Source organism: Archocentrus centrarchus, chromosome 15, assembly GCF_007364275.1.
Source record: "Archocentrus centrarchus isolate MPI-CPG fArcCen1 chromosome 15, fArcCen1, whole genome shotgun sequence".
NCBI lineage: Eukaryota > Metazoa > Chordata > Actinopteri > Cichliformes > Cichlidae > Archocentrus > Archocentrus centrarchus.
In genome coordinates, this window is record NC_044360.1 from 6,465,033 (window position 1) to 6,536,414 (window position 71,382).

At 39.5% G+C, this 71,382-nt stretch overlaps 3 protein-coding genes across 3 annotated transcripts in view; all 3 read left to right on the forward strand.

Moving 5' to 3' along the window:
• LOC115793541 (homeobox protein Hox-D9b-like) overlaps positions 1 to 2,138 on the forward strand; it is a 2,200-nt gene extending 62 nt beyond the window's left edge. Inside the window, exons 1-2 of the mRNA XM_030748585.1 lie at positions 1 to 665; positions 1,888 to 2,138. The exon at positions 1 to 665 is cut by the window's left edge and continues 62 nt beyond it. Of these exons, the coding sequence (XP_030604445.1) occupies positions 1 to 665; positions 1,888 to 2,132 (910 nt within the window). The 3' untranslated portion in view covers positions 2,133 to 2,138. The remainder of the gene's footprint in view (positions 666 to 1,887) is intronic.
• Positions 2,139 to 19,402: 17,264 nt separating this feature from the next.
• Positions 19,403 to 23,482, forward strand: LOC115793344 (homeobox protein Hox-D4b-like). Its single transcript, XM_030748288.1, is given in 4 exon segments — positions 19,403 to 21,194; positions 21,196 to 21,345; positions 21,347 to 21,377; positions 22,077 to 23,482. Coding segments are annotated over 4 exon segments (768 nt in total). The 5' UTR covers positions 19,403 to 20,939; the 3' UTR covers positions 22,409 to 23,482.
• Positions 23,483 to 27,044: 3,562 nt separating this feature from the next.
• On the forward strand, positions 27,045 to 31,751 carry mtx2 (metaxin 2). Its single transcript, XM_030747355.1, has 10 exons — positions 27,045 to 27,203; positions 28,268 to 28,315; positions 28,405 to 28,451; positions 29,850 to 29,922; positions 30,149 to 30,225; positions 30,350 to 30,442; positions 30,534 to 30,572; positions 30,662 to 30,787; positions 31,056 to 31,132; positions 31,480 to 31,751. Exons 1-10 carry the CDS (start codon positions 27,164 to 27,166, stop codon positions 31,637 to 31,639), a joined length of 780 nt encoding a protein of 259 aa, XP_030603215.1. The 5' UTR covers positions 27,045 to 27,163; the 3' UTR covers positions 31,640 to 31,751.
• Positions 31,752 to 71,382: the final 39,631 nt, after the last annotated feature.

Genomic DNA, 71,382 nt, shown 5'->3' on the forward strand with positions numbered 1-71,382 from the left:
TTATTATTCCATGATGGGTCTCCAGACCGAGGAGCCTTACGGTGCACATTTCATCCCGGGAGGCTTGCAGGGTTCGACGGCTGGCTGCGCAAAGCCAGGCCGGGGAGCAGAGGAGGAGGAGGGGACCCCCGGCTCACACATCCCGGATTTTTCACACTTTTCCAACAAACAATCGAGTTTAAATGGCTTTTCTCCTTGGACAAACACTTCCACTTCCTCCACGTCTTCTTCTCCACAGCTGCAATCCGCCCCCGGTGCGTCCATCCCCGGCCTTTTTCATCCACATCACCTCCTGAGCCACCACCCCTACTACGGCCCGCAGACACAGACACACGCCGAGCACCTTGCATCCGCGTCGGACAGCAGGTTCGTGCGCTGCTGGGAAGGGGCGACCCCCACCTCGGAGACCGCTCTGTCCCAAGTTTCCGCCACTTTCCCCGCGTGTCTCCCAGCACAGGGTGACCTCTCCAATCCAAGCCCGAGGTATGAGACAATTAAACCCGAGAGTTCACCCCCGCCACACGACAGTCCCGAAGATTCCAGCTTTGTCAGTCCGGCTGAGGTGGTCCTGGAGCGGCTTGGGACGGTTGAGGAGCTGGGTAGGAAGCCTGAGCCAAAGAAAGAGGATGAGGCCAAAAAAACGCAGCAGCAGCAGCTTGACCCGGGTAAAGAGAGACTAAACTCAGGAATGTTTATTAGCTTTAAGAAGTGGCGATACACAGGTGTGTGTGTGTGTCTGTGTGTGTGTGCGTGTGTGTGTGTTAGAGAGGGGAGGACTGTGGAAGTGAGTGTGTGACTTTTATGGGCCTATAAATGTCTTGTAAACTGTAAAATATAAAACTTTATTGTCCATTAAAATAATTAAGGTGATATTGTTATTTAACAATTTGTCAATAGCTATATGAAAAAGTTGGCTGGCTTGCCCATACATGTTTTTTTTTCTGATAGTAGGAGAGTGAGTGAGTCTGTTCATGCAAATACTGCTCAAGGCTTATTTTGCCCCCCAAAATAGGAAATATAGTCAAAAAGATATGCTGTAAAACTATTCAAAACCCTTAATAATTTATTGTCCCTTTACTATAACTTGCACAGACATAGTTTTATTATTATAATATTATTATTAGAGATATGTTAATATATTTTAGGAATAAACAAACAAAACGTTTTAAATATCTGTTATTCATTAAAATATTACTTTTTGTAAAATAAGAGATTTTAGCCAACCTAAACTTAATTTCATCAAACAGGAGTTATGTATTTATTTATATTATTTTATTTATGTATGTTTTAAGCAAAATAGCTGTGTGCTGTGAAAGTATGACTACCAAACCAAAGCCAAAATACTTGTTGCCCTGTTGCTGGTTACCAACTATAATTCTATACATGTAGAATGATATGAAAACAAAGGTTTTCATATCAGTTAAAAGTAAAAAAAAAAAAAGTACTCGGCTGTTTAATAAATCCAAAAATGAGTGTGAGTGTGGCTGTGGCTGTTTTTCAGCTCTGTCTGCACTCACAGGCTCATCTTTAGTGGGTATACTCTGCTGTATTTATAGCTACCCACTGTCCTTCCAAATCCATTTTCAGCCTAAAAGGACAAAAACACCCAAACATGGCCACATTTTACATTATGTCACATTATGTTAAATTACTGAAACGACTGCTTCAGCCTTAGTCGCAGGAGCACTATGTGAAAAAAAAAAAATCATTTTTTAATGAGCCAAAAACTGCAGGCTCAATTTGCTCTAGAAAATGTTTTCTTTGAGTTTTATGTCAGTCTTTGAACTCCTCACAACACACACACACACACACACACACACACACACTGGAAAGTAAACACACTGGGGTTTGGTGTGAGTAAAACTCTCTGAATCTGTTTTTCTGCAGAAAATCCATCAGCGAGCTGGATCCATGCCAAATCGACCCGGAAAAAGAGATGTCCTTACACCAAACACCAGACCCTGGAGCTGGAGAAGGAGTTCCTCTACAACATGTACCTGACCAGAGATCGGCGCCTGGAGGTGGCAGGACTCTTAAATCTGACAGAGAGACAGGTCAAAATCTGGTTCCAAAACAGACGGATGAAGATGAAGAAGCTGATGATTCGGGAGAGGAGGAGTGTGAATGAATGATGCATCTGGAGGCTGGGGCTTTTTTTTTTTTTTTTTTTTTTTTCCATGATAGGTGAGGAGGTGGTGAAGTTATAGGTGATAAAAGAAACACAGTGCCCAAACATCTCTAACATGAACTGGCAGGATCAGCTGTGACTAAGCAAAGGACTGTAGAGCTAACATGGCTGCCTTGGAAAACTGCAGTGACAAAGGCTGTAGGGGAGACCGGGATGTGCTGTAACACACGTATTAATGTCTTTTTGCCTTTTTTTTTAATGTCAGGTAATCTGAACTTTGGCGCATAATTTTTCCATCTGCATGTTTTAAAAAGAAAACAGCCAATCTGAAACCTGAGGTAGTTGTAAATAATGATGTGTTAACATTTACAGGGAGGTCAATAAACTCAATCACAAAACATACCAGCTCATATCAAAGACTTTACTCATTTTGAAACACATCTGTTTTTAATATGGATGCACATCTCTCATGTTTAGAAATGGAAATGCTTGACACGTACCAGACATCACATTTAAGCTGTCCGCGCTCTCAGTAGAAAAACGGGAATAGTGTTTTATGATTTAATGCTAAAAGTCTCATCCTCGTGAAAACTATGTTTAATGTGCCAGGTGGGACTAAAGTACAAGGCAAACTATCAAAGATAAACCCCATGAGTCATCTCATGGCTGAATACCTGCTTGTTATAGCCTGAAAAATAGCTGCAGAGTATTTCTGTGGAATTAAAATGAAACACTTGATGGAAGATTGCAGAATTAGCAGTGGCTGCAAAGAGCTGAGACAGTGATAAGGGAAGCAAACAGGATTCGGGGTAACCAACTGCAACTGATGCATGTAAATATTAACATGTTTTGGTGAATCATGTTAATACTGTTAGTTTGGCATTACAGAAAGATGAAAGGTTCTCTTTATGCTCTTTTAACAATGCAATTCCCCTTACAAAACAACCCAGAACTAAATGTATCTATTACATGCCAAGATTACACATGTGAAACATCTGAAAATCCCAAGTACCTAAAGGTGAACCGGTCATGCTAAGGTAATAATCATGTGACATGTGTTTCAAATGTGATACTTTCACATGTGCTCCTCTGTAATGGCTTTTTCAGACCAGGGCGAGCTGGTCGGTGTCCAACTGGCAATTAAGTTTCTGAGCATTTTCTCTCTGCTAGACTGGCACATTAAAAAGATGGCCTACTACATGAGTGACTGGAGGCTGCGATTTATTGGCCGTAAATAAAAAGATTCTGTGGTATTTTACATAGAGCCACCTCTTGTTTCGGTTTAAAAGGTGCTCTTGTCTTTTAGTTCAAAATGCTGTGAAGGGTTTTATATATCCACAACTTTCTACATGTCTTACACGTGTAACCACAGAGCAGTTGCTACATTTATGTGATTTTATATTTAAAATAAACAAAGAAAAAAGAAAAAAAAAGAAGAAGAAGTCAAACACCACTTCTTCTTCCTACTGTATTTCAGGTGCCTGACAGGGCTGTGCAGAAGTGTGTTTCACTTTGCTCTAAGAGGAGAAATTCTCTGTGTTACAACCAATCCTGGTCTCCTTTAAAATATTAATCAGAAAGAAACTTTTAAGGAAGACAGAATGAGCTTCTTTGTTTTGTTTTTTTTATAAACTCTGCATGTAGCCTTACAGGCATATTTGTTGGTATTGTTGTCCTTGCTGTTGTTGTCATTGTTGCTGTGTATATCTGTGGTTACTGTGGGTCTGATATACAGATATGGTCATGCCTATATTCCTACACACACACACACACACACACACACACACACACACACACACACACACACACACACACACACACACACACACACACACACACACACACACACCAGTCATGGCTAAGCTACGGTGTGACTGCAGTCTGATTGTTAGGTTTTCTGTTTCCTCCTGTAAGAATAAACAGCTACTGTCCTCTTAAGACGTTTTACAACAACGCACAATCAATTCCCATTTTAGAATGTAAGTTACTGTAACATCAGCTGTAACAGGAACATTGTGGAGATTTTAAAGGTATTTTGGTTCCCCCCCCCCATTCTCCTCTTGAGAGAAGAGGAAGAACAACAGGCTATGTTAGCCTCACTGTGTTGTGAGTCGAGGTCTGATCACATAAGGCCTTCATCCTCTCATTTAGGCTATAGGCTCAATATGCTGCTCATGGTGATTTTTTCTAAATAAAATAAAAGATGGATTGCAGCGTCAGTGTTGCTTCTTTTCGGCAACTCGGTACGGATTAGGCCGAATACATCGGTTTTTAGGCTTTTGAATACTACTAATAACATCATGTGGCAAAATTATAGACATAAAAATAACCTACTTTCGTATTGCTGCAAAATATTTTTGTAGCTCTTGGATGATTGTAGCCTAAAATTCAAATTAATTAAAATTCCGCTTTTACGTATCGTCATTAAATAGAGCAGCACAACGCGATAAAAGGGTTTACATACAGTATTATCCTATATTATTATTCTGCGGCTGGTTCTACAAGGGAAAAGCAGAGGCAGTATGTCATGGTTGACATTAAACAGGATTATAGTCCAATAACTCGATTTATTATGTTTGTCATTATGATTATATTCCACCGTCAAGGTGTTTCACTGCTCTCAGGTATGTGTTCAGAGTTTCAGCCCACGGAGAGACATTTCTGCCTCCTTGTTTTGTCAAAGTCAGTGCAGCGCCTCGTAGCTTCCTTCATTTATTGCGGCCATATAATCTTCTCGGGGCTCATCCTACTGCAGGGTCATAAACCAACAGCATGCATTTGGAGAATAAACGTGACTTTCCGCCCCAACTCAAGACAGAGAGACACGCAGAGAGAGGTTCCATAAAGTAATTTAGCCCAGACAGTCATCGTGACTATATGGTTTTATTGGTCACCCTTTCCTGCCTTAGAGCCTCAGCTGTCCTTCTAAATGTTAAAGTCATTGTCTGCAGAAGAGACTAGACAGCTTCAGTCACGTCTTTTACAGGCAGCGAGCGCACAAAACACAGGAAATTTCATTATGGAGGGAATTAAAACGGATTTGCCCAAAAGCATGTGAGTCTTGATGAGGTGTCCTTTTTCTTCCTCATTTCAGAAGTCATTCTTTAATTTAGGCTGAGTTATCTAAAACTACAGTGTAGCCGTACTGGTCAAAATAAGAAACTTTAACGTCATCAGTAGTCAGGTTTTATTTAGCCGGAGCGGAACCTTCTTGTGTCTTCTTATTTTTAAATTTTTAAAGTTTTCAAATGTCCGTGTGAGTTGCAAACGGCATACAGGCCTTCTATACTGACTGGACACTTAAATAAGTTTATATAGGCTGATATTTAGAATAATTTGTCTCAGAACGGGCTGACAGACGAGAGGGAAAGGAAAGAATACATGAATCCATTTTAATGATAAGAACCATTTAGTCCAGAAAGCTTCACTCCAAGAAGACCGACAAATGCAGCAGAATTACTGTAGTCGATAACTGCAGAAAATGCGAATAATAATAATAATAATGATATGAAAACATTTTTTAATGAAACTTTTCTTTAATAAATATGCGCTTATAATAAAAAATATCATTAACGAAACACTGCCATCTGTATTTACATGCTACAAAACATGGATATTTATTGCATTAGGATGGTTTAGGATGGCACATAGAAATATTAAAATCATCATTCAATGCTGCACGCTCCTCGTGCCATTTCTTTAGTATAACAAAACAAATTCCAAATGATTCATTAACAGGGTCCTGGGCTAATGTACACCTGGATTTGCTATGTTATTAAGAGGAAAATGTAGGACGTCTGCTGCGGCCTAACATAATAATCTTCTGTTTTTAAGGGGGTGATGGTTGTTGTTCAAAGGAACGAGGAGTCATTGAGTAGCACCAAAATAATAAAGTGATAATTATAAATCAGTTTTATCAGTAAAACTCAAAGCAAGCCCTCTGGATTGGGATGTTTGTAGACAAGAGCTGATTTTAAACCCTCAAAAACACAAAAACATCAAGAATCGGGGCTGCTGTTTTCATGTGTAGTTACTGACTCTGTCCGCTGGGTGGAGGTGTTGTCTTTCATGAGCTTTTTGCTCTTGAGCAGCAATTCTGTTGGGTCATATTTATTACCGTTGACTCTGAATCCAGCGACCTGAGTCCAAACCTCAGATTCTGAGAGCTGGCCCATCCGTCCACTTTCTTCGCAGGTAAAACGTAATTCAAATGCTTGCCATAAAGCATTTTACGAAGGCTAAGTTTCCCAGACGTGGATTAAGCTTCATCCATCAATCCATTTCCTTTTCAGGCATCTTCACTGAGATGTCCTTTTAGTCTGAGACGAGGCTTAATCCACGTCTGGGAAACTGGCTGTAAACGTCCGACCTGCAGTTTTCAGCTGCTGACATGTTAAAACCTTTAACTTTTCGGGCAATAACCCCTTCTCGACCCAGAAAAACCCCGTGGAAGATTTTTTTTTTTAATTATGAATGAAGATTTGATTTGGGAAGTAACAAAGGGAAACTAACAGCTCAGTAATATTCAGTTACAAATAGCTACTGTGTGATTTGAGTTTCTAATAAGTTTCTTTAATAATATAATAATTTTCTTTTCTAATTTTCTAATAATTTTTTATCCACCCTGTTAAAAAAATAATCCTTTTTTATTATTGGATAGACTACAACTGTTCACGCAGTCAACAGGGATGTATGATGCTACTTCCGCTCTGTTTCCTCTTCAAAATAAAACTTGGAGCAATACTTGAAGCCTCTGTAGTCACTTTGACCTGCAGTTTGTGATCACAGCCTTGATGCCCGTACAATAAGAAAACTACAAAAATTAATACAATTAATACAAAAATTAATATAAAAAAAATTAGTCTCACTTTACTGCAACATGCTGTTTTTTAAAGCATGAGTCATTAAAAGAAATCAGGAGAAAAAAAAAACAACCTCCAGCCCATAAATACTCCTGCCATTTAATATCAATGGTTTTTAAATTAAATATTGACTTTACTACTAGCTTAACAATAGGCTATGTCCAGCTTTGTGACAACCAGTTTTACACAATAACATTTGAACTGATGGCGCAATACACAGGATTCAGAATTAAGAGCTAAAGTTTACGATAAAAAGGAGAAATTGTACATTTTTACATTTGAGTTTATTAAGTTGTATCGTTGTAAGTCTTATATTTTAAAGCCTTTTTAATTGGAGACCTTACAAATGAAAATGGCAAACATCCAGAGACTGTGGAAACGCTATCACTGTAATAAAATGGAAATAAATGACATTCGAGTGTTTATGACTATTCAAAACAGCGCGTTTCTTCTCGCATTACATTTAAGTTAACCATAACAAATACCTGTGTAAAATATTAGCTAATTAATACCCAAAGTAAAACCGTTACAGTATTATTGTGACGAAATGTTTATTTCAAACACCCTAAAATATTTACAGCCCAACATGATGAATAAATAGGACAGGAATTTATGATGCTTTTACGCTGTTGGCTGCTTATATCTATGAAAGGACTCAGTACTATATACTCAGTAATATAATATATACGCAAGTTACTATAAAATTCACCTAAAATGTATTTAAATAAAAACGGACATAAACAGCACGTTTGTTTTCTAAAGTCAGTGGGGGCAGACAGTAGCTGTAGCTGAACTTCATGCAGAGGTAGGCCATAATTATTCGGTATACCTCACATTAACCAAATATAAAACAATTAAAATTTATAGCTACCCCAAATGTGCTATAGCCATGAGCACATGGCTCTTTTTTTTTTCTTTTTTTAAAATTCCTGAAAATAAGCTGAAAATATGAAAAATAATAGCTAAAAAAAGGGAGATGTGCAACAAGCACTGCAGCAAAGTCTTATAGGCTGTACTATTTCTGGGCCCTACTTTCCACCGACATAATACGGCCTCCCACATCTCCCATGAATTTACTCAGTGATTAATTTAAAAAAAAAAAAAAAAAACGTAGACGTGACGCTTAAAACTTTTCGCACCTCTGTTACTGGATTTACTTAAAATTAGTGCACCACCATTGATTTTTGCTGCTTTATTCAATATCAAATAGGAATATGAATATTTCAGAAGAGATGGTAACCTGTGTTCAGACGTCTAAACAAATGTCAAAACGACAGTTTTTTTTTTATTAACCAGTATTATTAATAGGTTGAAGTCTAGCCAGAGTTCCAAGTATTTTGAACAGCAATAATAGTAATAATAATATATACACACTTCCGATTGTTTTTCCAGCATTTAAGTTGTATGATACAGAGAATAAAATGCAGATTTGAAGCATTTAACGACTCATTCAATAGGTCTAATTTGGGGAAATTATTTTTATTATTATTATCATTTATTACTGCAAAGTGTGGGCTGCATAAGTATAACATGCGGCGGGCGTGAGAATGAGAAATTGCAGTGAAGTCATTCATTATTCCAATATTCCAATAAATCCACTGCTGTTTCTGTTGCGGTGAGGCCAACATAACTAAACATGAGCGTAAAAGGGTGAAAAATTAAAAGTATTCACAGATCTGGGCGAGCTGTTTGTATTTTAAAGCAGTAAAACTCTATTGATAGTTAGAAAAAGTCTACGTTTGAAGGTTTATATGTATATATATTTGAAACAGCACTCAAGGCATCTCAGTGCATTCCTGGTCTAAAGGTTTTGGTTTGGGAAGTTGTTTTAAATAAATTGTGGTTGTAGGCTAAATAAATAATCACCAGAAAAACCGGTTTAAACCTTTAAATTAAACTATTTGTTAGATTTATCGAGACCTCTGCGCGTGTTCGTTTGTTTGGAAACGCAGCTCTCTTTTGCACCCAGCTACCACAAATTCCAATTTTCTCTTTGCACAACTCCCAGATCGTAAAAGCGTTTTACGAGCACACCCTGCCCGCCATTGGTCGCTCGCTGTCATGTGTGCGCGTGCAGCGTGCAGGCGGCTTTACTTCGCGCGCTCTCGGCAAGCCAGAAGTGTTTCTCGGCACCCGCGCGCCTCCATAGACGGTAAACAATTCCTCTGTTTTTGTTCAGCCTCTCTGCAACACTGTTCTCGCACTACAATCTTAATTTGAAATTGCTCTTTAAATGTTACGTTTAAATGATAAAAGGTGAAATATGTGGCTGATTTGTTTACGCACACCAGGCAAGTTTCTAACCAACAGGCTGTCAAGTCAACAGTGGTGAAAAGGAGACGTATTTTTAGATTCTGGCATTCGATGTTGGCATGTTTCCGTCGCTTCTGAACTGTGTAGGCCTACTGTTCCAACTCTCATGATGTTTGTGCTGACTGGCTGATTTATTTATCGTTTTCGCTTTTATTCTGTTGCAGAATGCTGCAGAGGAAAATGGAGTCCAGTAGACTGATCATTTCAGGTACTAACACTGATCTTCAATATTCAAAATGCAATTCAGCAGCTGCGAGGTGTGAACAAGCAATGCATGATGTGGGAAGAGTCAGTGCAATAGCTGTTTTTTTGCTGCTAACTAATATCCATGGCTCAATAAGATTGTATGTTATGCTGCAGAAAAAAACTGAAGTGACTGCAAGCAGACTGCAGCGTGTGCTGAACATTGCATCCTTACTGAACAACTGAACTTGCAATTGCAATAATGCATCATGGCTGTCTGCACACACAAAACAAAGACTCATTTTAAACTCTTTTTATTGAAATGATGCAAACAAGTCTTAAGGCTACTGAAAAAATAATTAAGGAAAAAAGAGAGAGCAGCAGCATTCCTCATAAATAGCTTTGTATAACTGAATTGAGTTAATTCCCACACCTTAAGTTAATGATGAAAAATGCATCATTTTAGTCTAACTAAATAGCATCATGCATTTAAAATGTATATTGTTGAACTATAAGAGAAATATAAATATTGTGTTTGCATGATGTTGTTATAAGGACTGATTCCTCCGAGCCTTTAACAGACCTCTTTAAGATCACACGACAGTGTGTAAATGCATGTAAATATGGTAGCCTCATGTTCATACATATTTGGCTATTTCACTCATCTATGCAATGTTTATGACACACATGTTTCATGCACCCTTGGTGTGTAAAGCCAAAAGGACACCTGGTGATAAAATAACCCCAAAAACTAGTAATATGTTTTTCATTCTCAAGAGATTAGCTGGCCATATTATCATAAAATATCATCTTCTTGCATGTTAGTTGTATTGCTTGTTGTGTTATCTGTCTCCTTGCTGATAGATTTCAAGATCTTTATGTAAGAAACTGAATTTCTTCTTCCTTCATGCGTACTTGGACAGACAGGCAGAATGAGACAGATGGAATGCTTTCCTCCCATTTTGTTTTTTGTTTTCACTGATGTCCCTTTTTTATGAGGGCAAATGTCAGAGAGACAAAGAGACAGTAAGACAGTATTTTCTCCCTTTTTTGAATTTTACTCTTTTTTTCCCCCCACAAGGGCAGCAGGCGGGGTGTGGGAGATACACAGAAACAAAGACAGTATTTCACTGGGAGCTGCTCAGTCAAGCTCAGCTGGCACTGAGTATTTACAACCTACTGCAATGCGGCAGGGCCTGTGTGTGTGGTGTGTGTGTGTGTGTGTGTGTGTGTGTGTGGTGTGTGTGTGTGTGTGTGTGTGTGTGTGTGTGTGTGTGTGTGTGTGTGTGTGTGTGTGTGCATTTATGTGTCAATGTGTGTAAGGGAGAAACAAAGAGACAAAAGGAGATAGGGAAGACAGTGACGCAGAGAATGAGGCAGACATTAAATTTAAGGCTGTGTCAGACAGAAAGAGAGCCTGAGAAAGAATGACAAAGATATGTGAGATGTATTTGTGTGTGTGAGGTATAAAACAGGCCTGTTTCTTTCTTTTTGCAGGGAGGTGCAAAAACCTAAGTTTTGGCTGGATGCTTTTGGAGATGAAAACAGCCTGCAGGTTTGTCGAGAGGGCTTCATTTCACTGTTTCACTGAGCAGACGTCGAAGTTTACGCTTAACTGCATCAAATTTCAGGCTTGATCATGTGGGCTGGTGTTTATTTCTGTTTCAATGCCTCTCTGTCATGGCTCGTCTTTGATATTCAGCCAGAATATTTAGCCTTTATTCAGAAATCACACTGCTCAGCTAAGTTGGCCATTATCATTGGATGCAAGAAAAACAAAACAGAAAAGAGAAAAAATATTTATCTGTAATGATTTAAAGTAATGTTTTATCCTGTCATCTAACTTTCTGCCGAATTAAATACAATTAATAATACAAAAAGCATAGAGAAATTTGATTTCGTGACTTGGACTTTGACGTGTTGCTGATGTTAAACTGCCATGCCTAGAGTGCTAGTGTTATTATTGACCAGCAGGGGCGCTATTAGTCTGGAACTCGGTAATGCACACGGCAGCGCACACTGCAGCTGGTGCAATGCATCCCTCCACCTTCGTGGACTTAAATCCCTGCGGTAATACACACAGAAGGACGAATAAACCCAGAACAATTCACTGCAGTTCATTCAGCACATTAAAGAGAAACTGCTTTAAAACAGATACTAACTTACTAACACAAATGCTGCTACAACAAATTTGTAATAGTCATTAAAAATTATGTAACTGCTAACATAAGAAACGCTGTGTCCTTTAAATGCTTCCACGTGTGAGCTGGCGCCGTTTGGTATCACTAGATGGGCTACAGACTCAAGGATGAAATCTTAAACAATGGCCCTCAGTGAGCTATATCCATATTGGAGCTCTTTGGAGTTTTTACCAGCTCCGGTCAGACTCGGGTAGCAAACACCATCTTCATCCTCCTCACCCTCCAGCCCCGTCCGGCTGGGGGTCATGACGGTTTTTTTTGCTGTCATTTACCTTGAGTGCACCTGGAACAGAGGGATTTTCTCCCGCTTATGTCCCGGGATCATTTTGTTTGGTCTGATGTGATTTTATTGTTACAGCTGCTAGGAGGAGTCATTAGGCAGGACGCCAAGCCAAGGTGTTATAAATCAGGGAGTCAAGTGGCTTGTGGTTTCAAAAGCACCAGTAAAGCTTCGGTAATGGAAAGATTTAAACGAAAAGCGCATGGACGTCGTTGATGTGTGAATATTTGTCTTAATATGATTAATAATTACTAATTAGCGAGATGCTAAACATTTGGGGGGTGTTTTGCAACATTTATGCAAAAGAGGAATAAATCAAAACTTTAGGCCTAACATCTGGTGGACGAGTAATGACAGTTTTCTGCTGCATATGTTTATAAGAAGCGATGAAGTGCGTTTTCGTTAAGCGTTATTGGCCTGCGCGCTCCCGCAGCCTGTGTGGCTGCATTCAGCTCAATAATGTATTACAGTTATCTATATATAAGACGCTTATTAGTAGTAGTCGCAGCAGTAGTTGGATGATTGTGTATTTTTGAAGTATAGCTAGTTTTTTTTTTAAAGACTCTTATGTAACTTTTGGTTTAATGTCTTGTTTTGACACCTAAATGTCCCAGCAGCCGCGGAGCTGCTAAAGCAAGCAAAGCGGTGTCCAGTCTGTTTTCACAGAGCAACTTTATGGCTTTATGGCTCCCCATTTACGGAATCAAGCAGGAAACAAATGTTCCAACAGCATTCCAGACACATCCGGAAATGCAAACGGCGTTCAGTCTCTGCTTGTTTAGAGGAAGACACTGCGTGCAAACTACACCAGAGTCTCATGGGGAGACTCCACATTTTATGTACTATTGGGTCGGTTAAAAAACCCGTAACAGGCTGTGGACATTCATTTTAATGGCAGCAATGGGAGTTATATTGAAAATGGAAAATAATTCAATATAATTTTTTTGGATTAAAGAGAAAAAAAAAAACATCATTTGAAGCTTCAATGAATGAGAAACCCTCATTGAGAGAAAACTCAAAAGAGGAAAACGCATTGCATGACCACAGTTAATTTTTAAATCTCCAACAGTACAACCCCAGAGATTAAAGCTCCCTCTTTTTTCCTTTGGCGCCATTATCGAATAAAGTGGTTCTCGTGCAGGGGCTAATAATTTATGAACCCCTGTGGGAGTAGCAAGGAAAAAAAAAAAGTGAGCACGTGACGGTAATAAAAGTGTGTTTTATTGCCGGAGCTTTGACAAGCCCCAAAATATAACTCAGAGAGAATAGCCGACAGGCGGCCAGATGGGATTGGTAGCCGATATTTGTCCGAAATCAACAGAATGCGCTTTGTATTGCTGAGAGAAACAACGGAGAACGGTCCCCGCACTCAGCTTCGATCCGCTCTAACGGGATTTTACACTAGAATAACGAGCGATCGCGCTTTAAACGCGAGAGCAGGACAGAGCAAGTAAGTGTGTTTCGTTTTCATATTTGGCGCAGATATGAAGTTATGACTGTAAGGGGCAGGGGGGGCAGGAGGACATGGGTGGGGGAAGTGTTCCCCGATGAAAGCAGTGGTCGGGGACCCCCCAGGGGCCTCTGGTGAAGTGAGTGAGGGTTTCAGAGAGCCACCTGTAGTCCAATATATAATCGAATTAATTAAGCCATAAAAAAGTTACATTGAATTGGACATTTGTGCGTAAAAATACTGACGTTCAAGGTCTTATTTCAGTTCAGTGTAAGAATGGACTCTGTGAAGATATTTTTGTTTGCTTGCTTTATATTGAATGTGTCAGGTCTAATACTCTGGTATATACTACCCGTATATATTATATAGTCCAGTATACAGGATATACTGCACAGATATCTGGGACAGCATGTTAGAGGTGCAGGATGAGAAGTTGAGCAATTTAAACCTCGCCCCCCCCTTTTTTTTCTTTCTTTTAAATATAGATTTAAATATTCTTTTCCAAAATAAAATGATCCTCTTTCAGGTAAAACAAAAATCCCGACGTTTAGAGGCCCGTTTGAACCTTCTTTCGGTGGAGGACTGTTCAGGAATGAGAAGTTTAATGTTCTGTCTGGATTCAGCTCACTGCGGAGAAATGATTGATGCCAAAAATTTGTTCCTCTATTCTAAAAAAAAAGATAACAGTAGTCAGCATTTTAACATATTCTAGAGGAAGTCCTTAACATGAAACTCTATATCTGGTGTGGTGTGTGTGGTGTGTGTGTGGCGCGCGCGCGCGCCTGTATGTGGGTTTACGATTTCCATGTGGCATATGTGCGTGTTCTTGAATCGGCAAACAGTAGCCGGCATCCTTTCTGAGGCGGCCTTATTCCATATGTTGAGGATTATCATTTAGAGGACTAACAATAATAATAATAATAATAATAATAATAATAATAATAATAATAATAATAATATGAAGCTGCAGTGGAATTATTTAATCAACACTTTTATATCTGCGTGATAGAGAACTGAACATAAGCCTTTTTTTTTTGGCGCATTCAAAATGATTTCATATTCTCGTTGCACCGGTGATGTTTGTATGGAAATGGAAAATGCAATCTGAAATAACAGGAGTTATGGCACCTTTGTTGAGATGTTAAATTTTACAGCTATCTCTCTAACACCAAGCCTCACTCCCCAAAGGCTATAAACAGGAGCGAGACGAGAACTATAAACTAACGGTTTATGGCAGGGGAAAATTGTGATTATACTCACAGCTGGACACTCTTCCATAGAGGCATGACAAGTTTAAAAAAAAAAAAAAAGCAGGGACATTAATCTTTTAAATAACTAATAATGTTCAAGACTGCGGAGAGGGGAGCGTCTCTAACTTACTGCAGCAAATTTCGCAACAGACGCAACTTCTCTCATATTTTGGCTTAAAAGTGAGTTAAATGTTATAAAGACTGTCCGAAGAAAATAGGGTGTGTGTGGTCTTTAAATGTATTTTGCTATTCTCATTTTTGATACATTATATTGTGTATTTTTTTAATAATATTTTTAATTTATTTTTGTGTAAAATGAAAATTGTTAAAGCATTTAGAAATTGGCATCCAGGTATTACTGGTGCAGCGTCTGTGCATAGAAAGCTATACACATAGCTATTCTTATTTGTTTGCAGTAACCTGTATGATTTTTGCTGTTTAACAACTAACGGTACATTATTTTAAAAGGGCTGCCTAATTTATAGTTTTGTACCACGATAAAAATGAAGCTTATATTTCTCGATTATAATTATAAGATCACTATCGTTGTTTTTGTGTTGGAAACAGATTTATTCCCTTTTAACTAAAAATATATCTTATATATATATATATATATATATATATATATATATATATATATATATATATATATATATATATATATATATAATATATATATATTAGCTAATAAAGTTCATCTGGTTACACGTGAAACGATCGTTCCCAGCGTTATAGACGACAAAACCAAAAATGTTTTTGCAGACTTGCAGTTTCACGATACGATGAGCGTTTGTTCATTTAAACTGTCCGCAGCATTTAATTTTGAAGTTATTTTTACTAATTTGCAATCAGATTTGGGCAACTTTGCTCGGCCGCGCTGATCGGTCCGAGACGGTGCATTGGGTTCCCATGCAGGGCTGGAGGTTCGCAGTTAATGTCTAAACCGGGTTAAAGCAGCTCTCAGCTCGGCTTTGACCCGGCACAGGGCCGGGGGTGGAGGGGTGAGCCCGCGGTCAGCCTGTCTAAGATGAAAAAGTGAAACAACCCCAGAAAGAAAAGCCACAACTGAATGGCTTCGTGCCAAACTCGGGATGAGAGGAGAATTTATTTATGCGATCTCCTAAAAGGCAATAGGCTGTTTATATGGATAAGTGCTTATGTTACTGCTGCTTGCGGTTATATCATCTGCAGACCCGAGTGTTGAATTCAGATCTGCAAAGACAGCCTGCATGAAAGATTATGAACTCAGAGTATCAAATGATCACAAGTTCTGCAACTAGAATATTCAGGACAGTCATCTTCGACTAAATTATATCCACAACCCGAGTGAAGAGGGACATTAAAGATGCCTAATTAAACTGCCAGATTTCCAGCGTTAATCAATAATCAACGTATAATGGAAAACTGATATATGAAGGTTGATTAACCCGCTGCCAAAAGTAATAATAATTCATAAATGTGGTAGGAAATCCCATTTTAAATCAGTGGATCGTATTCACATAGCGGTCACACACGTATCCTCCCTCTTTAACCCTTAATATCGGAGCACTGCTTCCCTTTGTACAGCTATAATCTAACCAGGGAGAAACCAGCGGACAATAGGCTCGCGACTCCCGCAGGGCCGCGTGAACTCTGCGTGGTCCCCAGCTCGAGCCCCTGCGTTGCCCTGTCCAGCGCGGGGACTAATGAAACGGTGAACCAGCGGTCAACGATTCTGAGTGACCCTCTCGCGACCTGACGGCAGCTAGGTTACATTCTTAAAGAAGAATGCCCTTTGAGAAACCGAAGCATCGCTCCGTTGTTGTTGTCTGTAAAAGAAATCCACCAAAGTTCAGAGCTAGGGAACACCATTCAGAGGTGCCAGCTAATGACTCCAGTGTCCAAGCAGAAGAATTTAGGTTGGAATAATTGTGAAAAAATGAAAGTTTTAAGTCAAAGTCCTTTTTCACTCGGGGCGTGGATTAATAGTTTAAGTGAAAGGATTTTTTGACCATTTGTAATTTCCACATCAGCAGAACGGTGCCCCAAACGCTGCAGTTTCATTATTCACCCAAATCAATCAGAATTGTTAAAGATCAATGCTTGTTTCGCCTTTTTTTTTTCTGTTTAGCTTTCCCACTGTTTAATGTGAAACCAATCATGCTTTACATAAGTTTTGCTGTTCTTCGTCACTCCATGCAACGCGAGCTTTTTGCTTTCGCAACAATGGTTCTGACCGGAGTTGTCATCAAGCACTCATTCAACCAGCCATGGGAATTTAGTACATGTAAACACAAAGAATGAGCGTCTGCCAGAGCACAGAAAATCGCCCAAGGGAAGAAATGGAAACAGAAACTCTATGTGGCATCTTGACCAAATTTGCAATACAATTTGAAAAACAATGCAAACGTCAGCAATATTCATAATGATGCATTACTGTGAATGAGGTAAAGTGTGTGTGTGTGTGGGGGGTGGAAAAAAAAAAAGACGTGGGTAATGTTGCCTCCAGTGGAGCATGAGCTTTGATATGTGAGAAAAAAAAATCAATACATATGTAATACATGCATCTTACTCCAAATTTAATATCCAAGCAAAAACAGTCAACATGATTACTAATGCTGTCAATTGAAAATGTACAACTTGAATTAAATATCGTTGGATATAAACTGTGGTGCTTTCACTGGCAGCTGACAGCAGATGTTCAGCTGTAAACATTTACAGGCGCTGTGGACCACCATAAATGTATTTCAGCAGGAACTAAATGAGAAATTTAGATTTAGTTTCAGGGCCAAGTTCCCTCAAGTGCCACGATTTTCAGTTCAGTCCATAAATCTGAGGTCCGCGGGCCAAGTTCGGAAATTACCACCCCCCCCCCCCCGCCACTAGTTTCATGTGGATCAGTTTGCACTGCATCTGGTAGTTTGTTTACAAGCAAACTTGGCAGGTGACCACTGTAATTTGGGCCGTTTCACTACAGTCAAAGCTTGGCCGGCAAAATTGTGAAAGAGGTGGAACTTTTAACTGCTGATGGGCTGCAGAATAGAGCGCTTCCTCGTTGATTTGAAATGATTAAAATGAAATGTGCAACTTGTTCAAAACCAAGTATGGCCATCAGTAACAAACCTTTCTTCTATATTAAAGCAAGTCCTTCTGATATGTTACTTTTTACCTGAGAAAGCTCATACAGGATGCCTCAATAAAGAAATGAAAGAGAACACAGAGGTCAGACTTCAAATCACACATGCAGAACTTTAGCGAATTATGTTCAAGCAACAACACATGATATCAGAGTAACTCGGACACCTTGGTGTAAACTATTGACAAATGAGAACGTGGATGGGACAAGGTGGCCATCTCCATTTCGCATTAACCACCCTCTGGCAGAGTTACCTTGTGGCCCACTTTTTGCCCCCTTTCCAGTGGAAGGTGAGCTACTTTTCATGCTACAAGAAAGATTTACAAACCTGAATTTCACCTTGTCCCAATTATTGCTGATCTGCCTGAAATTTATGGATAGTTTAACATGAAATTTCATAGCCAATTTAGACGTAATTAACTTTTGGAATCAATCCGTAACTGGATCCAAGGACATTTACCATTAACAGGCAGGGTAACATTAAACATTTTGCATCATATGTTTACAATGCACACGTCAATTTGATATAGCAATAATTAGGAGACACTGTCATCATGTTCTCGAGAAAATATCACAAACTAATCCAGCTCCAAGTAACCTTCTGGATCCAGGGAATCAATTCATGCCTGATGTAGAAAGCATTATTTTGCCTGAGGAGACGTCTGAAGGCTCAGCATGTTCTCGTCGAGCTTGCCACTCTTCTAGATGATGGCCTCACTAGTTTACAGTAATTACAAACATGTATCAAAATTAATGTGGTATGCCCTATAATGGGTTATTGATGCCAAAAGCTACATGCTGCAGCACGAATAATGGTTTCAATAAATTACACAATGACACTTAACAACAGGTACATGCACATCTTTACAAAGAAGGGACTGACTGAATAGTGATTTTAAGCATTGTAATTACTCTTAGGCAGAGCATTAGTCAACACAATGGCCTCTATGAAAAAAGTCAGAGAGAGGGCACAGGAGTGTAATCTCTGTCAACAACAAAAAGAAGTCATCAGCGGCCAGCCATGAAGTGAACCTTCGCCTATATATACCCTGTAGAACCGAATGTGTGTGGAGCAGCTTCAGTCACAGATTGGGTTCTAGGGGAGTCTATGGGTGATGACTAACCATCCATCAAAATCCATGACAGGGGAGGAAAAAGGGATGACTCTTTACTGTGCTCTAGCTTTGCTAAAGGATCATGTCCTTCTTCAGCCCTACAGTTCTACACTTTCCTATTAGAATGATTATTTGACATTTCTGTGGTGCCATGCACAGAGAGGCGTCTATGAGATGACATCATCCTTTGCTGCATACAAATGGATTGCCAAATTGAGAAGGATTGTTTGCTCATGCTGACTTTCACAGCTTGAATTGTGATCACGCCACTGGATCTAATTTCCTGCATGGTAGGATTAAGGTTTGCTCAGTAAGAAATCATGAAATCAATATTAAGTGCAGCATCTCAACAAGAACCACAGCACAGTATCTTGAGCTGGGTGTGCATGTAGATCTGATAAAGATTGGGCTTATAAAAAAAAAAAAAAAAAAAAAAAAGCAACTCGGTTTGCTGCCCTGATTACACTGCCTCTGCAGCCCATTCATAAATGTAGTAAATCTGTAACTCTTCAGTGAAAATCTGTGCACACTAATGCCTTTATCTCAGCTGGAACAATAACTGATAGAAACTGAAGCTAGAAACGCTCTGGGTGAAAAATCTCCCATCTAACAACAATGGAAATGTTGCCTATTTAGATGGCACCAGACCATGAAACAGAGGAAAAAATATTCTGACAGAAGAAAAAGAAGAACTGGCCACTCTATTACCTATTTGGTTGCTTATCAGTCATTCTTTAAGAGCTGCTTTGCACAAATGACTCAATAGATCAGAGCAATTAAGCCCATAGAAGCATTTTCTGTCAGCCATGGCAAAGGCTTCAAATACATCACATCCTCCACATTAGCTCTTTAATGCCCAAGTATGTTCCATCTTCTCTTTACAGGAGTATTATAAGCAGGAGTAAAAGTAGTCCGTGTAGTTAATAAGAGGTTTTGGCTGCGCATCAAATCCTCAGAGAGCAGCTGCAGCCAAAGAAATCCTCGTGAAATCTAGAAGGATTTTATACGGATTAATGGTCGATTGCCGAGAGTGAAGATAATCTATTAAGACCTTGACATTTGTAATTTAGCATTTTAAAAGAGATCGCTTTAGCGAAAGATCAAAATTCAGTGCGATCATCCTCATTATGTGTCCTTTTCCTTCGTGTGAGGGCGCAAATTTAGCATATTCCCACTTATCTCTTTCCCCCTTTTTAACACAAATTTAGCATTAAGCTTCATTTTTTAAACCGTCGCATTTTCAGCTTGACTTAGCATTTTTTTAAGCCAAGAAACGCGCCCCCCCACCCCCACCAGCCACCTTTAAAAGCCGAGATGGTGAACGGGACACCTCGGCCTGACCTCGGCTGAACAAAGCCAACTACTAGTCACTGTCTGGGAACCTTTTATCCCATTCTTTTATTTGAGACCTTTCTGACCGGCCAGGTTTTGTTGTCCATCCTTTGACCGGCCACAAGGCCAAATATGGCCCCGCCGTCCCTCAATATGGGCGAGATTAATTTTTCAGCTCCGGCCATCTGTGGGGGTAAAAGTCAGTCAGCTAAAAGTCATAAATCTACAGTCAGTGCGTGTTCAATAGGGGCTGTGTGGCAGTGGGAGATAGATAGATAGATAGATAGATAGATAGATAGATAGATAGATAGATAGATAGATAGATAGATAGATAGATAGATAGATAGATAGATAGATAGATAGATAGATAGATAGATAGATAGATTTGAATTACTCGAATAGTAACACTTTAGACTCAGGATTATTTTTTCTGTGTCCACAAATACCTAATTGTAGCAACTTCCCCGGCAAGCAACTCTTCATTAGTCCTATAATGAACTTTTTTTCCTCCAAATTATCCCATTACGTCTGACATAAACAACCAAAAGTGTCGCCTCTCATTGGCTGGTCGCAGGGTCACGTGGCCCGCGCGGCCGTCCGTCTATTTGACAGCCGCAGGATGGCTTCATGCCAGAGGGGGAAAAAGAGACAGAGAGAGGGGAGAGAAAGAAAAATTAGTATTCTCCTACCAGCTTCGCTATAAATCAATCATGGAGTCCTACGTGGTGAGCTGTAAATATGCTGAGCCGCAGTTCCCGCCATGTGAAGAAGATTACAGTAATTTTAGTGACCAAGGGGGGTATTACAACAACCCCGAGGACAGTGGTACTTATGGAGGGGGATACATGTCCATGCAGCCCCCTCCGCCTCCCTACACACAACAACAAAGCGGTTATCAACATTCTTTGCAGGGGCCTCGCCGCGAGGATGGAGAGGACCACTCGCAGCATCAAGGTGCACCCTACCCCGGTCTACAGACAGACAGACGCCCCCGTGAAGGAGAGGTTCCCCGTGGGTGACCTGCAGTGCCAGGCCTGGATGACCTGTACAAAGCCCGCTCAGGTGCAGAGGAAAACGGCCTGCCAGGGCAAAGACAAGCCGCCCATTGTTGTCTACACCGTGGATGAAGAAAGTGCACGTCGCTCATGGTAGGCTAGTCTGAACATTTTAATCTGTCCATCTCCACTGCCCATTTCATTTCTCCAAAACGTTAGTGTTATTCTGTTATTTTTTTCTGTCGGGGGTTTCTTTCTTTCTTTCTTTCTTTCTTCTTCTTTCTTCTTCTTCTTCTTTCTTTCTTTTCTTTCTTTCCTTTCTTTCTTCTTTCTTTCTTTCTTTCTTCTTTCTTCTTTCTTTCTTTCTTTCTTTCTTTCAGTGTTTTGTCCATTTGTGAGCATCGCTTTTTGTTGTCGAGTTATTTACGATCTCAGTGAGAGTCGGCGAGAATTACAACCGCTATAAAGTTTTATGACCCGGCCCTGCCACGGCGAGCGTGTGTGTGTGTGTGTGTGTGTGTCCGCAAGCGTATGGTGTGTATCTGATGTGGAACGCATAAGGCGGAACAAACCTCTTGCAGATAATAGTAAAAATCGTGCCTTGGACATCTTCCCAGTCCAACGCAAATGAAGATTTCGACCAACAGGAAAAAACAAAACAAAAAAAAACCTACATGATTATATCTGGAATAAGAATTTAAAAGGCTTGACTTTAGAGATAATTAATTTTTACTGTATTTAATTAATTGAATATGGCTGTTAAATATGTCCATCCTTGATCATTGTTGAAGACAAAATAAAATAAATAAATAAAAACGGTACGGAAACTCCCTCCTTTCTTGTTTTTTACAGTTAATCCAAACCACGTGGGCCCGGAGCCAAAGAGGTTGCGGACGGCCTACACGCGACAGCAGGTCCTGGAGCTCGAGAAGGAGTTCCACTTTAGCCGTTATCTCACGCGCCGCCGCCGCGTTGAGGTGGCACACGCGCTCTGCCTGTCCGAACGCCAGGTGAAGGTGTGGTTCCAGAACCGGCGCATGCGCTGGAAGAAAGACAACAAGCTGCCCAACACCAAAGGAAAGAGCAAAAACAAGAAAGCGACTGACAACAACAACAACAATAGCAGCAGCAGCAACAGCAGTACGAGCAGCAGCGATAACATGAAGACGGTGATAACAGTCTGAACACCGGAGCAGAGTTTGGCCGTCGAAGGCAGCCATGGTAGCACCTTCTCCAACGATGTTGATGATGTTGCTTAATTTATCCAGGGTGACTGCAGTCCTCAAACAATTCTCAACTGCTTTAAAGTTGCAGCCTTGACGAACACAAGACTTTATAAATTCCATAATGTATTATTTTTTTTTCGTTGTTTTTAACTTCAACTTTGAAGCTTTTTAAAAAGTCTTTCTATTCCACCCACATTCAGTCTCGTAATTAATTCATTAATGAATATTTTTAAGTTTGCAGAGGGCCCGACATCTCTCTGGTGCAATTAGAGAATTGTTTCACGTTTAGACATCCGAAGAAGACGCAGAAGCATGGCGCCAGTTCGTTGCGGTGCCAAAGTACTTGTGACTGCGTTGAACGAGGATAAAACAGGGTTTTATTTTCTCTACAGGGTAAACATAATACAGGGTTGTATAGCAGCTACCTAAAAGCTGAAATATCCTAATTTATGAATATGCACATTACCAAAATGTTACACAAACTGGCGCTTAAAGGGTAACAGAAGAGCAGACACACCAAATTACGTGTTGAGTGGCTGCACAAATTATGTTTTAACTTGTATTTTGTACAGAGAAGCATCCAAAAATAATGCATATTTAGTAGGAAAGTAGCCATATTTTTTTTTCTTGCATTATTATGTTTTTCCCACTTAGACGCATACAAATAATTTTTAAAAGAGCCAAACTGAAGGTACAAGTTTTTAATGCACACAGCTGACTGTAAATCCAACTTCTTTTCTCAGGGTTACAGGGTCTTACAACGAGATTTTTTTTTTCTGAAAAGCTTGTTGTTTTATTTAGCACCGAGAGGATTCTGAAAAACCATAAAGTTGCATATAAATAGGTATGTTCTCTCGTTGATTCCAGTTTAATATGCTATCATATCTATTATAGTCTACGCCAGTACTTGTTTTATTTGTATTAATTAGAAATATATTTTATTCTTTCTCTGTAGCAAGTATCTTCTACGTTTTTTTTTCCTTCAAAAATTCAAACAAATAAAAAAAAACAGTGTATTCCTGTAATTTTATATGTGGAAACGTTTTGATAAAAATATACAAGAAAAAAATAATAAAAAAGTTCCAAACAGTAAAACTGTGAATATTTGTCTGTGTTGGAGGATTAGCGGAGGATGTTTGTTGTCGTAGGGGAAGATGACGTGGGGAAAAATCAGCGGAAGTGACGTGTAATTAGACTCCACGAATTAAAAACGAATTCACGATTTTCATTGTCGGCTTAAGAAAAGATCAAACCGGTATTTCACTATGCTGTCAATAAATGTGAGGAGATCGTGAACTCTGATCTACAATTAAATAAAATGAACTGTCCTCTTTAGGCCACGCGGTCTTTGATGCAGAGTCATAATTTAACGGGACCTCACGGTAATAGAGGTAAGCCAAGACTAATACCTAGTGCGTCAGGGCTCAGCTGAGAAGCTTTTAAAATGCAAGCACGTTGTCCCGTGGGTGGATTTAGGTTGTGTTTTGAACCATAATCGGTGATCCTTGCAGGTTTTGTTAAATCTTTTGTGTAGTTATCAAGTCATTAATGAGGTAGTTAAGACTAAGCAAAAAATATGTTGTTAAAACATTTAAATTTGTAGATATTCGTGTCTTTGACTTGATTTTTTATAACTTCCTGGAATGTAAGTTATGCTAGGAGACTTTAATATTGTCTAAGATGAGATATATCTCAGACACAATAATCTGGGGTCCCCTTTAGACCTTGTTCACCGACATCGCGAATTTTATAAGTTAAATTGTTTGGGCCAGAATCAAGATTAGCGGTATTTAGGGCTATGTGTATAGTAAGTTCACGGGGAATGAACGTAAATCAACGCAAAGTCCCCTGAAGTGGTCGAATCATGGCTGTGTGTGTTTGTGTGTTGATATGTAAGAGAAATGAGCGCTGAGTGCCAATAATTGGTGGCTTCCGTTCAAGACTCTGTTACATGTGCAGGAAAGGCACAAAGGGGCTGACACGGAGCAACCTGGATTATCTATCACACGCTGAAGATCAACCACAGAGCTGCCACAGTCATGACAAACAAAGTTCAGGTCTTCACTAAGAACAGAAAGGCTTCTGAAGTTCTGCATGTCTGCAGTTTGAGATGGTACTCAAGGGAATAGCACCAAACAATGTCAAACATCTGGAGTTTAAAACCCGGTCGTACCACGACACACACGTGATTAAAGACAAAAGGCGATTATTCCTGAAAAATCACACCAGGAATAAAATATATTCTCACTTTCATGCATTTCAATTAAATTTAAATAGAGAAAAATATGATGCAGTAATATTCTACTGCACACAACATATATTTGTGCTTAAATATGCATTTACACATACCTATCTTTCTGCAGTGTGTGATGAAGCAGAAATGCCCCCCACTGGCAGCACTAAGTACTACAGTCTGAAAGAGAACCATAGAGAGGAAACCGGAGGACATTTTCAGGCTAAGATCACTAAAAATTTCTCAGTTAAGGAAAACAATGATGGGAATATTTGTAATTAGTTTTGCAATCAAAAATGTGTGCAACAAAATGCAATAAATGCTAAATTAGCCTTGATCATAATTAGCTAAATGGACCAGAAAAACACAAAGTTTACAATTTTCATTTGTATTCAAATCTGATTCAGATTTTGACCAAAATCTGTGTTGGCATCTATCGCTGCATCATAAAGTGTTTCAGTTACTTTGTCCAGCTGTGTGTGCACTGTGCCCACACATCACAATCTAGAAACGTTGCATCTACATGTAAGACAAAAATGAGTACTCATTTTAGTCTTACATGTAGATGGATAGTTTTCACAAGATTAAGACTATGACAGCCAGATTAAATGCAGCCATGTGCTTCATGGTAAGGCTCACTGTGGTTCCAGGATGGGGTGAGGGAATATTCTGGATTAATAAACAGAATTTAAAAGATAAATATTTTAATAGCTAAAATGTAAATGTCTTGAGACACCCCTCATTTTTAAAAATATTTTGCATCCAGCGAGCCAGACTTTCTTGTAACTTTGTAAAGGGGCCTTAAGCAATAGTTCTCCAGACTTTCTGAAGGACTTTTAAAGTTTTCCTCTGGACACTGGCTGCTTTTTCACTCATTTTCAGTCCAGTCCTTGTACCTGACCATTTCCCAAGGAATGTTTTTTGTTTTCTGATTCATTCAAGGATAAAAAAAAGCACCTAACACAAGTGATGTGATGTGCTGTGCCTACACATAACAGACATTTTATCACAGAACCAATTTTAAATTGTATCTTTGTTGTATCTATTAAATTGTATCCACTTTATTACAAGCAGCCTGTGGAAAAAAACAACATTAATGAAGCAGTGTGGGATCATGTTGACAGAGAACAGAACAAAAGGCAGCCAACATCCAAAGAAGAGCTTTCAATGTCCTTCAAGAAGCCTGGAGACCGATTCGTGAAGACTACCTAAAGAAATGGCAAGAAAGCTGCCTAAGAGAGTTCAGGCTGTGTTGAAGAATAAAGGTGGTCATACCAAATATACAAACTGTTTTTGCCTCATATTTTGTATTTCCACATTTGCTTGCATAAAATCACTGCACCTATTTCACATTTTCCAACGAAGTATAAAGAATTGAAAGGTGACTCAAGACTTTTACACAGTACTATATGTATTTTACATATTTCTATTCCCACCTTTTTTCTTTGAGTAGTGTTGAGTATTTTTGTGAAAATGAGAGAGTATATATGTGAGAAGATTTGAATTTTTGTGTTCCTAAACTTTTGGGGGTTGAAGGCTTCTTCACTCTTGCAGGAGTTTTACATTTCAGACTCACACCTGTCTATGACTCGTAGCCAGCAAAGCAGGTGGTGGAAATACACCTAATGTTGAATGTCAACTGCCCTGAAAAGAAAAAAAAACCTTCTCATATATGTTGATATCACTTAGCTAGTTTAGAATTTTTAATTGGTTTATGTTTTTTTAAATTTAATTTTTGTTTTTCACTTCAGTGTCCAAAAACTGAATGCACAGAATGGTACTTATATCTCCATTTGAGCACTCAAAGACACATTTATACAAATGGTTTTAACCTAACATCCACACTCTGATGGATGCACTGGGGGAAACTCAAGTTCAGCATCTTGCAAAAGTACTTTAACATACAGACTGGGGAAGCTGAGGACCAAACCACTGACCTTTTGTCTGGTAGAACACCTGCTTTATCACCTGAACCACATACACTGCACAGCACCAGTCAGTTCTAAAACAGCAAACCTGGAGTAAAAGCACAACTTCCAGGGGAGAAAACAGAAATATGTCGGGGCAAATTCAGACAAACATGGATTTTATCAGTTGTCACATAGATTTCAATTCTTTGAGTGTCACGTCTCTCCTGTATGGTGTCTGTTTCAGTCAGTTTCATATACACATTATTGTTCAGTTAGTTGTTTCCCCCTAAAGCCTAAATAAAAACGATACTTAATTAATATGCATTTTTTCACGTGTATTTTTTTTTTTAATTTGTGGTTGCAGCATTGCTAAGCACAGTAGTCGCTATGCGCGTGCGTAAAGTGGAACTAAAAATTAAAGCAACCTTTTCTCTTACGGACATTCATCGTAGGCGGACCGGTCAGTGACTGCAGAACAAGCACTTGCCCTTAAATTTGTAAGCAGTGCAGTCGCTCAAATCGCTCATTATTATAAGTATTATTTAGCACTAAGAGTATAGCAGCGGCACCATGTCTCTTGCGGCAGAGGCGTTCATGTCGCAGATGGCAGGTAATATGTTGCCTTCACCCTGTTCTTCTATTGACTGTCAATAACATTAGCCAGCTAGCTAACAGGAGCTAACGTTTACAGTAATGTGGCCTCTTCCCAAAGCTAGTTCATTACATATACGAACCTTTAGCTGTTACTATAGCTGCCTTTGTTTGTCTTTTCTTTGCTTCTTGAATAAAGACCCTTTGGCCGGTAGTGCCCGGTGCACTCCGTCGTTTGCATGTTGTGGACTGCTTGGCAGGTGTAACACGGGTTGTAGGACTCCAGTGTGAATAGCGCGATATTTCTGTGTGTTGTTAAGTGTAAACCAGCGGGAGGACGGTGCATTCAAGCGGGATCAGTTCAGGAGGGGTTAAGTTAATGACATTCCCGTATCGTTACCAAAACTGCTAAATTATATCAACTTTAACAAACACATGCTCAGAGATGCCCCCGGCGGCTGGCGGCTATACTGCAAGGACAGAATGTGGGTCGTCGAGTGAGTGCAGTGCACCTCATTATAGAAGAGTAGGAATTATGTGCCATGTTGGAAGCTGGTTGTGTTAACGTTTATAGAGTTTGTTGTGTTTCCACTACTGTACCCAACTGGAATCCAGCTTAATGGTTGCTGAGTGTTTAACCTGTACTGTGAGGGGTTTTTATATTCTTTTATTAATGAAGTTTATGCAGACAGAGATGAACTGAGTGCAGGCAGGGTAGAGTAGAAGGAGATGAGTGTCAGGGCTGATCTGTGACAGAAGGATAGCAGCAAAAGTGAAGCGGTAGGTTTACAAGATGGTAGTGAGACCTGCTATGATGTGTGGTTTGGAGAAGGTGGCGCTGACAAAAAAACACAACAGGAGGCTGAGCTGGAGGTGGCAGAGTCGAAGATGCTAAGGTTTTCGTGGGGAGCGACCAGGGTGGAGAAGATTAGGGACAGATCAGGTTGAGTGGTTTTGAGAGAATGTTAACAGTCGGTCCTATGAGCAGCATAATAGAACAGTGAGTCACGTTATTACCATATAATTTTCTGTGTGTGTGTGTGTGTGTGTGTGTGTGTTTACCTGCATGTCTATTTCTGACAGCTGCTGAGCCGTGGCCTGAAAATGCAACCTTGTACCAGCCGCTAAAGGGTGAGTTTGTAAAATGGAGGCTCAAAATATGCCCTGTCACTATGAGAATTAATATAGCCATTTCTTTCATTTTGCTGTTGTTTTTGCAGAGGATCAGATTCTGTTGTCAGACTGCGCCTCATCTCTCGCTGTTCAGGTGAAGCAAACATGCATCTTCATACATTATACATCTTGCTTAATGTAAGAAATGCAGCGATTGTCAATTTTAGGGCCAATTCTGATATTTAAAATAACAGTTTGGCCAGTGTGCATTTCCTTTTCCGTTTACTCATTTGCCCTTTTGTGCGAACTAAACAAGTGGTTTAAATTAAAATATTAAAGACTTTTCATTCTTTTCTTAATAAAACTAACTGAACTCATCTAAAGACTTCCAGCTCTTCATTGCACAATTTTTTAACATTTAACCAGCGCAAAATTGATATAGTTGAGATAACTGATAAACACTGGCCACTGCCAGTGATAAATGTCAACTTATTTGCCAATGGTAATCAAATCACAGTCCAATTGTGATGAAACTGGGCTTTTATGAATTGGAATTGTATCAAGTATGAAATGCAATTGTTGATATTATCTGTATTTGACCTTTTGACCTCTGCTCTGACCTTGCATTTGACCTTCCTCACAGCAGGAAATCTGTAGTGCAGAAAAATAAAGTTAATATTTTTTAAAGCATATTAAAATATTCCACAAGTAATATTTTTTTTCATTTTCATACACATTCATCTTACACATGAAAGATTCCCGGTATGAGACCAGGAGGAGACACAAACCCAGCTTCGTGGGGTCATAAGCTAGTGTACTCCTAGTGCCGGTCCCAAGCCTGGATAAATGGGAAGGTTGTGTCAGGAAGAGCATGCAGCATAAAGTCTCTGCCAAAACCAAGCATGTGGCTCCATCTACCGTGGCGCCCTGTGGAAATAAGGGATCAGCCAAATCTAGCTCTTTTTTTCACAGCATGCTGTTGAAAGTACTCTCATAGAAGTTGCATCAGTGAAATGCATATACCCTTTCATTTCCTCTGTTGGTTTGGCTGTGGAGACATGCATAGACATATGCAAACACATCTACATGTAATCCTCAGACCTGCCCTGCAGGCTGGCCTCAAAATAAATTTGGTAAAGTTTCTTTTTTAATATCAAGATGGAATAACCCTGCTACACTTTCTAACACAATATTTCATATTAGGCTGTCTATGTAGACCCTTTTTCTGATTTTGAAATTGTAAGATGATGAAGAAAGGTGAAATAGTTTCTTATGACGTGACTGTAAACAGACAAGAAGACAAAAGTTTCAAACAAGGTATATAGGTGTGACATGTAAAAAAAAAAAAAAAAAAGAAATCTTGAAAAAGAGCCAATTATTTTTGTCATATTTGGTTTTAGCACATCAAAATCCTTTAAAAAAAGTACATTTTATCTCCGATGCAGACTACCTCTAAAAATATTTGACCAATGTGATTCAGATATTTAATGGATATTGAAGTCATGTACTTATAAATTGCTTCACACTAATTCATCCTGTTTCTAATGTGTAGGCCTACCTCAGGATGTGTGGCCTGCCCGTTCAGGTGGTCTGCAGAGTAAACGCTGAATACATGTCACCTTCTGGTTAGTATGCATGCTGCTGCAGAGACAAATTCTGGGCCTCTGATCTTGGCATCATGTGAATCTCAGCGCTCAAACTGCTCATTAACGCATCACACAGATTTTGCCTACATGCAGGTGGAAGTTACTTTCTTGCTGCTTGGCTTTTTGTACCTACAGTCACTGTTGTTGCTCACAGAATTAAATGTAATGATTTTAACGGCATGCCTTTTTATGATTGTGTCCATAGGTAAAATTCCCTTCATCCACGTGGGCAACCAGGTGGTGTCAGAACTGGGGCCGATTGTACAATTTACCAAAGCGAAGGCAAGTGACATAGGGATCAAAGCTGTTATTGTTGGTAATGTTGCTAATATTCTTACAGTTGTTACTCAGCGGATGAGCAGATGTTCATGTTTCTTTTTGTCTTTGTCTGTTTTCGGGTGCACAGGGTCATTCTCTGAGTGATGGCTTAGATGATGTTCAGAGAGCTGAAATGAAAGCATACATGGAGCTGGTCAACAACATGCTACTTACTGCTGAGGTATAAACACGTAAAAAATCACACAACATACTGATACTAGAACGTAAACACAGGTCTGCACACTCATTCATGTGTCGTCTCCTCTCTGCAGTTGTACATTCAGTGGTGTGATGATGCTACAGCCGCTGAGGTGTGTACACCAGACTTCAGATTTTTTAAAAACAGACTTGTTATTAAAGTCTTGAGATCCTCCTCATCAGGTGCATGTGTTTTGTGTAGATTTCTCGTCCCAGATACAGCAGCCCATACTCATGGCCTCTCAATAAAATCCTCGCCTACCAGAAACAGTGGGAGGTGCGCAGGAAGATGAACGCCATCGGCTGGGGAGGGAAAACGCTGGAGCAGGTTAGCAACAGGCCGGCAATGAAAATCTGCTCTGTGATCAGAAAAAGAATTGTTCTTTAACTTTTTCCAGAATTGTTGGTTTAGACCGTTTTGATGCCCATGAGTTTAACTCTTTGTGTTCAGGTTTGGTAACTGTCTATATATTTATTGAGGTAAAAAAAAACCCATGATTCTCAGTTTGATTGCAGACATCAGACTGTCTGAAAAATGGGAAAAGGTTTATGGAAAAGTTTAATGGAAAAAGTTTTTTTGTCCTCGTGTGTTTTAGGTTTATGAAGATGTGAGTCAGTGCTGCCAGGCTCTCTCTCAGAGGCTGGGAACACAACCATACTTCTTTAATAAACAGTATGTATTCTTTTTATCTGCGGGCATTTCTACTTTCACTTTGTTGTTTATTTATTGTAGATTGTATTATTTTTCTTGCTGCTGTAGCATATCATTTCTCTTGCGGGATCAATAAAGTTTTTGTATGTCTGTCTGTAGAATGAGCTTTTCCTTGAGCACCACCTTGTGGTTTAAAGCTGTAATGATGTTGTCTGTAGTGACCGATAAGCTTTATTCTGCGTTCTCTAAGAATATTTGATGTGTGTGAAAACACATGATTATGAGTGAAGCTGCTGTCTGCAGCACCTTATTTCTGATTATATTTAAGGCTTTAAAATTAAATTAGTGTGTGTGTGTGTGTGTTGTAGGCCTACAGAGCTGGACGCGTTGGTGTTTGGCCATCTCTTCACTATACTGACTACTAGACTGACCAGCACAGAGCTGGCGGAGAGAATCAAGAGCTACAGCAACCTGCTGTCCTTCTGCAGACGTATCGAACAGACCTACTTTGAGGACAAGAGCTCCTGAAGGACTGAAAGTGACGTCTTTGTCTCTGTATCAACTCTTCTTGCACATTCTGCCTTTCCTTCTCTCATTCCCCTGATTGTAACCCTAAGAAGCTAAAAACTGCTTAAATTAGCATACGTGTCCTTTCTCCATTTTTTTTTCCCCCTCCACTTTTTTGCTTCCTGTTCATACATTTTTATGCAGCTGCTGCCAGGTCTCCAGAGGTTTAAGATGTGTCAACTGCACTTAAATATGTACCAGAATGAGAGTTCTTTACTGGGATCCTAGCTGTGCCCAGAAACTGAATACCCCAAAGTACGCATCATTCTTAAGATTATTAGCAACATATGTAAAAGAAAATGTTCCGAGTTAAATACATTTCTTAAAATATTATGAAAACAAATGCCACATGTGCTAGCTGTTCTGATTATCACAATTAGTGGAACAACTTGAAGAAACCAACCAACCAGTTTTCACTATTATAAGAATTAAATACAAAAGTATTAAAGCTGATAATACAACTTTAAATAAGTTCCAAATGAAGATCAAAGGTCAGGGTTAAATGCTGAACAGACTACCAAATGTTCCAGAGATTTGTTGTTGGGATCGAGTTCACTCTGGCCGGATGCACGCGTACACTTGGGTTTTTCATGGTTTACAGTCATTTCCACGGGAATGGCATCTACCTTTACACACCTCACAGTGTGTGAGTGGGTGTTTGAACACCCACAGACTCTCTGAAAGCTGGGGTGTGGGTTTCCGAGCCTTGCGACGTTCCTGCCTTTCAGAAAACAGAACTCCACTTGACCTGCGTTTGAGGTCAAATGGCTCGCTGTGTTTTTCCTCCAGGGCACTCCAGAAGCTGGCAAGAAATGTGAAACGGAGAGGGAGAAAATCCAGAGAGAGGCTGCTTTTTCTTCCATATGAACATAATCATTCATTCCTTAGTTTTTCCACATTGTTTTTCTTGCGTGAAAGGAAAGAGGCTACATGAAGAAGTACGTTCACCAAAGTACACTTTTTTTCTTAAAATCAAGTGTTTGTGCAAGGAGGTTTATTGTTTGAAATTGTAACAACTCTACACTTAGTGGCTCCTTTATTAGGTACCCCTGTGTAATGTTTCTGTATTGGCTTTTATTAGATTAATCACTGACGTGTTGCTAAAACAAAATCTGGAAGAGATCATTTTAATAAGACTGAACATACTGGCAGGTTATAAAAACGGACAGTAGCAAAGCTTTGGTCTTTAAAAAAGTTTTTTTGGGGGGGGAGAGCGGGGGGCTACTTCTGGGTCCACACTCAGCTGTCTGTTTCAGCCTTTGGGTCTAATACAAGCTCAATGGTAATGTCAGATCACCTCTGGTTGCCCTCTAGTTGAACAGGTTGTGGGTGCGTGACAGACGGACAGAGCGAGTGTCTGTCTTCCAGGTTTCCTGTGAGGTCGGGGTTTGACCCTTGAACTTCCAGGAGCTGTGGCATCATGAGTAATGACCTGCAATGACCAAATGCTGCACACTTGGAGGTCATCAGCCGGACACCAGACAGAGATAAATACACAGAAAAACAAAAAGAAAAAGAAAAGGTACATCTTATTGAAGAGGTGGAGTCTCATGGTCTCAAAACTAACAGGAGCATTATAACCACATGAACTATATTAGGCTTAGGTTAATTATGAAGCTCCAAAAATAGACCTAAATATCTTAATAATGTGAATTATTTTTTAGTAGAAAAAAAAGTTGAATAGATGACGCAGAATTATCCTGATATATTGTCAGTAGACCTATAGTGTGTTTTGGAGTTAGTTCCTTATAAGTATTTTATTCTCAGTTTTACTGTAGCTGAACAGTCCTAAGGGAGAAATCTATTGTAGAATGGGCAGAAAACCATAAATAGAAGTTACATAATTATATCCTTTATTCATCCCGGTAGACCTACTTCAAGCAGACAAGGCCTGGAGCCATTAGACGGGGCAAAGGGTTCCAGGTTCACTCTGTGGCAATGAGTTTGGGGTTGGAGGGGGTACAGCCTTGACTGGTCACTAGTCCATCACACGGTGACACAAAGGCACAGACGACCAAGTCAAAAGCATGATAGAGGGATATTATAAAACGAAATGCTGAAATGTACTAAATGCAACTGTGTTAATTAAATTATAAGTACAAAAAAGTGCACAGGAAACTGGGAAAAAAATGCAGACTGTATCCTATTTGCTCTAATCCACAAGCTTAATATTTGCATGCAGGAAGGGACTGGATGCAAATATATGTTTGAAACACAAATAAGACGTATCCCTAAAGCACGTTTATCCCGAGCAATAGCTCTACAAATGTAAGGAAAGAATTTGTCCAGAAGGGGGCAGCATAGGTATACAAAAGTATCTTGCAGCTGCAGCGCTTTAGGGGGTTAGTGGCCAGCTGGTCAAGGCAAATTTGTTGTGGATTTTACTGGGGTTTTTGGAAAACTGAAAGAAGAAGAAAGAGGACGAAGTGTGTAAATAGCAAATGGGTTTAGTTTAACTGCTTTTCAGTTGTGGTGAGAAAGTAACATTCGGTTATTTTATAAGAAAGAAAGAAAGATGCACAGATGGTTGCACTGGTTATGATTATGCTTCTTGATCATGCTGGGTCAATATGTACCAAAATTCAAACCGCTGAGGCCTTTGAATGGGTGGAGCTGTACAGTCCGAATGCACTTAGAATCATTGTTTTCAGCCTTGCATTTCATGCAACTGCCTGTAACAGATAATTCATTTTCTTTTGAAAATGTTACTGATTCATTTACGTTTCATACAGTATGAAACACACTGAGGTGCAATCTTTCCACCTGATAGATCAGCCTTAACTTTAATGGATGAAATTAAACAACAATAAAATTAGTTAACGAGTGTTTGTAATTTATTTATTTTACATTTGAGGAAAAAAAATACTATATAATAAGCTGTGATAAAGAATAATGGCAAATGTGGCATAACATGTAACATGTTTCACTGACAGTAAATTTGAATAGAATATATTTTTTTTGTTTGTTTTTTTTGTGTGTGTGTGTGGGGGGGTGGGGGGTGGGGGTGAACATGTATTTAAAGAAGACTTTTGTGTTCATAAAAAAAATCTGGACAAACTAAGTTAGTTTTGTGTTAAAGGTTGTGAACGTGCATCTGTAGATGTGCCGTGATGTGAAGTATCGGATTAGCCAGTACGTCTGGAGGCTGATAAGTACACTGCTTGATTTTCAGAGTGAGTCATGATGCGTAATGTGGACTTTCTGAGTGAGAGGTTGTTTTCGCACTCATTTTAATTGCATCTGGTGCACGTGAGCCGGTGTGCGCGTGTGTGCGTATGCATGTGGCAAGTATTTAGCCGAATCAATGCAATGTGTCTTTTTTGGAGCTGTGACTCTAATCTCATTCACATAAACTGGATCAGCGTGTCCTCTCAGGTGTCGAAGCATAGGGCTGGTTTAAGTGATTTGGAGTCCTCGGGCAGGCACACACTGAGCTAAGTGCCTGTAGGTTTGTCTGTGTGTGTGAGCTAAAGTGAGCCCCACACACACACACACACACGCACACACAGATCTGTGAACATTACATTTTAAATGACAGAATCATCCCACCCTTGAAAAAATAATTTCACTGAGGCTGAGTGGCTGACTTTACAAAATATGACGTGACACAACCCCCCACATTCACTGTGATTTACCACCACTCTGCCAAGACTCGCTGCCATTACAGCACTAGAGGAAACCCTGCCTCTCTGCTCACATTTCACACTCGTAGCAAGAAACAAAACTATTTGCAGGCAGGGATTTTCAGGGAGAGGGGGGAGGTCAGTAAAGGTTTTTAAATGCTCCACTTCTTAATGCAGAAAAGTACACAAATGTATCTTTCTGTGCAAATAAAGATGTTAAACGCTAAGACTAGCAGCCTCTTAGGTTGTGTTAAACCTAAATGTAAAGATTTTTGTATTTTATGGACTGCCTTTAAAGATAAAGAAGCACTTTTACATATTTTACAAAGCTTAGTTTATTTGTCATGAGGATTATCCAGCCAGGACAGTCAAGATTACAAACTGGGGTTTAACAAATGTGGACATGTTGGCTTTTGAGTTGAATGCAGAATTATTCTAGCTGAAGCATCAAGTAGGCCGATAGAAACAAATAGGTTATCCTATCTTATTATCCTTTGTGAGACTGTTGCCTTTAAATATTAATCAATTGAAAGTTTAAAATGTTTACTATGTGACCAAATAATGTTTCCCTGTGACTTTTCTGAAACGTTCTGTATGGGAGCCGCAGCAGCTGTTTCAGTTTACCAGAATTTACTTAAGCAAACATTTTCCTGTCTGCTGCTGCAATGAAATTTACTTAAGTACACATTTCTGCATCTGTGCTTCTTATGAACCCCTCCCACAATGTTATGATCACATGTGAAAAAAGAGATGTTCATAACATCTTTTAATAAAGTGTAAGCAGCTTTACTTAAACCTACAGAAAAAGCAGAAGGCATCGTTTATATTTTTGGTCCTTTCCCTGCATCCAAACCAGAGATGTCTACATCTTTATCCAGGTAGGTTTCCTTGTTTCTAACATTTCCTTTCAAATTCCTTTAAGTGGCATTCTCCTGTTGTTGCACAGAACGCAGGAAACAAATAGTGAGCTTTATTGCTGGTAGCAAGTCCAAAACAACTCAAAATGAGAGGAGAAGCAGAAACCAAAAACATGGACGTAGAAATAATGTAGTGTTAAAGGGACCGTGGCATTAAGCTAACCTGCATCCGTCACAAGAGGGATGTAGCATCAGGAGTGCTGGCACAGAGGATCTGGCAAATGAAGGTGCAATGCTGGAGCAAGGGTAATCCCCACCTTATTACTGCAGTTTACTGTTGGCACCAGCAGGTTTTTAAAGTGAGCCAAGGGTAGTCCTTGGTAATATTTTATACAGCTCTTGAGTACTAGAGGAAAGGATGCACAACTGTGCACGCCATCAATCCACAGTTCATATCATACAATGACAAAACATTGCTGAATGAGACCAGGGGAGCATTTCTCTTCAGTTTCAGCTCATGTGTTCCAGCTGTCATAGCTGATCAAATCTTCCTCAGCCAACACTACTGGTTAAAAAAAGAGAAGAAGCTATAAACCAGAAGGGGCTCATTAGAAAGATGAAAAGTGTTTGATGTGTATGGCTTTTTCTGTGCGGCCCACTAAATTTGCACTCGAGCCATCAAACCTTTAACACTGATTCACACACACACACACATTAATTACTTTGTTATTATTGTTCAATCTAGTGATTAGGGGCACTGGTGCAGCAGTGAGGGTAATCATTCACACTCAAATCAGGTATATTGTAACCATGTAGCCTGTGTGGTCGCTTTTGAGAGCAGGTTGACTTTTACATACCTGTAACATCTTCCCACATCTGTCTCCAAGGTGATCATGCATGTTTATGTATGTGGAGTGACTTCATGGGCATGTAAGGAGAAGCTGGTTGTTGAGAAAGTGCATTTTGGTATTTTATGTGATGAGGTGATGTAGATCAGAGTGGAATAAAGAGATTAGCTGTGTGCTGATAATCCTCTTGTCGAAGTCCGTCCCCTCATACCAACACGTACCGGCACACGCGCGCAACCATTGTGTTACTGGCTTCTATCATGATGTCTTGTCTTATCAGCCGTGTTGTTTCCTGTTGTCATGTTCAGCCTCATCCTTCACAATTTATGCTGACAAACTTGTGTTGTTGCATCAGACTTAAAGTTAGAATTTACATGTTGATAAAACACAATAAGTCTGATTTGTCTCTGCAGGTTGTTGTTTACTTTAATAGGCTTGAAGATTTCAAAGTTTCAGACTCATATTCTCCCACGTGCCTTACAGAAATTCCCAGTTTTACATATATATATCACACAATGTTTAATTCTCCCCCTGGAGGAATAAGAGACACGTGTTTAAATACTAAATGCTCTCTGCTCGCCCTGAAATGTCTTTTCTTATGGTGAATTAAAATAATTCACCTCCATGTGCTTAAGAGGTATTAATTTTATTATGATAAGAGTGTAGGTTACATGGCATTAACATTCATTTTCTGTACAAATAATGAGACTGTTTCATGTGCTAGCACTCACTTTTGGAAAATAAATGTAAGCATGAGAGCGTCATTAAGGACAGAAAAAAAGAATAACATTATGGATTTGAGCCCAGAGTCTGAGTTGGAAATCTTCCACCACAGCTGAAAGTTTCCTTCCAAAGCACTTTAAATCCACTTTCTTAGTAAGTTATCTGATTGTCTTCTGCCAGTGTTTAAAGAAACTATAATATTTCTGTTGTGTAAGTCAGTGATTCTGCTGATGATCCGTCATGAGTGTTGTGGTCAAGTCTAGCCAATAAAGGCTCCTGGTCCCCTTTCAAGTCAGTATGCCCCTTTTACATCTGGGATTGGTTTACAGTACAATCAGTAACTGAGCTGTAGTGTCATGCATGTAAACTGAAATGAAAGCAGTGTGTTTAGTCAATTTTGGGCAAAAATATGACTATTTGGAACATGAAGAGTATACAGTTCTCTAGCAGGGAAGTGGATTATGCCTTATGAGAGGCTTTAAAACTGTCTCCACCATGAAAGCTGGAATCCACTCTAACCACTCTGAATGCATCCCAGCCTCCAGCTTCGGTGAAATACAGAAAATTGCAAACTTTTCACAGCATGTCTGTCACTGTCAAATGAGACGTTTTCTAAGATTTATTTCTGGCATTTTGCCTTTATTGGATAATGACAGGGAGAGAGAGACAGGAGGGAGGGAGAGGTAAGGGAACATTCAGCAAATGGTCCAAGAACCTTCTGCAGTTGACTACAAAGTGAGCACAGGAGGGACTCTATGACACATTTTTGAGGAGAGCCTAATTTTAATGGACACTCCTTGAATCCCTGAAGGTATAAAGAATCGTGTGATCTCTTTCTTTTAACTTTATACCACCAATCACAGGTGATGTGATGTTAAAGATGCTGCTATTTTACTAGATTCATTCTCTTTCCTTTTCTTATTTTACATGCCCGGCTTTTTTGAGACAGGAAACACATCCAGAAATGAACATTTGCTGTCTGGGTCAGAGTGCGTGTGGTATTGCTAACTTGTTTAAATCCTTTAATGCACGGGTCACATTTCCAACAGTGTCTTAGGTTGCAAGCACACAGTCACTCAAATGCCAGGAAAGTAGTTTACATTGTCATTGTGGAGATTTACTTCATGTTTATATTGTCTAATCTTGCATGCAAATCACTGGAACTTATCATCGGGTCACACCTACTCAGCTCAAATTAGTCTGCATCGTAATCATAGTAATCATGTTGTGGCACCCATTTCCTTCTCCCAGGCCCTGGCCACAGCAGCTGAAAGACAACAATTTCCAAGAGAGTGCTTGCTTAGTAATATTCTAGCTGCCTATGTTGGAAAATTATCCAGCAAGGTTGAAAGTCTTGAGATTACTATTTGGATATATGCTGACTGCTCAGGAGTAAGAACATACAGCCCTGAACTAAACCTGTAACCCAGGTTCTCTTTGTTTCTGTGGCAATAAGCCAAGCAGACACACTTCTGGACCACTGAGTGTAAACACGTGACAGCACTGCACCACTAAAGGCAGCAATGTGCATTAATACACCACGGACTCAGGCAAATTAAACCTTCTAACACGAGAGAAAGGCCTGAAACCACACACACACACACACACACACACACACACACACACTCACACACACACACACATATATATACATACCATACAATTCATGCAAACTGTGCTATAAAATTATACTTCAAAGAAATTAAATTTTCAAATCAAAACGGTTTTGCTTGCTAGCTCTATAACCTGAGCCATGTTTAACATGACTATTAATGTTGCCTAACATTCTTAGTCAGATGGAAAATTATTTAATATGAGACTTTTCTCACAGCGTCTAGATACAAACACAAGCTTATGTTATATTTAGTTAGTTGTTATTCCAACAAGCCCTCCGCGTGATCGATCATATCAGCCATTTGTTCCTACAGACATCCTCAAACAACTGCAAACATTTACCTATCAGTGGACAGTATATATGAAACTGTATATATGAGAATTTCCACTTCAAAAGACTAAGAAGACAGTTGTCTGTTGTCAGCAGTTAAAGTTTGGAGCACTTTTCACATATCTGTTTACTCGCTGTTTACTTTTATTTTCACTAGCGGTTCGTTAGGATTAGATTATTGGGTTAAGGATCCTAGATCCCAGTTTTGCTTAAAATATAGTGTCTGAAAGTTGTGTCCTTGAGAAATTCTCCTTAAAGAAATTACAAGAACGTTTGTCTAAGAGAGCTGAGGCTGTGCTGAAGAATTGACTTTTAAGTTTGTTAGAGTTGTGCAATTCTAACAACTCTTGTGCCTTTTTCATTTTATTTCCATGCATGTTTGCACATGTTTCCAGAAATCACTGTACCCATTTCCCATTTTCCCAGAAAAATACATAGAAATAAGGGGCGACTCAAAGACTGCTTTGTAGTGTTAAACATGTTAGAAAGAAACTGGGATGAGTTCGTCCTCATCAACAAGCACAAACCCAGCTCACATTCTGCATGTACTTGTAAACATGGCCAGTAAAGGTTCATTTACTTTAAAAGGTAACTATAGATTGTCAGCTTGCACAAATGACCTATATAGTAATTTTGCTGGGAATAATAATAATAATGGTTTAGGATTTTCATCACAACATGTAGAAATCAAAGCTGAACTTCACAACAGGTAAGTTATCAGTGTGGCACCCACTACCATCTAAACCAGCTAAAATACTGTTCACTCACAAGGTGAGTTGGTGATTTGAGAAAATACATCTTTTTGCACTTTCAGTTAAGGCGTTGCATGTTTTTAAAGGTTATCGTCAGGCAGAGAACTGCCGCGGTGTTAAGTGACTGACAGTAAAACAAAAAGTGGCTTAATGCATGTGTGGATATGAAAACCTCTCAGCAGAAACCTGTGTGTTTACTATGATGGTTTACTTAACTCCAGAACTTGTCTTTTAATATTAAACAACGGCAGATGGCTTTTGAAGGCAGGAAAACAAGCCTTGATATCTCCTGCTAAGCCGAATGTGCGCAGGCACCAACAGGAACATCGCAGAGGCAAAGGGGAAAACTACAAGTCTGGCACAAATACTGAGAATAAAAGCAGTGCGATATTCATCCTGGAGAGAAAGTCCTTGGTGTTTGCGGTGTGACATTCTCACACTCTGCTGTTTGTGTTCTAAAGCAGTCGACAGAAGAAGGCAAGGTTTCAATCAAGAAACACATGGCTCTGACGGAGGGAAAGCACGAGAAGGAAAGTCAGGCAAAACCACATGTTTTAAATGTTAGTTAACGTTGTTTAGCTGTAATTTGAGGTGTGTTTCATTTCCTGAAGCTGTCACTCTGTCTCCAATGACCTCACTCTTAGTGTGTGCTTGCATTTGAGGCCCTTTTTCGAACATGAGGCTTAAGTGGCCCCAGAGACCCCGACACCATGTAATCACACCCACACACACACACATATGTACCCTGAAATTTAATGATCATGTGAAACACAAAGAAAATGTGTGTGTGTGTGTGTGTGTGTCGCGCTACATGAATGTGTGTGCAGACTAAACACTGACCTACATTGCTGCTTTTACTGATTAGAGGTTGTTCATAAAGAGACCTATTAACATCAGACCTTAAGCGCACATGCACACACATGTAGTGCTTCACAAAAACCTCAGATCCAGTCTGCAGACGGCAGAGCGCGAAAATACTTGTTGCTTAAAGAAAGTGTTTGATATTGTCACATTTGAAAAGGTGAGTGATTTCTTTTACATTCAGTTTTTACTTTAGTTTTTGGCAGTTTTTCTTCTCTCTGGTGTGTTCTGAAGCTCTCTCAGTTGTTTTTAAAATGAAAATCAAGCAAATATTTTTACATCTTCATAAATATCTTTAGATGCTTTACCTGACTTTTTTTTTTTTGGCTTTTGGAGGAATGTGCATGCATATCAACATTTATATCCTACAGTGGCGTTTTGTGTTTCAGTTGTGAGCACAGCTGGGCAGCGGTGGGTGTGCGACAGTGATGTTCAGTGGAAATGTGAGCTGAAAGTGGTAGAGTGTGTGTCGGGTGTGGAAGAATGTGTTTCTCATGTACTTGTCATGTTCGCATACTGTCCACTGATAGGTGTATGTTTTTAGGTGGGCATCTGTTTCATTTTTTATTTAGCTCCATTTCCTTTCATCCGTCCTTTTCCTCTGTGCTGATTGCCACGGGTGTGTGCTCTTTGTTTGCATTTTTTATTTTTAATCTCATGCATGCTATTGGCCTAGATTACCGGGCAAAAGTGAGCAATGTTAATCTGAAATATATACAACTACAACGATGATTCGCACACTTTTAACTTAGTCACCTAAAAGAAGAGACAAATAACAGGATTATGTGTCAGTTGTGCATTATTTAAGAGGAGAAGCTTTTCTAGAGCTACTATTTTATACTGAAGTCTTCAGCATATACAGAAATCTATCTAAAGAGAGGAGAAGAGACTGCAGACTTCTTATGACCCTTTCTGCATTCACAGGATTTACTGTCACCCTCTCCACCTGAATAAATAAGCCATTACTGTCCAAGGAAGACCATGCATGTCCAAAACATAAACTAAGAAGCTGAATACATGTGGTCGCAATGCATCACAGTTTTTTAAGGGTGTTAAAATCCCAGCAGTTGGCATGTAAGTGTCTGGTGTGAACCATAAACTGGAAAACAGAGAGAAAGTGGAGGTATCAATTGGATAAAAAGGACAGTTTGTCAAATTCAGCAAAGAGTCAGCAACAAGTGAGCAGTCAGCATATAACAACAAATCCCAAATCAGGACAAGCAGGTAATCAAAACAAAAAGAGTCATTAGCAATCAGGCAGACGGGCAAAACGGCTGAATGTCAAGCTGGAAAATGTGTGCGTGCTGATTGGAGGGGCAGGTGTGAAGGCAGGCGATGATCAGGTGACCACTGCATGGCTGGGTGAACAGCAGGGGAACAGCAAGAGACACATATTATCAAATTAAATACATACCTTTGTTATTTTTGTTATTTTGCATGAGCCCATTTAACAAGAACAGAAAAAACAATCCCAATAACACTGAATACTCAAATTAATGTTATTCTGCTCCAGCCACAAGCAGCTGAACATCAGTCCTAACGTGCAGGATTAAAAGGTGTGCAGCATGCATTGTGATACTGTAGGATGATTCACCTTTAGGGACTCACAAGTACCAGGAAAAGAATGTAAAATAATGTAAAGAGACAATGGCAACCAACATGGTATGTGTGATATTAGCTGTCTGGTGTCCTCTGTGTCATAGCTTTACTTAGCTGCAATAGCAACATTATTTTTCTCTCACTGTGTCGTGTATACAGCTAAATGTATCTGAGCAGAAGAAGAAAAAAACCTCCTAATGGCAGGTGAAGCACTTTGTGCAGGTTTTTGTCAAGCTTACAGAAGTAACTGGACTATCGTGGAAAACCATGAAGAAATCTAACAAGTTAGTCTTTCTGTTGGGAAACTGTGACAAGTCCCAACTTTAATTGTTCCACTGTGACACACTGCATGAGATTGAACAATTGGATGTGGCGCATAATGCCCATTTTTGTTCCCAACCCAAGCCGACGCCTGTGTTGTCTGCCCATAATCAAGCTTATGCTGTGTAGTCTGAACCTGGCATTATACTCACTACAAAATTATTCGAAAGATTTGTCTTGACATAATTCTTCTGGAGCACCAGCAGCCTAACCCAAAGCTAAACCTAAACAAAATGGACTGAATCCCATTCTTAAACTTCACTGCTGCAAAGGAGCAAGAACAAGCCAAAATGTCTCACCACAAAATCTCATCTCAGGTTGCAGCCGTCACAGAGTAACAGAGCACACCCAACAGCAGCAGCTGACTCTGGGCCTCTCTCTATAGAAACAACGTTTTCAGATGTTTTTTTTAACCCTTATATGCGTTCACTTTTTTGCTTACGTTTTTAGTGACCTGGGGTTAATCTGTACCCCATGGATTTAATCAAAGAAAGCATAGATATAACCATAAAATGAACTTTATTTCAACCAATAAATGAACACTGCATGCATCTAACCACCAAAGAAACACTGCATGCATCTAACCACCAAAGAAACACTGCATGCACTTAAACTGAATTGGAATATTCTGCAAAACATTTATCATTAGCAACCTCATTCTGGATGAACATACCTAAAATGAAGTTACACAATACCAGGTAGCTGATAAGACTTGGGAGCAAAAATATCCAGATATATGTATAGAAAGACTAGCTAATTTCATCTAAATTTGTCTGATATGAAACCTTTTCAAAATATTTTTTATTACGACAAATCACTTTTTTCTGTGTTCACTGTACAATAACCTCCTCAAGTCCAAGGTAATGTCCTGTATTTCTAGCCATGTCAGATATGCTGACACTTTTTTTTCTGTCTTATCCCTACTTATTCTCCCAGATCTTTTACAGTTGCAGCTGGATGTATATAGGATTTGATTCAAGAATTCTAGTCCTATCTATATACCTATCTATGTATATATATCGATATATATATATCTATATATCCTACCTATATAGAGATTCCACAAGGTAGCAGTGCTGCATCAAAAAGAGACACCTTTTGGCAATGATGGAAACCCTGGGGTACAGAATTACCCCAGGTACATAAAACTGTAACTTTCGCAATTGAAATGAATAAGTTAATAAGTGGCTATTGATTGATGAGGGCAATGCATAAAAAAAGGACCTGTAAGGACCAAGGAACAAACTCCTAAAAGGATTGCTCGATAACATTTACTCCAATAATATTATTTAAAAAAATTGGGACTTGGGGTACAGAATTACCCCAGGAACGCATAATAGGGTTTAACAAACAGATTAAACAGATTCAGAACATTAAAACAGACTTAAACACCATAGGTTCCCCTATTTTGATGTAATAATAATAACACGCATGAGTAGAAACTTCATCACTTTTTGAATAATTTGGTTGCTGTCAGGAAAAGGAGTTTCCAACAATGACAAGTTAGCACTTTGAACCAGTGTACCGAACCTGAAGCCTGGGACACTTTACGGACCCAAACCAGCAAACCAGCAAACCAGCACAGATGTGCTTGACAATGCTTTGTGGCTGATCTGATAACCTCACACATACAAACACAAAGTGGGCAGCGGCCTTGAAAATCTCAGATGATGCCAACTATCTAGATCTTCTTAATGATGCTAATGTCATTATTTCCATGGAAGATTAATGAGAGCTATTTATGGCTCATTAATCATATCGAGTAGGACTACAGATTAATTTGTTAATCACACATCAAATACAACTGCTGCCCCCCGGGCACTAACTAAATCCCTCTGGGCGTGTGTGTGTGTGTGCGCACGCGCATTATTACCACTGGAGTTCATTCTCCACCTACTTCTGTTGTTTCTTTATGTCTTACTTATATTTATTTATTTATTTATTTACTTGTCTATTTTTTGGTCTGTCTTCTTGTTACGGCTGACTGATCTCCTGTGTCCTATTAGCCCAAAGCAAAGAGTCACTAGCCCAGAGATCCTTCCACATCTGTTGCGAGCCGCTTTCCCAGAAATAGCGATTTGGTGAACTTGTTGCCTGGCCTTTGTATGCTAAATGAATACTGCCCTCTGTCCTCAGTGCTCCTTCTTGCTCTGGTAGCTCTGTTTTATTTGTCACTAACTATTATTTGTCTGACTGAGCAGCATGCCTGCATTTTTCAGCCCGTTTTACATTCAGGCATTTTTATAATTTTTGACCCAGGAGCAGCAATATATTTTTTTTAAAGTTGTGTACTGTTGGCTGAGCTGTGAGGAAAAATGAATTTGATCTTATAGTGCAACAAGTTGTTGAAAGTTGAATGACATGAGCTGGAAGTTGCCTGAAATAATAGTTAAAAAGTTCCTTTATTTAACTGCATTTCATCCACAGTCTAAATGTTGTGACATTTAGCCAGATGACATATAAAAAAATTGACTGTTTCTATTGTCTGTTTAATGTGGACATTCTCATTATGGGTCACTATCTTCAAATTCCAGCTTTACATGTTCTTTAACTTGACTTGACCTTGACTTTGTCATTGGTCATTATTTTTGTTGAAGTACAACAAGTTCAAGTTATATTTACAATATAATTACTACAACTTGCTTACATTTACAGCAGATCCTTCGGGTCCTTTGAGTTGCAGGATATTGACTCCCTGTCCCAACAAACAGCAGCCATTGAGACCTCTACACACCTGCTTAGCACACTTATAATGATAAACCCACAAAGCAGGAGAAGGCTATGAATAAATGTCAAATCCATCAGCAGGAACAGTGTAGGTTCAAAGGTCATCCTTTGGTCTTGTGTTGCAGGTAGTGGCAGGGGGAACATTTAACTGGTGAAGGAAGGAATGCATTCAATGTAACACCAGCAAATTCTGTGAATAAATGTTACACGACTTTTAAAAACATGGAAAATGATGAGGATCCCAAATACACCTCAAAATTTAGAGTGGGATACTTCAAAAAGTGAAATCTGAAGATTTTGCTATGCCTAGATGGCCTTCTATTTGAAGGACAATTATTGTCACATTGCAAAAACTGAAACAAAAGATGCCTCACGACTCACCAGACCAAAACAGATCTCTCAGTGTTCAGATGACAGGCAACCTTTCTCCACAAACAGACACATCAAAACTGTTGTGGTGCCATGAAGAACATCTACGTAATATTAACTCAGATTTTGTTAGAAGGATCAAAATCATTTTTTAGGAAAATGTCATGGTTTGGCCAAAAGATACTTAAGGGAACACTGGAGTTTTGTAATTTGGGACATAGACTTTGAAAGATCAGTTCATGAAATGGTTGTTACCAGTTTTTAATACATTACATAGATATGGCTAATACAAGTCCTCTTTTATCTACTAACAGGCCAGAAGAGGTGTTATCATCCATTCTGATCCCTGATAAATACAAAGTAAGCCAGATTACATACTTGACCTAATGCAATAAGAACCATCACCCTGTTAATCTAGCAAGCTGAGCTGTCTAACATGTGGTTTATATTATTTATACCCAACCAAATAGTGAGTGAAAATAAAACTATGCACTGAAAATGAAACTTAAATCCACAAACTGGACTCAAACTCACGTCTCCTGGGGGAGGGTCATCAGGCTGATTTAATTGTGAAACTCAGCTCTCGAAAAAATGCATTCACATACTAACACATAGTCAGTCTGCACAGCAATAAAACTTTTACAAAAAATACAACTGAGTACAACACTACTTATTTCTAACAAGGCTCTGCACTGTAAAATACAATGTTTGTGCTTTAATACACACTCTGGGCGTAAACAAAAACAAAAGCTGGAGCGGTCCTTTCACTGTAAAATCTCTTCTCTTATGCTTTTAACAATCCCTCTTCTTCAGATGATGAAAAACAGCAAGCAGGTCTTATTGTTCTTGTAGCACTTTATTATAATCCTGTTCTTTTTTGGGGGGGGGTAGACATTAAAACTGACTAAACCATATAACAATCAATTTTCTGTTGTTTTTGAGGAAATGCTGCTTAAGCTTCAATCATAGGAGCAGTGGTGGATGATAGATGGGGTGAGGGGCCGTCTGGACTGCAAATCCAGAGACTGACAGAAAGACACAGAAAGGGATTTCCTGTCCTTTTCTAGAGAATCTGGGTGTTCCTAATAACAAGCTTAGACCACCCCCCCCTTCACTTTTCCACCCCTTTTGGTGAATATGAGGGCAGATCATCCCCATGCGCTTTAAACACACACTCTGTTCAGATTAAAACGCACACGCACACCAGATGCTGTTGTTGCCGGGGGTAAAGCCGATGTCAGCCCCCCACACACACGCACTGTAGTTATGACTGCATGTCATTGTTTCATACCTGCGGGCTTTTTCTGACCTTTCATGATGGCAGTGACGGAGAACAGTAACACCATGCAGAGGTCTTGAATAAGTGGAGGAACAGGATGAAGAGCTTTTTTTGGGGGGAAACCCGAAATGCACCAATGGACCACAGAATCCGCAGGGAATTTAGGGCAAAAGGTGTAAAAACGTTTATACACTTACTGCATATGAATCATATAAATAGCTTTCATTAATCTTTCAAGTCTCCTGCCACACTAGGATTGTGTGAAACTGTACTTAGTGTGTTAGTATTTGACTTAGGGCTACACAAGAACAAAGCACATACCAAACTCTTTTTTTTTTAGGATTTGTAATGTGTCTGCAGATGATGATTTATGTTTATAACTGCATTTTTTTGCCCTGGTTTATATTTTTTTAACCATTTGTGTGGCCTGATATTTGTCTACATTAGGAAGATTTAGCTGGTGATGATGGCTAGAACAGAGTTGAAATGCTACGTGTAAGACATAAACTGTGGATGAATGGATTATATTGTTATTGTTGAATTGTAAGTGGCACAAAATGTTACCAAAATGTTACCACCATTGCCCTGCAGACCATGTTTTGAGAATCCTAAGTTTACAGGTGACTTAACTCTACATTTTATTTTCAAGAATAAGTTAGTTATAAATTGCTAAATGCCTTTTAGGAGGCACTTAGCCCACTGAGTGTCATTACAAGATTCAAAAGGTAAGAAAAAATGGTAAAAAACATTAAAAATCAATTTGAGATTGGTATAAAACCACACTTTAAGCCTTTGTTTTAATATCTATTGTTCTTTAAAAAATGTTTCCTTATTTTGAAATGAAGCCTATAAACTCACAGGCCACTTTATCAGGTACACCTGTTCAATTGCCTGTTATTGCAAATATCTAATCAGCTAATCGCACGACGGCAATTCAATGCATTTAGGCATGTAGACACGGTCAAGACAAACTGCTGAAGTTCAAATTGAGCATCAGAATGGGGAAGAAAGTGAATGGTTGTTGGTGCCAGACAGGCGGGTCTCAGTATTTCTGATCTACTGGGATTTTCCTGCACAACATCTCTAAGGTTCACAGAGAAAAGAGAAAATATCCAGTGAGCTCTCTGGGTGGGATGGTATGGGGAATATATTTTGAAAGATTATATTTCCTGTGTTGGCCCTGCGACAGGCTGGCGACCTGTCCGCCTCTCACAAGGTGTCCCTACTAAACTGGCAGGTGAGTATAAATGCAACGAGAAGATAAACATTTTAAAACAGACACATTAAAGCCATGAGGAGTAGATTTGGAAAAATGAATCATGGATAAATAGTAACAGAAGTGTTTTACTTGTGCACATTAAAGTGTAAACTTTGTGCCACAGAAAATTCAAACTCTTTCCAGTTGGCATCATCAGCACGTTTAATGTGAACTTTTGATCTTGAGTCCAGCAAATCACTGCAAGCGCACATGAACATGAAACAACCTTTCACCTCTCACGCCTCCATCTGGACGCACCCTTTGGACACAGACTGCATCGTGCCAGCTTCAGCAGCATTGTGGGCAGAGTGTGTAGTCGTCTCAACAGCTTTCTGCTGTTGGTGATGGGACTCTAGGGTTGTTATTGTGCTGCTGTTTTTAATCACACACATGTTGTGAGGAGGAGGAAGCATTGCTCACCCTAAACTTTGCTGACTGCTTTTGAACTGTGTGGAACTGGGACATTTCTTGGAATTTACTTGCTATCTCAGATTATAACAGTCCCTGCGCTGCATGAGCCAAACCTTTGATTATATTATTATTATTGTGTAAGATTCTGAATACTTTCCACTTTATTTTCATTTGAGATTAAACCCCTCAGGCTGCTTTTCTGACCAAAATGAAACAGATGGTAACTCTGACTACTTTGGTATGTCTATATTTCAAACTTTATTATCTGTGTATATAAAAGTATTCGCTCACCTATCCAAGTCATTGAATTCAGGTGTTCCAATCAATTCCATGGCTAAAGGCACGCCGACTGCTTCTACACACATTTGTGTAAGAATGGGTCACTCTCAGAAGCTCAGTGAAATCCAGCGTGGTACCGTGATAGGATGGCACCTGTGCAACAAGTCCAGTTGTAAAATTTCCTCACTACTAAATACAGTCAGCTGTTAATTCAATAAGGAGAGATCATTAGGAGGAATTGAAGATAATTTATTGATTCACAGAATTAAATTAAGGTATTTGGCAACTAGACTCTGATGGCCCATCATAACAGAATGGAATTACAGCGGTGATAGGAATTAGGGCAGGACCCCGTGGAGTCTAGATGCTGGTTGTGGTGAAGGCTTGGATGGAGCACTGAGTGACTTGGGTAAGGTGGAGATAGAGAGGAGTTGGGTTGCACGAAGGGAGAATGACAGGTAAGCAGTTAGATAAGTACGTATCCAGAGTGCAGGCTGATTGGCTTGAAGAAAGCAGAAAGATGATTGGACTACAGCAATGATAACAGCTTTGAGTTTGACAGCATGTGAAAATGGAAGTGATATGAAGAATAAACTTGCAGCCAAACACCTGGGAAAGCAGATGAGTGATTACAGATCTTCTTTATTGAACTTATGCATTCATTAGTGAAAGGGATTGGGAATGACAGCAACTCAGCCACAAAGTGGTAGGCCACATAAAATCACACAGCGGGCTTAGCAGATGCTGAGGTGCATAGTGCGCAGAGGTCACCAACTTTCTGCAGAGTCAATCACTACAGTCCTTCAAACTTCATGTGGCCTTCAGATTAACTCAGGAACAGTGTGCAGAGAGCTTCATGGAATGGGTTTCCATGGCTGAACAGCTGCATCCAAACCTTACATCACCAAGCGCAATGCAAACCGTAGGCTGGAGTGGTGTAAAGCACGCCACCACTGGACTCTAGAGCAGTGGAGACGTGTTCTCTGGACTGACGAATCACATCTGGCAATCCAATAAAAGAGTCTGGGTTTGGTGGTTGCCAGGAGAACGGTACTTGTCTGACTGCACTGTGCCAAGTGTAAAGTTTGGTGGAGGGGGGATTATGGTGTGGGGTTGTTTTTCAGGAGCTGGGCTTGGCCCCTTAGTTCCAGTGAAAGGAACTCTTAATGCTTCAGCATACCAAGACATTTTGGACAATTTCATGCTCCCAACTTTGTGGGAACAGTTTAGGAATGGCCCCTTCCTGTTCCAACATGACTGCACACCAGTAAGCAAGGTCCATAAGACACGGATGAGCGAGTTTGGTGTGGAAGAACAGAACACCTTTGAGATGAAACAGAGCAGAGACTGAGAGCCAGGCCCTCACATCCAACATCAGTGTCTGACCTCACAAATGTGCTTCTGGAAGAATGGTCAAAAATTCCTATAAACATAAACTCCTAAACCTTGTGGAAAGCCTTCCCAGAAGAGTTGAAGCTGTTATAGCCAGAAAGGGTGGGCCGACATCATATTAAACCCTATAGATTAAGAATGGGATGTCAGTTAAGTTCATGTGTGTGAAGGCAGACAAGCAAATACTTTTGGCAACATAGTGTATATGTAAATGCAAAGACTTTATAAAGTAACCTCAGTAACCTCAACATGGAAGTGCAATAATCTCCAGTATGTAAAAAAAAAAGGCCACTTGGGCAGGACTCATAGACTCCCATGTTAAAATGCCAAACTAAAGAGCAGAAATAAACAAGTTTACAACTATTAAGAGAAAAAATGATTTGGGCCTGTACAGCTAAATTCTCCCCTCATAGCAACAGTGTTATAACCAACCTATTTAAATGGTATTCATGCTTAAATTTATGCATTATTAGAGTAATGCCCACTTTGACTGACAGATAGATGCATACACAGGCAGCTGTACATGAAAATGTCTGCTAGTCTTCACTTCACTCAAGTCACTGTGACCTGGACCTCCAGACCATGTTTGTGGTGTTTGAATTTTTGATTGATTTATCTGAGAAATTAAATGGTTTGCTGTGTGTTAACTGACCATCCAAGAAGTCTGTGCTCCTTTCATTCCAGTGTTATTTAGCATTTATTAGCAGGTATTTGTGTCATAGCAAGTAACATTTATGTTTATCAAGCAAATGGGAAGTTTCAGACTGTCAGTCTGGACCAAAGTGATGGCTAGTCACGCTGCTAGCATTTCTACAATAAACACTAGAACTAAAATATTACAAAAAAGGAGAATGGAGACTGCAGGGATATTTTTTTCCTTCTTATGGGTATGAAACAAAGGTGTTTGCTAAAGACCCTGTAGTCTGAAACAGAAAGGCACCTCCTGCCAAATATCACATCTAATCCTGTTGGTCCATCTGTCAGTTGTGAACCCTGCACTTCATCTCTGCTCTGCTGGTTTTCACTCAAGAGATTGAATCACATTACTATCCTGTACATGGATTTTAGTTTAGTTTATTTTTAAACAGGCAAACCTATTGGAATTTGCTTTATCCATTAAAACTATAGTGTCCCATTGTTATCACTTTTATTATGCAGTATTTAATTCTGTCTCTGCTATATCAGCTGATTTGTGGGTGTGTGTTAATACAGTGACCAAAAGCTCAGCATTTTATGAAGTTCACTGGAAAAAAGAAGAGAAACTACAAACACTGGGAAACTGCCATATCCAGAGAGGAAAGGGTGACAGGAAGTATATGAGATAAGAAATTAGCTTTTTATTCAGGCACTTTTTTTTTTTTTTCAAATTTTAACTTGAGTTGTGTTTTAGCAGCTTTTATCTCTTTCATAGTAATTTTCTGTAATCACAGAATAATTAAACAACTAGATCACATCCTGGTAATTCATTAATAGCTAAATGTTTTTTCTTTATCTATGCCTACTTCACACTAATGCAAACTAGCAGAAGCTAAAAAGTGAAGCATTAAGGCCAGTGGTGTTCACATTAAAAACTGAGCAAGTGCAAACATTTAGGGAGCTATGCTCCAATAATATAAAATTGCTGCAGTGACTAGATATTGCAGAAACAGAAATGAATTACAGATTAAGCAATGTCCCTAATATAAGACAAAAGAAGATAATTTAGACTTGAATGCACAGATTTCTTCATATAGTCTTTGTCTGTAGTCAGCTAACTGTAATACTGTTGAACAATCTTCACAGTAAGCCTGGAGATGTGCAATAAAGTAATACCATGATTGATAAATACAGTGTGTGTGGGTTTCCTCTGGGTGCTTCAAGTTTCCTCCCACAGCCCAAAAGACATGATTGTTATGATAAATGGAGATTCTAAACCAACCAGGATGTGGCTATGGATGTTTATCTGTCAGCCCTGTGATGGACTGGGAACCTGTCCAGGGTCTATTCAGCTTCTTGCACCGTGTTATCTGGATAGACTCTAGCCCCCACATCATACTCGGTAATCCTGAAGTAATTCTCCCAGGACTAGAGTGGCCACTCCACTCCTTTGCCTTCTCCAAGTTCACAAAACACATCTAGACTGGTTGGGCAAATTTCTGTGCACTCTTGAATATCCACAAGTGGATAAAGAACTGGTCGAGCAGACAGACGTTAAACGTAGCGGTGAACGTTTTAAAGGCTTCCCGTTGACGAAAGCCTCAAGCTCCGAGGGGAGAGAAGGTAGAGAACTGAGGCTCCAGCACAGCACGAACAGGTCAGAAACAATTTGAAATGAAAAAAAAAGTTTATTTTTTAACTGATTAAGTCATGTTTTAGACTGCTTATTGCTAGTGGATCTATTCTGACCAGGGGCGGGCTGGGGTTGAAATTCAGCCCGGGAGCTTGGTTTGGAGAGACTGTTTATCTGATCGCACAACAGACAAACCATCATTTTAAAACAAGAGAACTTTATTTGCAGTATATAAACACTATGTTTTTTCAGCAGCATTAAAACAACTGTGTGTCTATGTAATGACAAAGTGACAAAATATGTATTTGTTCTATAACTTTTAATTTTTATTTAACACAAAAACAAATGAACAAAACACTGCTAACAAATCTACCAAACAGACCCATAATAATAATAGTAATTTAGTATATATTATATATTTTTAAGCTGCAGCAGGATGCACAGTGGAGCCACTGAGAGTGAAAGCTGAGCTGCAAAAGGGGTAAAAAAAGATCCCCCTTAGCTGATGTCTCACCCTTCACCTCTCCTATGGTGTGCTGGCTGGGCTGTTGTGTTTGTAGCCCCTCCTGATGAAAAACGGCTCTCAGTGAAGAGCCAGCTCCTGTCAAACTTTCGCGACCGACCATCACTGTCTGCACCTGTGGCCACGAGAGCTGCAGCGCGACCGCTGCTGTACTTAATTGGGTAAAAAAAAAATTCTGATCATCGGCCGGTTTGGCCTGGAAACAACCCACTGTTCGGGAAACCTCCCGAACCTCCTGATGGCCCCTGATTCTGACCCAAAGTGCAGCCGTGACTGGTTCTGAATGAGGGCTTTACAGCAGACAGTCGCTCCCCCTCTTCCAGGAACTGTGTACTGGTGCCAAATCTTTCAGTGGTACGCAGTACCAGACCATACCGGCTTACTTTCACCCCTGCCAGTTATATAGGCAATCAATGCAAATGCAAATGAAGCTGAACTTTGTAAACTTTTTTGACCCACTGAAATTAACCAGCTCCCAAGAGGTCATTTCTAGATTCAACACTATGGGCTTCAACTTTCCATCTTCCGGACTTTGTAGCAACTTTAAATCATGTCAATCATGTTGGCAAAGTCTGCACAGAAAGTAATGCATCAAATGCATCAGCCACAGTCCTCTCTGAGCAGCAGAACGTGGAATTGAATGAATTGTTATTGATAAGGAGGACTCCAATTGGAACGTCATTGAGGTGTGGTTCATCAGACTGTGCTATCTGATGCCAAAAACAAAGCAATTACCTCTTACTCTTAATTCCACAGGTTAATTAATAAAAACACAAATTTTAGGAGTTAGGCCATAAAGGTTTGAAACCACTAGGGCAAATCATACTTTTACTAAATAAAAAACTCTGTAATTAAAATTTTTAAGTTAATGTTGGAGCAACTGAAACAATAAGTATTAGAGTTGTTAATTGCATTTCGCCTGCTATACTTGATTGCAAACTATGGTCAACTCTAGCTTATGCCACTGAAAATGCAATGCTTGCTTTTTTGACTCCTGTCTGTCTCACTCATTACATTAGGTGTGGCACACTCTCTTTGCTGTTTGAAGGCATTTATTTATGTGCAGCTCTCTTAAAGTCGGGCTTGTTCAGAAGTACTTTTGCAAACGTAGATGTGCTGCCATGTTCTTTTTAGAGAGAAGAGGCTTTCTCCTGTCAACCCGTGCAAACAAGCCATGCTTGTTTAATCTTTTTCTAATTGTACTGTCATAAACTTTAACATTTAACATGTCTGACCTTTGGGTAAATTTGCTGGGATGTCTACTCCTGTGAAGACTGGCAAGTGTTTTCCACTCTTGCACTACAGAATAATAGACTTCATATTATTTGGAAAAACTTTCACATTGTGCAGCAACAATTGTCTCTCTGCGATCACTGCTGGTATATTACCTGGCTGCAATTTTCTACCTCTTCCTCTTAATTCCTATGGAAGCAGTTTTGGGTAAATAGTAAATATTTTGGGTTTTTTTTTTTTTTGCTGCCCTTTGCCCTGACCTCTGTAAACAGATTCTTGATGAATTTATGGGCTCAGTCACATTTTGGGTCATGCTGAATAAAACATCAAGTCAATTTTTATGTAAATTCTGGTTATTCTAAGTGTCAGAAGGGAGGGAGCTCATGAGCATGCAATCTACCTCTCACTTGTCACATCTGTTTCCAAACATCAAGATGGAAAAAATGCTCATATCAGGACTTCCATATGAGACTTCTCAAACCAGTAGGTGATGTCGCTGTAGTGTGTGGCATTACTTCTATGAGAGCGAGACATCATGAAGAGATACTGTCAGTGGCTGGATCTAAATTTTGAGTCAAAAATCCTGTTTTTTTCACAGAGATTACATGCCTTAATTTTGCAGATACCACCACTTATATAAATTTAATACACATTAAACAGTGCCACTGCATCAAAGTGTTGTCAAACCTCTACAAAACTAAAACATATTTCCTTAAAAACATGTATGCAAATTAAACAGCTTGCCATCTTGAGATAAAAATTAAAGCTACCGGAATATGTTTTAATATGTCTACAACTAAAACATTAACTGATCATTTTTCATATTAAGGGTAGATAAACGGGCACCAATCAGATCCACCGTCAGATACATAAAACATATTACAAAACTGAGTACGTCTGATGTAGAGAAATAAAGTCACACAACACTGCAAAATTATGCTAAATAAATCATAAATGACCAGACCATCATGTCCAAAGAGAATACCAATCTACTGTATAGCTGGTCACAGCTGTCAGCACATTGATGCTGATTAGAATAATTTACATTGATGCTGATTAGAATAATTTGCTTATTAGGTTTGGATAATTCCTGCATGCCACACCAAGAACAACAGAACATATCAGCAAAACGTACTTTAAACTGTTTGGGCTTACAGTGCAGGTTTATCTTAAAATTATACCTAACCTTCTAAAAATGTTCCATAAAATTCATAAAAAATACAATTCAAAGAGCTGAATAAAACTCAGCACTGTACTTAAAGCACAATAGAAGTAACTGTGCTAGCAAATATGACATACAACGTATGCAAAACTGTTAAACTGATCAGTAATAATAATAATAAGCAAATAATACTGATTTAATTATTGTATAACATTATAACAGTTATTATTAGCTAACTTAGCTATACTTTTCCTTTGATAACTTAAGGTTATGCATTAACCCCAGTTCTCTGACTGGCATAAGTGAGACTCATGCTAATCAGAGAACTACTTTCTTTCATTTCAGCATTTAAGACTGTCTGGAAAAGACAAAATGTTTACAGGAGAAATAAAAAATTTTCATGTAGATATATGACGCATATTCATCTGTTTTCTCATAGTTGCCCTTGTTTTTATTGCCATACCATACGTTTGTTTCATCTGTTTTATCCATTCACTTTTGATTCAAAATTTTTTAACTGAACAAACTTGTTTTTCTGTGTGAGTTTTTTCACTTTGAATCCAGTGAGATTACTTACGTGTCCACTCTTCTGTCATGAATCAGCAGCAGCAGCTAACAGGAGAGTAAATGTCCTGTCGTGACGGCTTCTCAAAGTGACGTTACCAGTGTGAAATGCTTTGGACCGAGGAATTCTTCTACTGTGTGGGGTCACACTCACTTCCTCCCATTGAAACAGTAGCAGCATGCAACACACACACACACACACACACACACACACACACACACACACACACACACACACACACACACACACACACACACACACAGAGCACTGTGAGACCCTGTGACCTCTGTCTTCCTGTTGAGTTGATGGAAACTTCTGAATAGTGCAGCTGGACAACAGCCACTTCAAATTCACTGTAAAAATTCAGCTTGGTGCAGCCACACCTGTGATCTGGGCATCGTGGATGATACTGTGACAGTGAACTAATTCTTAAATGAAACGTTAGCTAAAAAAAAAAAAAGGTTGTAGATTTAATTGAATTTTTGAAATTTTTCCCAATTACAAGCTACTGGTTCATTCAGATGTTCCCTGGAGGAGCAAACTGAAATGTTTTAAGAATTCCTCTGAAGTTTCCTCTACAGCCACTGTCAAGGCTTCAAGACTAACAACACTAAGAACATAAAAAAGCAAAGCAAAACTAATTACAGGAAAAATAATGAAAAAGACAAAACATACATTCAAATATCATATATTTTAGCATACATAAACCAAAGTATGTCATAAAATAAGTTAAGTAAAATAGTTATAGATAAATGAGGTTAAAAATAGAAACCAGATAATATCAATTTAAAAGTAACTGAATAAAGTAAAATAATACTGGATAAAATCAACTGAAACACTTACAAAGCCAGTCCAATTAAAAATAAATAATTTTACAACTAATAGTTAATATTGTCTTTAATGAATATGCAATCAAAAGTCAAGCTGAACAGATGGATTCTAAGTTTTAACACTTGCGGATGTTTTCAGGGTGAAGCCGTTGTAAATTTTAAGACTTGGTAATATATCCTGTAACGCCATTCTTACAGTGTTTTCCTACATTTTTAATATCACAGGTCCGTTTGAAAGATTTTCACAAAGTAATCAGCATGTTGTTAATTTTGTTCATTATGTTTTTATTAGAGGTTGAACTGAATGTCTTTAAACATACTTTCAATACAGACAACAAATTAGAGGAGTACTCGAAAGAAGTGAAGGGTTGTTGCCATAGGAACCACCAGAGGAAGGACTGGGGAGACCTGATTAAGGACCGGCTAGATCAGATTAAACATTGTTTTTACTATCTCACTTGGCGGGCGCACACACATACACACATACACACATACACACACACACCACTCTGTAGAACTGGTTTTCCAGATGTGAGCAGGGAGGAAATCCTTTTATGGAAATGAATGCTGATTGAGCCTCAGTTCCCTTAATGGGAATCTAAAGTCAAGTGTAGTCCAGATAGCCGGCCAGCTGACTGGCGTGTTACAGTAAATGTCGTAGCATTTTACTCAGACTACAAAGTATTCAGGTTTGTGTTAGCTCTGTGACTAATTTCCTTTTGTACACAGTGCAACAATAATGTGACCTCACTTCAAAGATCAAAGTGTACTTAGAAGAAGATAAGATTTCAGCTGAGATTTCTTGGTGTTTTCATCAGTCAGCAGAAGAAGCTTGTCTGTTCATTTATTCAACACATTGATAAATGATAGTGGTTTTCAAAAACTCAACCAGGAAACCATAGATAGACCCAGTTATATCTTTAACTGCTGGTGTTGCTAAGAGTTTACCTTCCTTTTCCTCCAGGTCTCCAAGCTGGAGGTTCTCAACAAGAAATATGATGATTTACAGGAGAGCCATGAAACTAGTGAGCAACACTCAATTTGCACACGAGATATCCTCCCATCTTCCCATAACCTCCCATGTTAAACTATATTAGTTTTCACTAATGCTTTTTATATTGCTAAAAAAAAAAGTAAATAAAGTTTAGTCAGCTGAGGTGTTACCTGGATGCCTTCTTGGTGAGATGTTTTGGGCATGTCCACCTGGGAGGAGGCCCCTGGGGATGTCCCAGGGCTCTCTTCAGGATACTGGAGAGATTATGTCTTTTGGCTGTCCAGGAAACGCCTTGTTATTTCCGTAGAAAAGGTGGAGACAGTAGTCATGGAGCAGGAGGTCAGGAACAGGACCAGGAGAATTGGTCGACTGACAGCCCTAATATTTTTATATATACATTAAGGCTGTCAGTCGATTAAAATATTTGATCACGATTGTCCATAGTTAAGCTGCGATTAAATGCAAGATATTTTTCATGTTTCTAATACTCATATCAGCATAGGAGTGGACATATATGTCCAGATTATTCTCCAGAAAAACCTTACAGGTGCTGCATGCACAGCCCTAAAGTATATATATGTCACACTGATGATGCAGAGGTCTCAAAAATTCACAAAAACTCATGTACCAAATATGACACAACTGGCTTTACAGCGTTAACCAAGAGCTGTGTCTATCTGCAACTAAATGTGAAAAGAGATCATGTGTTTCTTCCACCTACACTCTTCCCCACCTTATAATGTGGCTGTTTATTGCTTCAGAAATTGTTTTCTGGCTTTAGACAATATGTAAAACAAGATAGGATTTAATTTTATTTTGAAAACCTTTCAAAGGAAGACGTAACTAATCAGATACATTTAAATTACAGCAATGTGGACTTAGGTAACAATAACCTGGGAAATAAGTGGCTGCTCTGGCTCTGGAGGCAACAGATTTTTTTTTTCCAAACCTGTCTTGCAACAAGATCTCTAAACCTGCATGCAACACAAACCTGCTCAAACTTGATTGGTCAAGCTCAAAGTGTAAAATACCTTTGCCTAAGGAGTCTGTGTATGTGCATGCAGTTGTGGTCAGAAGTTTACACATACTCATCATGAGCATGAATATCATGGCAATTTGGTAAATTTAATGATTTCTTTTAACTGGTCTGTTTCCATGGTGGAATGATTATAGTGTGTACATCTTTAATGACTTAAAAAAAAACAAGAATTAGGTGCACAAGTTAGTGTTTATTTAGGATTTTCTCTAATCCATGCATGCTATAAATAGAGGCTCAAATATACACATACACCTCCATTAATATTTGTTTAAATGTCCTTGAGCAAGTTGCACCTTGACCAAATTGCGTATTTGACCACCCTTCTTGGCAAAAAATTGCAGAGTTAATTCAAATTGGGTGGTTTCTGGCACAGACCTCGCTTTAAATATACTCCACAAATTTTCAATAAGGTTGAAGTTGGGACTTTGGGAAGGTTATTCCAGAAGCTGTTAGCCTGCTTTATCCATCCCAGAACCAGTTTGATGTCTATTTAGAGAAACTACCAGCTGTAGTCAATCATGATCACTAATGAGAAGGTAATATGGCTTGGTAAGTTAAAGGACATTGCAGGACAGTCAGCACCACTTATTAAAAGACATATATGAATCTATGTATATATTTGAGCCTGTATCGCTACTTTTGACTCTGTGTGGATTAGAGAAAATTCAAAATCAATTTAAACTTGTTTTAAAGTCATTAAAGATGTATGCTGTACAATCATTCCACCAAAAGAACAGTTCAAAGAAATCATTAAAAGCCCCAAATTACCCTGACATTCATGCTTATGATGAGTGCATTTGCGTGATATTTTGAAACACTTCACTCAAATCACAAGGTCCATCCAACAGTAGGCACTACACCTGCATATAATTATCAAAAAACCCCAAAAAGTGGTCAGTTAGAGCCAGAGGAAGAGCACTAAGCTTAAAACACTGCCTAGTTTCCTGTAATGTTCTAGTCTTTGTTATCTCCCTTGATTTATGTGCATCAACGCTTCACTAAATATTTTCTGCTTTTTTGCAAAACAGACATACATTTTTCTTTATTTCTTTTTTTTTTTTTTTCCCTGAACCCCTTTTTTTTCCTCCAATTGTCTTTGACATGGATTTTTGTCCTGGTGGCATATTGAGCCTGTGTGTGTTCTTGCATATCTTGGTGTGTTTGGCGGGAGGCAACAAGGGCAGTAAGAGCAAGAGAGGGGTTTTATGATGAAATTCAGTGGCAATTTGAAGTCTCCAATCATTGAACCATGTGAGAAAAAGAGGCAAAGGGGAAAGGGAGAGAGGTGGAAAGACAGAAATAGGTGGGAAGAGACAGAGAGAAGGAAGGAGGGTTAGAGAAAACAGGAAAGAGGTGAAGAGAGCCTAAGAAAAGAAAGGGAAAAGGTAGAGAGAGAAAGACAATTAATGGCTTCATCACACATTTAACTGAGAGACAACATGAAAGCACTGCCTCAGTCTGTTTATTATACAAAAACAGCATGGGTGTCTGTTTGTGTCTTTGATTGCACAGTTGCATCTCTTGCAATTTTTTTGTTGTGCGTGTGTTTGTGTCTGTCAGTCTGTGTAATTACTCTCATTCCTTTCCACACACTATAGCTGCAGGTTTTGCCAAGTTGACATTCAAGTGCTCGTGATAAACAACTCAGTCAGATTTGTTTGGCTTGCTCGGTGCTCTGTGTGCTTCTAGGGAGGGCATTTGAATCGCATTCGGTGGGGGGGAAAAAACCCAGCAATATAGAAGAAAAAATATCAAGGAAAGGCATGAAGGAGGCAGTCATAGAATCTGGGCACTAGTTAGCACCGTTTGGCAAGGAGTGATGAGAGGTTGCATCATCAGAGAGAGAGAGAGAGAGAGAGAGAGAGACAGAGAGAGAGAGAGACAGAGAGAGACAGAGAGAGAGAGAGAGAGATCACCTACTAGAAACATCAAAACATTTTAACCTTGATGCTCTCTGTATCACAGCTGGATGGCTGGATGTCAAAGAAAATCACACAGTCTGGTGACCTTGAGAACAAAATCATTTGCATTTTTACTTTTTTAACACGTTTAGCAGAGGTTTAGATCCAGGCGGACATACAGTAATCCCAACAGTGCAGCATTGCTCCTGTGGCACTGCAATATTGCTGTGCCTGTGGCAAAATGATTAAAAAGAATAAATAAATAAGAATGCCAGTGAAGCAAAGAAGGGAACACACAAAAGCTTCATGAATATATAAGAATGCTAAGTATTTATTATGATGCAAATATACTGTGGATGTTAAATAATAAACTAGCAAAGGCAACAAAAATGTACCTTATTCATATATATATATAATATTTTCTCTTTAAATGGTATGAGATATGTAGAATTTCTCTAAACACGCTTGATTTTCAAACCAAAAAGCAGGAGGAATACAAAAAGGAAGCGTGCAGAGCATGTTTATTTCTCCCTTTCTGCCTCAGGCAGTTTAAACTGAACACATTTTCTTTTGCACTGTGAGTTCATTTGAATTCAGTCATTTGAAAAGATAAAGTCTTTGTCACTTTTTTTTTCTCTCTTTTTAAAGCTGGAGCTCATTCTTTTCACCTTGTTTGCTGAGCGCTACCCAAAATTCAAACAAGGGAGAATAAAACACATGCCAGTTTCACGGTTCTGCATTTTAATACTCTATGCGGCGATGTGAGTTGGTTTTCTATTGCCTCATTTCAGAAGTTGAGCATCACTCCGTTTGCCTGTAAACAAAGTATCGAGATGTGCTGCTCACTGGTGCAGTTGTGAGATGCTGCAAGTTCCGAGAGAAGAATTTTCAAATACCTTTGATTAAAATAATACACAGGCAAATTATGGTAAGAAAATGCAACTGTGGTGCAGGTGACTGCCATCTCACGCTGTTGTTGTGAATGGTGGTTTCAAAAACTATGCCTCCACTTCCTGTAAACTCTGCTTTTCTGTCACCATGAGACAGAAAAGCAGAGAGCTGAGACAATGAGACAATGTTTTTATATGAAAAAAAAAAAACCTCTGGCTATTCATGTGAAGGTTGTGTCTCTGACTGCTTGTTCGCAGAGCATACAGCAGGAAGATGTAGAAAATATTATTTCAGGAAAATGTTAAATTGTCATGATTTAAAAAATAAGCAATACCTGACCGTATTTTTCATTCAAAGTGAGGCTGTGGTCTCACCAGGTAGCATGGGTGGTCCACTAATCAGAAGGCTGCACCCAGTTCTTCCAGTCTGCTTGTCATGCCTCATCTGTCTACGTGTTGGACAAAAAGAGTGGTGTTTTATATGTAGAATAAAGGGTTGTGTAAATGGGTGAATGCAGCTTGAAACAAGGTACAGATATAAATGCCAATCTATTTACCAGTTACTTATACAGACATATATTTCAGCACAAGTACATGAAAATGTTGGATTGTTTATTTTCTTTGTACTAGAACTGTTCCCTCTTCTTGATTTTCTGTTGCTAAACCCAGCAGATTCATACTTCTGTCACTTTTTTGACAACATGTCATCTTAGAAATATATAAAAATAGCACTCAGCTTCTTCACATTTTCAGCTTTGTGCGTTATTTTACAGTGTCCTGCCCTGAGTTCCTGTGCCATGGTGGGTGATATAGTTGTTTGCATTTATACTTGCTTGCAGATTAGTCCATATTGTTCTGCCACCACTGGTGAAACTGAGCTGATCGTGCTGAATTTGGTGCTAAATAAATATTGAATAAAAGGTATTTTTACTAAAATGCAGTAAAGACAGAAAATGTCAGAACCCAGATTGCTAGCGCCATGAAAACTGTAAAATATACATGGACAGGAAGCTGCTATTGCATTAGCATTGTGAGAAAGCTCGATACAAATACAGTCTGTTAGACGTTGTTTCACAGAAACATTGTCCTTGTGCTAATCAGTGCACTGTGTTTACACAGCATATCACTACAAAGTGGACCTAATATGCACTCACTGGCAACTTTGTCATGCACATCCTGCTAGTACAGAGTTGGACCCGCGTTTACCTTCAGAACTGCCTTAATTCTTCACAGCATAGATTCAGCAAGGTGCTGGAAATGTTCCTCAGAGATTTTGGTCCATACTGACATGATAGCATCGCACAGCTGCTGCAGATTTGTCAGCCTCATATCCATGACGCAAATTTCCTGTTCCACCACATCTCAGAGGTGCTCCATTGGATTAAATCTGGTTACTGAAGGCCATTTAAATGCAATGAATTTATTGTCATGTCAACAGTTTGAGATGATTTAAGTCTTGTGACATGGCATGTAATCTTTCTGGAAGCATCAGGAGATGGGTATGCTTTGGTTATAAAGGGATGAACATGGTCAGCAACAATACACGGGCTGGTTATGGTGTTTAAACAATGCTCAGTTTGTACTAATGAGTTCAGTGTGCCAAGAAACAATCCCTCACACCATTACACCACCACCAGCAGCAGCCTGGACCACTGATACAAGGCAGTATGGCTCTATTCATGTTGGTTACACCAACGTTTGTTGCAACAGAAATCGAAACTCATCAGCTGAATGTTTTTCCAATTTTCTGTTGTCTAATTTTGGTGAGCCTGTGTGAATTATAGCTGCAGTTTCCTGATTTTAGCTGACAAGAGTGGCGCACGGTGTGGTCTTCTCTTGTTGTAGCCCATCTGTTTTTTTTTTTTGTTTTTTTTTTCAATTTATTTCTATCATGTAAAGAATATACAGAAGGTCACTTAGGAAAACAAAAAGAAAACCTATTCAAAACAAAACAAAATACACTCCAATATCACTCTGCTTATTCTGTTCAGTTTACATATTGATTCAGTGTCTTGTGTTCAGAGGCGCTCTTCTACACATTTTAGTTATTTGAGTTACTGTTGCCTTCCTATTAAAAGCAGTTTGGCCATTCCTCTGACCGCTGAGATCAATAAGTCATTTTCACCCAGAGAACTGCTGCTAAGTGGATATTTTCACTTTTTAGGATGATTCTCTGTAAACCCTAGAAATGTGTGTGTGGGAAAATCCCAGTAAATCAGCAGTTTCAGGCCAGTCCATCTGGCACCAACAACCATGCTACCTTCAACTTCCCTTAAATCGCCTTTCTTCCTCATTTTGATCCTCAGTTTGAACTTCAGCATTTTGTCTTGACCATGTCTACATGCCTAAATGCATTAAGTTCCTGCCATATGATTGATTAGACATTTGTGTTAATGAGAAATTGAATAGATGTACTTAATAAAGTGCTAGGTGATTGTAGTAGCAGTCTACATCACTGATTTTCTTGGAAGATGCATGACTGACTTTGGTGTATGGTATGCAGATTTAACATATTACATTTCAAGCTTTACATGATGTGCAACATAGTTGAATTGCTTCTATGCTGCTGCTTTCTTGTTTTGCTTGTTTTATTGTTCCTATGTTACTTGTTTTCTTGTTTTTGTTGTTCTATAATTACTGTTATTTTTACACTATAAGGTGACCTTGAGTATCTTAAATGGTGCCCATAGGTAAAATGTATTATTTATTTATTATTATTATTATAGTCAGGAAAAGGCCTAAACTTACTCTAAATTACATGGCATGCAAAAATATGTGAAAAGAGAAAAAAATGTAGGTAGTACTTTCTGTTACAGCTCTGTAATAATGTGATATTGGGGTAATAAGGGAAACAAAAAGGTAATATAGCAATAATAAGTCATTACTACTTGATTTCCTACATAATATCTAAGTAATTATCATTTATCAGCCATGGTTATAGCTGAGTAATATTATGTAGTTAAGTACAGTAACACCAGGCCAGAAACTTGAGGTTTTGTGACAGGAAAGTGTGACAATTATCTGGACTGATGTGATAATTTATGTGTAATAACCTGGAATCACAGCTTCAAAATGCAAAGTTACATGTTTGGGCTACATTTCATAATAATCATTAGTACAGCTGAAAGTCTAGCATCATTTACATTTACGCTTGCTAAATGTAATCATAAATCAAACACAGGTGTTATGGCTATTTTGTATTGTTTCACTGGGAAGCAAGCAATTTATATATAGCTATAGAGGCTGAATGATGGTCAAACTTCAAATAAAATATTTTAAAAGATTTCTGTTCTTTATTTTAAGTTTTTGAAAAACAAAAAAAGTGCAGACCATTTGATAATTCCCTCCAGATAACAGAACAGAACCCCACTCTTCCAGTGGCTTTCTCATCCTGTTTCTCTGCAGACATGTTCTAATGCAAGTGTCACTTTCTGTGTTTCTAGGAGTATCTTTCCATGCTTGCATCTGTCTGCCTACATGTGATTTGGTACAAGTGTGTCCGTCTGGTTCTACCACTGTCTATGTTTGTGTATGCTCTATATGTGAGCCTATTCAGTCCTGCTGTTTTCTGCAATTTGATGTGAATGAGGAGTGACTGTGTTAAAAGCATTAACATTTTCAAACCCCGAATCACTAATCAGGATGTTGTTGGGGAGGAGAGGCATTCGGCAGAATGCTGCATTATTTAGCATCCACTAGTTAGAATCCTCAAAGAAACTCACTCAAACACATGCACACACAGACACACACACACAGACAGACACACACAGACACACACACACACACACACACTTGTAAATGTGTTTTTTCACACTTTTTGATATATGAAATACTGAAATGGGAGCTAGGCAGAGCACATTAAACCACACAATCGCAAAATCTCTCAATAATGAGGAAGAAACACATACGCACACAGATTTCTTTTCACAATGTGCAAATGAATACACACATTTTCACTCACTCAGATCTTAGATATACACGCAGAGACAACCTCAGACATCTCGTCATTGATTCAACCTCTGATAGGTTTCGGCCACGGAGTGGAGGGGGTGATGAAAGACAGGAGCAATAAGAGACAGACAGGTGGGAGAGACAAGGAGAGATGGGGGAGTAAAACAAGATGAGGCAGCAGGGAGGAAAGTCTGTTTGGGAGAAATTTGTAGGTCGTTATCTCTGGATTTTAATGGGGGTGTCGCATATAAATTCTTTGCGTGCGCATCTGTGTGAGTGTAAGAAAGCGTTTCCTCTATCCTTCAGAACCTCTTTACTCTTTTCGCCTCCATTTCTTCCTTCTTTACCTCCACATTTTCTCTCCAGTGTTCAGCACTAGAGACTTTGTGTCTTTCAAGCCACGACAACAAAAGACAAGCAGTATTTTCTGTAATCATGAGGAAACTGAACTACTAAATACAAGTTCTAAATATGAGGTCAGTTGCATGAAAGTCTTTCTAGGGTTTATTATTTTTCTGCTTTTAAATGCCTCAAAATGACAATCTGCTTTTTTATTAATCCCTTTTGATAACATGAAAAGTGGTCATGGTCATCCAACAAAAATAATACAGTGGTTTGAGGCCTCTGAATTGCTGCCATGCTTCCAGTTTTCATGTTTTGGCTTTTCAAAGCAGCTGAAGCACGGCTGAATCCTTTTGCATCAGTATTTTATTTGTCCACTAACAAACTACTCTTACGCTGCTCTTTTACTTTTAAAAAAAATTTTAACAAACAGGTTAGCAAATAGCTGACCATTGGTCCAAAATTCAGAGACAGAAAATTTGCTCATATTTATCATTCCCTTCTCTGAAACACAGTGAGCAAGTCAGGAATTTTGGCATCGTTCTGGACAGTGATCTCAGTTTTGATAATCACTTCAACAAGCTTACCAGAACAGCTTTCTATCACTTAAAATATATCTAAGGTTAGAAAATTCCTGTCTCAAACTGACTCTGAGAAATTGGCCCATGCTTTCATATCAATCAGGCTAGATACATGTCTGACTTGCTCACTGTTTACAACTCAGTCAGACCTCTCAGGTCATCAGGTGAGGATCTTTTAACTGTTCCTAGAATTAGATCTAAGTGTGCTGAGGGTGCTGTCATTAATTGTGGCCCTGTTCTTTGGAACAAGCTTCCTGCTGACCTGAGATCAATTAAAACTGTGCATATATTCAAAAACAGACTCAAAAGTTTTTTATTCACCCAGGCCTACACTTAATGCATGCTGTTGATTTGCTTTGTTTTGTTTGATTTTGCTGCATTGTAAACCTTTTTTAAAAAACATTTTTATTCTCTGTATTAATCACATTGAGTTTACACCCAATTAAGGTGTCGTGGATTCTGAGTTTTTGTAGTTTATGGTGTCTCTTGTTTAGGTGCAAGCTCAGTGTTTTCCTCTGTTTATTTTATTGTGTCTAGTTTCTATATTGATAAGATAAGATAGTGTTTATTTGTCACATGCACAGTTATACACAGTACAATGCACAGTGAAATGTATTTTGTACCTGCAACCATATATACACACACATATAAATAAGAAGAATAAAAATAAAAAAAGTAATTCACACTATACACTATACTCTATATACTATACACTATACACACTTTTATAAATTATAATATTTACATTGTGCAATAATGGTCCAGTTAGGGCTCAGAGTTGAGCAGACGGATGGCTTGTGGGTAAAAACTCTTCTTCAACCTTTCAGTCTTAGCCCTCAGGCAGCGGTAACGCCGGCCTGATGGGAGCAGGGAGAAGAGAGAGTGTCCGGGGTGGCTAGGCTGTTTTAGGATCGTCATGGCCCTCAGCCTGCACTGCTTGGTGTAAATGTCCTGCAGGTTGGGGAGGGTGGTTCTGATGGTCCGTTCAGCTGAACGAACCACCCTTTTTAGGGCCATGAAGTCCTGCTTGGTGCAGTTTCCCATCCAGGTGGTGATGCTCCCACGCATGATGCTCTCGATGGTGCAGGTGTAAAAGTTCCTGAGCACCTTGAGTGGGAGCTTGAAGTCTCTCAGCCGCCTGAGGAGGTAGAGACGCTGTCTGGCCTTCTTCACAGTGATGTTTATGTGATGAGTCCAGGACAGGTCCTGTGAGATGGTCACTCCCAGGTATTTGAAAGTGTCCACTCTTTCCACCTCAGCACCACTGATGACAAGTGGATGGTAGTCCCTCTGCTGCTTCCTGCTGAAGTCCACGATCAGTTCCTTCGTTTTGCTGACGTTGAGCAGGAGGTGGTTCTCCTGGCACCAGTTCTCCAGGCGGGAGACCTCTCTCCTGTAGGCTGTCTCCTCATTGTGAGAGATTAGTCCCACAACAGCAGTGTCGTCAGCAAACTTGATGATGACGTTGGACTCTGACGTGGCCTCGCAGTCATGGGTGTACAGTGAGTACAGCAGAGGGCTGAGCACATAGCCTTGGGGGGATCCAGTGTTGAGGGTGAGGGAGGATGAGGTGAGGTGACCCACTCGTACCACCTGTGGTCTGCTGGTCAGGAAGCTGTGAACCCACCTGCACAGGGATGGGCCCAGGCCCAGGTCCAGCAGCTTAGAGACCAGCCTGGAGGGAACTATGGTGTTGAATGCTGAGCTGTAATCTACAAACAGCACTCTCACATAGTTCCCCTTACCAGTGTCTATGTGTGAAAGGGTCTTGTGGAGGAGGAAGGATATGGCGTCATCTGTGGATCTGTCTGGCCGGTATGCAAACTGTAGTGGGTCGAGGGTGGTGGGCAGTGAGGAGGTGATGAATGTCTTGATGAGTCTCTCAAAACACTTCATCACCACAGAGGTGAGTGCTATGGGCCTGAAGTCATTGGGGCTGCTGGGGTGTGGTTTCTTTGGGACAGGGACTATGATGGACTTTTTAAAGCAGGTGGGAATCACACACAGTTTCAGTGAGAGGTTGAATATCAGTGTAAACACAGGTGCCAGCTGGTCAGCGCAGGTCTTAAGGACACGTCCACTAATACCGTCTGGTCCAGCCGCTTTCCTGGTGTTTACGCGTCTAAACGCCCTCCTCACGTCGCGCTCCGTCACAGTGAGTGTCTCCGCCCCTCCGGCCGGGAGCGCAGCGGGCTGTCGGCTTCCCGACTCAAAGCGCGCAAAGAAGATGTTGAGTTCATCAGCCAGAGAAGCGTCGGCACTCACCGGGTGTGTGTGTGGTGCTTTGTAGTCCGTGATGGTGCGTAGTCCCTGCCACAGTCCCCTGGAGTCAGACTGTTGTAGTTGCTGTTCCAGTCTGCGGCCGTAGCGATGTTTAGCCTCTTTCACCGCTCTGCGGACGTTGTATGATGCAACCTTGTAGTCCTCCATGTTCCCAGAGGCGAGGCCGGAGTTGTAGGCAACGGTGCGGGACCTCAGGGCGTCGCGGACAGATTTATCCACCCACGGCTTCTGGTTGGGAAAAGCCCTGATGGTCCTCCTAAGTGAAGTGTCTTCAACAACTTTCCCAATAAATCCCACAACAGTTTCCGTAAACTCCTCGATATCTCCGCCCGCGCTGCTGCGAAACATGTCCCAGTCGGTTGAATCCAACGCACCCTGCAGAGCGGCCTCTGTTTGATCAGACCACCTTGTCACTTCTCTCACAGCAGGGGGTTCCTGCTTGAGCCGTTGTTTGTATTTCGGCATGAGAAGTACAGAGGTGTGGTCAGACTTCCCAAAAGGCGGAAGAGGCTTTGCTTTGTAGCCATCTTTGAATGGAGAATAGCAGTGGTCTAGGGTCCTCTCTCCTCTGGTGGGGCAGTCGATGTGTTGAATCAATTCCGGTATCACCTTTTTCAAGTTTGCACTGTTAAAGTCCCCGGCTACGATGAGAGCCGCATCACGCTGGTTAGCCTGATAGGTGGAAATAGCCTCATGTAGCTCGGATAGATTCCTGTTTTTTGTTTTTTTTAATTCCATTGTATTTTGTATAGGGTTCTTTATTTCTCTGTGTATTTATTATTAGGATTTGTAGCCTTTAGTACTTTTTACTTTGTGTTCTGATTTCTGGTGGTTTTACTGGATTCTTGTGTGTAATTCTGTCTCCCTTTTGTCATCTTGAGTCCTGTTGTAAGGTCTCCAGCTTTATGTTTAATCTGTGACTTCCTGTTTTATTTTGGTAGTCTTTTGTCTCTTGTGCCTTACAATTACTATTGTTTCCCCTGACTTGTTATCCTTGATTGGTTTCAGCTGTTTCTGTTACCCAGGTGTTTCCTTTTCCCTTGATTGTTCTCAGTGTGTCTGTGTGTAGATACAGCTTCAGTTTCTTTTTGCCTTTTCTCAGGTTGCCTCTTTGTTTCCCCAGTTTGCTCTGATTGTCTGTTCTTGTTATGGATATTCTTTTGCCCTGTATTTTGTTTTTTTGGACTTTTTCCTTCAAGTTCTTCTTTCTCTTGCCTGCCTCTCAGTCTGCATTGTGATCTTTTTAATCAAATCCCAATAGAAGGTCCATTTTAATAATAATAAAGATGCTTTACAATTTCACTCACTATTTATTCACACCTCAATCATTCCTGGTGGCGGTGGTTGGCTACTAATATAGCCACAGCTGCCCTGGGGCAGTCTGACAGAGGCGTGGCTGCCAATTTGTGCCTACGGCCCCGCCACCCACCACGAACACACAACCACATTCACACTTAGGCAAAGTGTCTTGCCCAGGGACACAATGACAGCATGCGCTCAGACAGAGAGAAATTATTGCCAAAGATTTAAATCTTTATCTGCTAAATACTGGGCTATGTATACATCAGTGACATAATATGATTCAGTGTTAAGATAAAGCTGTTGACTAGCTTTAATTTATACTGTCAGACAGCTAATACAGTGCATCTGTTATTAGTGACTGATTAGAGAAAAATTGCTTTCTTTTATTGCTTGTTTTTTTCTACTGATGTATGCAGACTTAAATAAGAGTAATTAATAAGTCAGTCACAGGCATGGGTTTCACTTCAGCATGGGGGGGGTACATAATGTGTGTGTGTGTGTTTGTGTGTGTGTGTGTGTGTGTGTGTGTGTGTGTGTGTGTGTGCGTGCGTTCCTATGTGAGACAATTACATTTACCACAAAAGACTGATTATAT

Bases quoted from the DNA above. Each gene is read 5' to 3' on its own strand.
- mtx2 (XM_030747355.1), top strand. From the start codon at position 27,164: ATGTCTCTTGCGGCAGAGGCGTTCATGTCGCAGATGGCAG. The intron at 28,316-28,404 runs GTGAGTTTGTAA...TTGTTTTTGCAG, and splicing joins CTTGTACCAGCCGCTAAAGG to AGGATCAGATTCTGTTGTCA. The intron at 30,443-30,533 runs GTATAAACACGT...TCCTCTCTGCAG, and splicing joins ACATGCTACTTACTGCTGAG to TTGTACATTCAGTGGTGTGA.